Below are 72,089 nucleotides of genomic sequence, written 5' to 3' on the forward strand. Positions count from 1 at the left end.
TTATTACTATTATTTTCTTTTGAGGAAGATTAGCCCTGAGCTAACATCCTCTGCCAATCCTCCACTTTTTGCTGAGGAAGACTGGCCCTGAGCTAACGTCTGTGCCCATCTTCCTCTACTTTATATGTGGGACGCCTGCCACAGCGTGGTTTGCCAAGCGGTATATAGATCTGCACCCGGGATCTGAACTGGCAAACCCTGGGCCATCAAAGCAGAACATGCGAACTTAACTGCTGTACCCCCGGGGCCGGCCCCACTCAGCTTAAACAACTATTGACTTTATTTTGTTGGATTATAGGCAATATTCTATCCCCACCTAACAATTAACAAAATTGAAGCAAATATCATGAGAGGATAGATACACTTTGCCTTATTCCTGTTACGAGCCATCCTTCACAAAATTTCATTCTAGATTGTTCCTTTGAAGAGGCAAGACTTGTAAATGCTGTATGATGACTTCTTTTGATATCTCAAAGGCATGTCAAACTCAAAATGCGAAAGACTAATCGTATAACGCATGCTTCCACTCAAAACATCCCAGGAGAGTGCTCCCAGGTCAGTAAGTGAGCTGCCAGCCTTCCATCTCTAGAAAACCAGGGGGCATCCTTCCTAACTCCACTAGCTCAGCTCCTTCCTCCAGCCGTCCACCAATGCTACTGATTTTACCTCCTAGCAATCTCTTCCGTCTAGCCCTTTCTCCCCTCATCCACCATGATTACCCCCACAGCTTCTAGTTGGTGTCTCACATCCATTCTTATTTATATCCAATGCACTCTCCCTACTGCAGTAAAACAATATTTTCAAAATGGAAATTGGATCATCTTGCTCCTTGATGTAAATATTATATGGCTTTGTTTTGTTTTCAATAGTCAATAGGCGCTTTGAAGGAGTTCGTCCAAAAAGATGACCAGAAATTTAACATGACCCTGGTCTGGGTCCTCCACTCTAGCCTGTCCTCTGTGGTCTTAGCACTCTTGTTTTTTTCCAGTCCCTTAAATGGGATACTCCCTCCTACCACAGGGCCTTTGAACAAGCTGACTACTCAGCCTGGGAAGCTAACTCCACCTTCAATTCTCTTTACCTCATTAAAGCTTTTCTATCTTTCCACTCTTTGATTGATCATCCTCTATTTAGGGCAAGTCTTCCTGATTTCCACAGATGGGATCAAATATCCCTATCTTAGGCTTTGAACAACTGATATAATTCTCCTTCATAGTTCTTACTACAATCATAATAATGTAACATTTATTGTCTTAGTTGAGTGATGTTGGCCTCTTTTACTACCTCTCTGAAGGAAGGGCTCATCTAAGTTTTCAGTTGTCCTTATATCACTATAACCTAACACCATTTCTGCATAAAAGAGATTTTAATAAATATTGGTTAAATAAATGAATAAATCAGTAAATAAATGATTAAAGAAATGATTAAATGATTCAGAGTGTGAGTAGCAAAAAAGCACTGTGACAAAGGTCATTCAAAACAGTACTACTAATTGTTTGCATTAGAATATCTGTGCAGATGGAAAATCCACATTACAGAAGGAGCGTCTATAAAGTCAGAACATGTGGCTTGATGGTGGTGTTTCCTCTTGGTAACTTTATGCAAGGCCCTTAAAGTGTCTGAGTATCAGTTTCTTCAGTAAAAACAGGGGAAAATCCACTCAGAAGGGTAACGCGAGAATTATATGATATATGTTTGAAAAGGCTTTGAGGACAGTAAACCCTGGTAAATCTAGATTAAGAAGCCAAAGGGACAATGGAGACTTGTAGGAAACTGTAGAAAAGAAGGTGAATACAGCCTTGACTCTTCACAAAGGGCAGTGACTTGTTCTCCAGAGCTTTATGGGATTCAGCCACACTCATACGTTTATGTACTATCGATGGCTGCTTTCAATCTACAAGAGAGGTGCGTAGTTGTAACTGAGACCATGTGGCTAACAGAACCTAAAATATTTACTATCTGGCCCTTTACAGAAAAGATTTGCAAACTTCTGCTCTAGAATATTTTTATTATTCCTGTCTCAGTGACTGGTTTCACAGTCCATGAGAAAGTCAGCTTGATCCCCTCCTCCACCCTGTCCCCAGTGTCTGATCTCTCCTGCCTGGTACCTGAGGCCTTTGCTCGTGGCCCTCAGATTTTGTTTTCTAACAAAAACCCTAAACCCCATATAGTTCCTTACTTTTACAGGTCCTGCCATGTAACAACACAGGCTATTGTGTTTTATCCCAACTCCTTCAGGAGGTAGGAAGAACAGACATCTCCCTCTTACCACCATGATGTTGTCTATGTGAAACATAAATGTAAGGACGAGCCGAGAAACCATTTTATGGACTAGATTTACTTAGTTTCTGCATGCCTCACTTTGTAAAGGGGAGAAAGTAAAAATATATATATTATAGAGATGTTGTAAGAATAAAATGAAATAACATATGCGAAACAGCCCAGCGTCTGGCCCATAGTAAGCGTTTATTAATTACTATTATTATTATCCATGTAACTGAGAAAATTACGAAGTATATAATCTTATGGAAAATTCATGAAAATGGTCTTAAAATAAATAAATTATTTAGGTGCTGAGTTCTAAAATACCTCCACGAAGCAGTGTATATATATATATATATATTTTTAATACACAGCTTTACTTTTATAAAAAGAGAATCTGAATTTGTACAGAAATAATAGTACAACAATATATGCAGTGAGCAAAAGTAATTTCTGAAAAAAACTTCTAAAACAACAACTTTAAGCTACAGGATTAAAAATATCATATGTTCCCTTTGCTTTGACAACTATAGAGCTTAGACACAAATTTGTCTCCAACTTACAGGAGAAGTTCTGTGAACAGATTCGTCTTCTAGAATTGTTTTCATTTGCTTGCTCTAGTTCTCCATAGGTCTCTATAAATTGGACTTATTGTATACTACGTGTTCTTATAAGATATTGAGGTAGCAGATGAATAAATTAAATATATTCTACGGATGCATGTAAGCGATGGAGCCTGAGAGTGTCGCTTGCTTTCTTCATCTGTCAAAGGTCCACCCAGTGGACAGGGGTGATGATTGAACGACATTGTGAAAGTACTTCATGCCGCTGAGTTGTATGCTTCAAAGTGGGTAAACTGGTAAACTTCATGCTGTGCATATATTTTACTGCAATAAAAACAGTCTATCAAACTTCTGGCTTAATTAAATAGTACTTTGGCTATCAAAACCCGCATAGATGCCCCAAGTCAGAATTAATGAGTTCTTCCTGTACACGCGGGCACCTGTTTGTTCTTCTGTTGTAGAGCTTACTTCACCCCCTCGTAAGGGAGCTATGTCTGCTATGTTTTATCTTTCTCTTGAGGGCAGGCACCAGTCAATCATCTCTCTATCTCCCCCACACTGCTGAGTACACACCAACTGCTTTATGAATATTTGGTGAAGGCAGGCAGGGAGAAATGGAGGAGAGTGGAGGGGCCTTCGCTGCCTGCTCCGATGTCATTAGGGGCACAGTGGAAGGAAGGACGTTCCTTGGTTTCCATTAGACAACATAAGATACTCCAAACAATGGCTCCCAATTCAGTTTTGCTTCCGTCTGAAAAATGCTATCTGTCCTAATGTACAGGTGCCCTCCTTCTCAACAAATAAAGATCCTCGAGCTCTTAGGTAACAGTCCATACTCATCATTTTAGGAGTCTCCACTCAAATGCTTACAGGGACCTGCGGGGCAATATTACCAAGCAGAGCAGGTCAGAGAGCGACTTGCACGTTAGCCATCAGGGGCTGTTGAAAGGGCGGTCGCTGCTCCACTCCGGACACTTGCTGTCCTTCTGGATGTAGACCAAAGGTTGCCAGAGCTTATGATTTTCTTTAAGCTGGAAATTGGCTCAAAAGTTTTAAAACAATATTGCATGCCAAGCAAAACATATTTTCAGGAAGTTTTTTGACCTGTTTCTAACCCTTCACATACTGTGAAAAATACTTTCGAGAACATCTATTGTACAAATTCCTGGAAACTCACCCTTTTGCATGAGAAGAATAATGAGTACCTAATGCAAAGGGCTATTTTTAGGCTTAAATGAGATAATATGTAAAAGTGCCTAATAAAGTATATGCTCTTGTATAGATATTCAATAAATTTTAACTTCCTCTCTTCTTTTCCTCTTTCCTACCTTTTTTTGGTTTTATTTTGTTTTCTTCCCAGGAAGATTGGCCTTGATCTAACATCTGTTGCCAATCTTCCTGCTTTTGCTTGAGGAAGATTGTCATTGAGCCAATCTTCCTCTATTTTACATGGGACGCTGCCACAGCATGGCTTGACAAGCAGTGCTAGGTCCGCGCCCACGATCTGAACCTGCAAACCACAGGCTGCTGAAGCAGAGTGTGTGAACCCAACAACTAGATCACCAGGCCAGCCCTATCCTCTTTCCTACCCTTTTAATTGAGAGAAGGGGTTATTTGATTTACTGGGGGAATCTATGAAAAGAAAAAGATGTATTCTTATTGATAAAAATGCCATTTTGTTAATCAAACTCCATGTCACCCAAGTCAATATGTTCCACACATTGAGGCCTTTCTCCAGTATAGATCTCTGTAGACTTGCTTAAACCCAGATGAGGCTGACTTTTAATTTGTAGTTGGATTTTTGTATAAAAATGATATTCCAAACAGGTTTAAGAATGCTTGAATACAGATTTTTCTCTTTAATGATTTAAAACATTGTCTCACATTTTATTTGTACCCTAAACTTATTTACAAATAGTTTGTTGGACAAGATAAAGCTTTGACCTGGTTTTTATCTGAATTATTGTGAATTTTGCGTCCAATTCTATACCGTGGTGTGCTGTTTCCTACATTCTCTAAAGCAGCCACAAGCCCACATGTTCCCAAGACAAGTCTTTTCCCAAATCATCAACAACCCTGTTGTCACTCATCAATCATGGTCTGTGGGCCAGTATAACCAAGAGAGATACTGGATTTGGAGCTTAAGTCTCAAGTTCAAGTTTATTTCTCTTTAAGATCTGCTTAAATGTGTACAAGTTATTTAAATCCTAAATAACTCATTCTTCATCTGTGAAATGGGTAAATGAGTACTACTCTCACAAGGTTATTGTGATGGCCAAATGAGATACAATTTGCAAAATTATCATGTCAACTACAGGGTTAAACCAAGACGTGTACTGCTCTGAGTGGGAGGGACGGTGGGTAATTGGGATGGTGGCCCCAACAGAGCTTTGTTGGTGGCAGTGACTTGACTAAGAGTGAGATTCACTCTTTGTTTCATCCTCATTTCCATGGAGTAGCCCCACCAAGTGTCACAGGGTCCCCTCCCTCATTACTTCATCCCTTACATCTGCACAGCATATGTAATCAAAAACAGACAGGAAAAATGGTTTGTTAATGTTATTGACAGCAGTACAATAACAGTAACTAATGTTTATTGAGCATTTCCTATGTTGTAGGCATGAAGCTAAGCACTAGACACATATGGAATCAATCTGTTAATACTTAGAATATCCCTATGTGGTGGCTATTATAATCCCCAGTTTACAAATGAAGAAACTGGAGTTAGCAAAGGGCAGTCTCTTGCCCAAGGCCGTTCACTAACACATGGTGGAGGCAGGACTCCAACCCTGGCAACACCAAAGCAAGACCACATCACTGGGACAGCAGCATGGAATACAGTGTTTCCAGGAAGACAGTTTTCCAGATAACTGAGATAAACGCTTCAAGTGCCAAAGTTATTTCTAAGAGAAAAAGCCGCTTTTTTCCATCATTTCTGAGTAAGGTCTTTGCTATGAAGATAACATCAAAGTCTTTTTTTCCCTCTTTTTTTGATGGAGGGGTCTTGAAGATTATCCACTCGAACTGCCTAAATCTTCAAGTGACATGACTGACACAAACAAAGCTCCTTTGGACATGATATAAATCAGCAATATCCCAAGGGCCGTGGTGATGTGTAGGAACTTCTGTACACTAAATGGCTACATATCCTCAGGGTCCACTTCATTTTAAGTATCTTTATTTTTTGTTCGTTTCATGGTTTTCTTTCTTTCCACTTACTTTCAGGTTGTCAGGTGTCACTTGCACTGGTGAGCAAGAATGTGCCTTTCAGTAAACAGCCGTTTCACACCTTTGGCTATGCTGCTTGTAATTTGCTATGAGCTTGGAAACCAGGTAACTCTCTAAGATTGGGTGTCAAGTAAATCCTGAGCAAGGACCTAAGAAGAAGTCTTACGGGCGAAGTGCATAAGATTTTATGAAGAGATGCTACGTCCATCTCAGCTTCCCTAATGGCTATCAGCTGTATGTTGGATAATTGAAATTTTCAGAGAAATGAATGCCATATAAGCGAGGAGTTGAATACTTTTAGAGACACAGATCCCAAAGAAAGGCTTAAGTCAGACTTCCAAATAAATCTGTTCCCTCTCCTAGGTCCCCTGCAGCAGCCCTTAGAGCTAGTCAACTCCACCTGCTTTCCTTGCCTTAGTCTCTCCTGTCTTCTCTATAAGCATAGTCAAATCATCCGTCACCCTTTTACTTCACTTGTCATTTTCCAGCTGGAAAATAGCAAATTTGATCATTCATGCAGAAAGAGCGTCTGTTGCTAACCCCTCAAGCTGGTATACTGGTTTCATTTCTTGCAGCCAAACATTCAGTAACATGTGTTTATATGTATATCTTTTCCTTTATATTAGTAATAAGTGGGTCATTAAAGGCTGTATAATGAGAGAATGCGGTTTTCTGGCCTGATAAGTCCTTGAGCTTCATTACCAAATTCATCTTACATGTCAGCCATTAAATAGCATGGCATTTTCCTCTCTCATCCACGCAGTATCATTTAATTTAATCTAAATGAAGTTTTCTCTGTGGCCATAATCATCATCATCTTCACTGCTACTACTATCAAGAAGCATTTATTACCTGCTGCAATGCATATGGTGCCATATTCAGGATGGTTCTGCACAACGCCATCATCATGGCTCTCGTCCATGGGAAGCCTCAAAGTACAAAGGGATTATTGAAAATAGTGATATTTGAGTTCAAGTCCAGACCTTACCACTGAATAGATGGAGCACCACGTTTTCTTTCCCTGGGCCATGCCTCATCTGAAAATATGAGAGATAACTACATTCTCTCTAAGATCCTGTCACACTGGATTGTCAGGTCCTGTTCCAGATTCAGCTGCAGTCATTTTAAGTGGGAGGAGTGGAGAGGATTGGTCTGGAACTTTAAACAGGTAGCTACGTCAAGAGAAATGAGTGACCCCTGGGTCTCAGATGCCAGTTGTCTATCCTGAACATTGTTTCTTTCCCTGGCCTCAACCTGGTTTCTCTACGTTCTCAATATCTTCTGCCAGTCTTACTCCAATCTCTGCTTCTGACTTTGGCTGTCTTCCAATTTTCTCCAACTCCTGGCCTTTTTATCCAGGTGACAACACACACCAGGCTCTCAACCTCTATTCTTTTTCTTCTCCCAGCCCACACAGAAGCTGTGCCCCAATTAGAACATTAGCCTTGGATGGTCTTAAGAGGAAAATCCTGAGCACCTCATGCCCTATTCTGGGGACTATGTCTGAGCCCCTTGAAAGAGGGCTGAGATAGAGCCTAAAGATAGGTTACCAGTGAGCATCCTGAGAACTGAGGACTGAGGCTCATCATATAGGAAACTATCTTGTGCAAAGAATGAGAGGGAATGGGAAGAAGAACCCAAAATGATTTCAAAGAGAATAAACAATGAAATTCAGAGAAATGCAGATAAGTCTAGATGGTGATCATGGAAACAGAAGTGGAAGCAAAAACTCAAAAATCATGCCTGGATTGGGCTGGATACCCACAGGAACAAAGGAGAGGTGAGCAGTAGGATGGGGACAGGGTGAGACTCTAGTGGAGTTCTACAATTTATGCCCTGAAATGTGTCCATGGCAGATGCCCATCACATCCTCTCCCAGCCTGTGTATTAATTAGACTGAATCAAAAGGCATAAAATTAGACAGGTAGGCCAGATATATAAACAATAACTGGATAATCCCTCTAATAATTATAGTTATTAGTATTGGCCTTTCATGAAGTTGTGCTAAGTGCTTTTTCTCATGGGACCTTCCAAACTACCCTTTTTTGTTATTATGGTAAAATATGCATTACATAAGATTTACCACTTTAATCATTTTTAAGTGTACAATTCAGTGGCGTTAAGCACACTTACAATGTTTTGTAACTATCACCACTATCCATTTCCAGAACTTTTTCATCATCCCAAACAGAATCTCTGCAGCCGTTAAACACGAACTCCCATTCCTCCCTCCCTCCAAACCCTGGTAACCACTCTTCTGCTTTCTGTCTCTATGACCCAACTACCTTTTAAGGGTAGCCATAAAAACGGAGTTACATATTACCTGGGAGTGAAGTTCTAAGGTCTTCCCATTAGGCAAAAACCACAAACATTCTAAATTCTGCCTGAAAATACCTGAGGAAGAAAGGTGCTATCATAGTGACGGGTATACCATTTCTAAGTCAGTATGATCCAGCGGTTTTACCACTTTCACTGTTTAATTGAGTCCCAGATGAAGTAGCAGCTTATACACTTAGGATCCTATTGTACAAAAGTAGGTACTGTTTCTGTAAACAGTGGAAACACACTAGGTTTTTTGACATTATAAGAGGACCTCTGGAATTAAGATGAAAGAATTAAGACCAAATGAAGGAAGAACAGATTCATACTTCCATTTCACATTTTCCTGGTGAAATACTCACTGCGCGAAACATTAGAATCATTTTTGCAATTTGAATTATTTTTCTCTCCCTTTCCTCTTTTAACAAATGCATAGTGCAGAATTCTTGTACCCTGAGTATATATGATATAATTCCTTTCTATTATTATCCTCTTTATAAGAATGAGGCACAGAGAAGTTAAGGAACTTGCCTAAATTCACAAAGATTTATAAGTAATTGTGGTTGTACCTTTAAGTACTACCCAATGACTGTCAGTCAAATGGTTATTTCTTTCAAGAAAATTAGACATTTTTCAATAGTAATTTTTCCTTTTCTTTTTAAAATTAATCAAAGGGTCTATTGACCAGGAAAGCTCATAAGCGGCATTTTTGAGGGTTACTCTAAAATTTCACATCCATTTTCTCAAACTACACAATATGTAAATCTCTGGACTCTAGGGGCCAATTTTAAGTTGGTTTCAAATACCACGGAACACATAAATCTTCCTCCTCCCTTCCTTATCCCCCTCAACCCATAATCTACTCACTCCTTGACCTCCCCACAAGAAGCATGACTGCCTTAAATTTAGAGTTTTCCTTTCCATTAAACAATGCACAGTTTTGACCCTAATCATATTTCAGAGACGGAGTCAATCAGCAAGCTTGCTTACTGCCTCAGGTGAGAGGCAGCCGACAAGGACATAAACTACAAGGGAGACACCATTGACTGGAAGTTGGAAGTTGGAACTTTCAGGAATGATTTAGGGATGCAGACCAGTTTTACTTATTTGAACTAGCAGAGGGGAAGGTCAGGCCAAAACCATGAAAAACATCTAGATAAGGAAATATTTTTGAAGAAATGTTGTTTTACGACTCCCAAATACCCACAATAATTTAAGTTTGTCTCAGAGTTTTTCCATTCATCCTATTGCTGACTAAAGGCTCTTAAGGACTTGCTCTGGGGAACAGAGACTAGCTTCTACTAATTAGCATAACTATTATAAATAAACGTAAGTTATTCAAGTGCTCGAAAACAATATTTTTCTAGGTAATCATGTTTACACCACTAATTTGTATTTCTTGTAAGAAAAGAGCATGCTGAGTGAAGGTAAATTTTAGCCAAAAGTAATGTAGTTTCCCCTCCACATCATAATTAACTTTACCCAACACATTAGCCTTGATCCAAGTTTCAATTATGTTATAGCCACAGTAACACAAATAAACATATGATTAATGAAATAGCGAAATTCACTTTCATAAAATAATGATTTTTTTTCCTGGAGGAAAATAAAACAAAAAGAAAAGTGGTTTTTCTTTTCTTTTGTACATACCATAGTATGTATAAAATGCATAGAGTAAAATAAAACTCTCCTTTCCAAAGCAAGAATCTTATCTTAAACCAAAATGGGAACAATGTAAGAGAATTTAAGCATATTCATTATTTTCCCATTTGGAGAAGTCCTCTCTTTCATATTATTTATTCTATTTTCAAATGCCATGCTCCAAACAGAAATGTGATTTTCACTGACGCTCTTCAACCTCATCAGGCTACCCAACCCCCCTCCTCTTCCTTCCTAAATTTAATTAAAACCAGCATTCAGCCATACTGGAGAGAAACCCTATTTACATAACACAAAGAAAAACAATTTTTAAAAGCCCACATTAATCATGAGCTTTAAGGAAAGTCACCATAAATAGGATGTATCTAGCTGAGCGACAAGCTCCAGCCACTTAAGAAAAATATGTCTTTCCAGCCAACGGGATACCAGTGTTATTGAAGAACATAGCTCTTTTGTTCCACAAATTCCTCAGTTTTAGAAGAAGTTGCATGATTTGCCTCCCCTGATATAGAATAATACATATTCGAAGTTGCCTCATCTATTTATATAATCTGGTAAAAGCTGAGTTTTATTTTATAGTGTTGCCAGTAGAAGAAGGAAAATCAAGTACCCACTATGTGCCAGGCAAAATGTCAGCACCCTGAAGACATTACTTCTTTCAATAGTCCTGGCAGCACCATGAAGTTGCCCGTTTTCTCACCTTGAGCTTGAACTTTTAACCCAGAGAGGTCCTAATGTCCCAGAGCTTCCTACCTACATGCCCACAGAGATGCAGGCACATATTTAAGAAAATCAGACACCTACTGTCTCCTTCCACATTACACACCTACTTCTTTCATGGCTGTTCCATTTCAACCACTCCACTAAGCAACATTTTGATTAAAATGAACAGAAAACTATAGAAAGATTGCCAAAGGCGGAAACCTTAAATGGGTGACCAAAGCGTTAAGAAGAGTCCAGATTAATCAAGATTGTTACAGAAGGCTGTCTGATGAGCAGAGATCAGAATTATCCATGATCAAAGAATTCACCTAGTCACTCTCTGCCTCACTTTACCTCAAATATAAAAAGGTAATAACATGGCTTATATAATCTCCCCAAAAAAGCAGGAGGAAAAGTTATATAATTATCATAGATGACTATGTTTGCCAAAGATAAAAGAGGAAAAAATATAAATCATTGGATTTTTACAATAAGCCAGCCCTTTGTAGAAGATTTTATATATGTTTTCTTAATCTGCCCCAAATGGGTGAGATGGGTATACTCATCTGCGTTTTATAGATAAAGAATCTAAAGCAAAGAGAGTTTAAACCTTTGACCAAAGTCACACACCTAATAGATGTAGAGCCAAGATTTTAATCCAGAATTGTCTTATTCCATTTCTCCACCTACACCTGCTCCTCCTCTCCCCAGAGGTGGTCCCGCATAGAGTCGTTATGGTGACATGACGGAGCTGTACCATGTGAAGTGGATGGGCAGCCCTCGATTCTATTGCTGACTCTTATCTGTGATCTACGCTTCCTCTGTATCCTAAAATGCCATGAATATACTGTCAGGTTCCTTGACATCTCGCTGGATATAAACTCCAAAACAGCAGGGATTATTTATTTATTTAACCGTTCTTTTGTTTACTGACACACCCCAAGCACTGAGAACAGCATCAGGCGTGTGGTAGGTGCTCAATAAATTTTTGTTGAATGGATTTAGTGAATGAACTCCTGTTCTGCCTGAGTTCCACGATAGTTGTTCTCTCTGATCACCCAGCTGTGCACAGGCTGACCTTGCCCTTTTCTGGAAATGATGTGGGCTCCGCCATACAGTTATGTCTTTAGAGCCTTGGTAACCAGATGAGTTGGAAAATAACTTATTATTATTCCTTGGAGACACCAACAGCCTGAAAATTGGGAGAAGCCCCCACAAAATTGCACGGGATCACTCCTGTTGAAGACCAGGCTACTCGCCATGGTGTCTCCTTCTGCCCAGACCTCATGGACTCCTGGGATTTCTTCATGACCCTTCAGGGACACTGGGTGTGGGGACAGGGGTAGCGGTATGTCAGCCACTGCTGGGTTTGCTTTCCTACTTCATCCTGGCCAATTCCAATCCCAAGCCACTTACTCTTCCTCACCTTATTTTTGGATATATATGTGTGTCAGTCAGCCTCCACTCTGCCAGCAGTTCTGGATTTTGCATTTCCAAAGCCCATTCCAGTGGATCAGAACTCCATAGGTTTCCCAAAGCAGATCCTGAGTTGTCCTCCCACTTGTTTTTTTTATTTATTTATTTTTTTGAGGAAGATTAGCCCTGAGCTAACATCTGCCAATCCTCCTCTTTTTCCTGAGGAAGACTGGCCTTGAGCTAACATCCGTGCCCATCTTCCTCTATTTTATATGTGGGACGCCTACCACAGCATGGCTTGCCAAGTGGTGCCATGTCCGCAGCTGGGATCCGAGCCAGCAAACCCCAGGCTGCCAAAGCAGAACATGTGGACTTAACCGCTGCACCACCTGGCCTGCCCCCCGTCACTTGTTTTTAGTGGGTTCTTGTAATCTCTTTAATTACTGAAAATCAATGGAAAGTCAGTTTCTCAACAGACAACCTTGCAAAGTGGTAAGTTCCGGAGTCACAAATTCACAGCTTGCTGATGAGATTTCAGTCACCTGATAGACGGGGATGCCTAGGTCTGGCAATACTGGACTGAAAAAAGGAGGAGACAGAAAACAACGTCTTGCCAGGCTTGCTTTCTCTCTTTTCCTTCACTTGAACGATTCACTCTACAGATGTACCATTACTGAGAGCTCCCAAACCAAAGTCTTTGACTGGCCTTCACTTATTCTGAACAATACCATAGACCAGACTCAATTGCCCTTGCTGTTCCAATAACTATCTGTAAAATAATCTAAAAATCTCTTATTTGATACTGTTCTATGTATTGGTAACTCAGTCATTCTATCTGTGATGACTTGCATTCTTGATCTCTGAATCAGTAAGCTATTCCTCATTAGCCTCCCTCTTTCCCTCTTTCTAACCTTCCCTACAAATTCCATCCACCTTATTATGAACATTTAAGATGGTTGGGATTCTAAATTCAAGACTGTACTTGTTAATATTCATCAGCAGTCTTTGGGGACCATGTTTCCAATGCGATACAAGCTTCCCAAAGACGGAAGTATGTCAAAAATTTATGTATAGAAGTTAAGGAGCCCAGATGCTGCCTTGGGTAATGTCACACATGTTCTGCCTCGTATAAGCATTATATAACTCACTTGGGGTCCAAAGACACCCTAAACTTAAATGCCTTCTCATATGACCCCTAAGCCCTAGCAACAACAAATTACACCATCTTTGGAGAGCAGCTAAGTATCTGGAACCCCGAGCCTCCCCAAGCCTCCCTTTAAAACTTAGCCCATTATTTGTGATTCCAGTCAGCCTCTATTGCTCTCCTCTAATCTTCCTTCTCCCTGCTGTCAGCCAGCCAGCCAGCTACCAAGTGCCAAACTGCCGGGCATGAAGTCTGTCCTCTCAGTGCTGTCAGAGAGGCCTGTGTCAACTCTTTTCACTTTTTCAAATACACTTTGTATTTGATCGTCCCACATTTTTCAGTTTGCCAAGCACACGTGTGTTTGCAATGAACAGTGGAGGTAAAAAGACCAAAGCTACTCAAGAAGGGAGGCTGATCTGACACAGACAAACTCTATTGTGGGCTATGCGTTTGGTTTTTCCTGACAATGTGCCCTGTAGACTTACCACTTCCAGTCTGGAAAGCACAATTGATAAACAAAAGCATATGAATAGCTAGTGCTTAGCATGGAGCTTGGTACACAGTAATTGCTCAGTAAATACTCAGTTTATGAATTCATGAATGTCAAAATATTTGACCAATTTGGCAGCCCACTAGGACCAAAGTTACATGCTATGTTTGTCCAAAGAAGTGGTCTCCAAATTTTTGGGGGCTTTTCTTTGCTGAGGAAGATTCACCGTGAGCTAACTTCTGTGCCAATGTTCCCCTATTTTTTAATATGTGGCCCATCCAAACTTTTTGATTGGACCCCCAACCCATACAACGTTTGAGCAGGCAGCACTATATGTGCAACTGTACATAATATATCATGTTCTTTAGAAAGCTTATGAGGAATAACAGAAGTAGATGGGATTTAAAAAATATGTAAATATGTTCTGATATTGGAGCCAATATGTTAATTATCTTAAATAAATGGGAATGTCACACCAACAGAATAGCCTCAAAATTCAGTCGCTTCTGGAATTTCCAAATCAATGGAAGAGAAATACATTGGAAATCTAAAGTATCAAATTGATTAAACATGTCATATTTTGTTTTGGACTGTTTTAAAGCTAGTACTTATATTATGAGGATGCCTGGAATTCTAAAACTTTACCTCAAACTAAATAATAAAATAATATTGTGAAATCTTAATTTAGAAAGGGCTAGGAAACTGACCATTTTCTTTGTTTCTATTTATTTGGTTCATCTCTTTAAACCACTAATTTTTTTAAGAAACAGAGGAGCAGAAAAAATAAAGCCTTTTTCAATTCAGTCTTTTTCCTTTTATGCTTTCCCAGTATATGTCAAACTAGCGTTTTTTTGGTGGGGGGAGGAAGATTGGCTCTGAGCCACATCTGTGACAATCTTCCTCTATTTTGTATATAGGTTGCAACCACAGCACGACTTGATGAGCCGTGTGTAGGTCTATGCCTGGGGTCAGAAACCGCAAACCCCAGGCTGCCAAGGTGGAATGCGCCAAACCCAGCCACTACCCCACTGGGTTGGCCCAAAATCAGCTTTTAATTTTCTTTTAAGTATGGTGGAATTCACAGACAGCAGGAATTCACAGAGGAAGTGAGATGTCAAAAAGGGAGGAAATTGGCACACTGTCCCATGTCAGAGGGCTGCTGACTATTAACCAGTTCAAAAGCCAGACCACTCAGGGGTCCCTTGACCCAAACAGTTCAGAACTCCATAGGTTGGTAGAACCAGAAGCACTTTTAAAGTCACTTGGACCAACATTTCCTTTCTACAGATCGAGGGGCTGAATTCCCGAGCAGTCAGTAAACACACTTATGGTAGAACTAGGACTAGAACTCAGAGGACTGATTCTCGATCCAATTCACCGTGCCACGCTGCCTAAGCAGTGACTTTCTAAAAAAATGTATCCATAATTACAAATTTTGTTTTTAAGATTGGCACCTGAGCTACCATCTGTTGCCAATCTTCTTTCTTCCTCTCCTCCTCCGTCTCCTCCTCCTCCTCCCCCGCAAAGCCCCCCAATACATAGTTGTAGATTCTAGTTGTGAGTGCCTCTGGTGCTGCCATGTGGGATGCTGCCTCAGCATGGCCTGATGAGCGGTGCCATGTCCCCGCCCGGGGCCGCCAAAGCAGAGTGCCCGAACTTAACCACTCAGCCACGGGGCCCACCCCCTACAACCCTACAAATTTTTTGAGTACCAGACACTTTTCCCAGTGCTCTTAAGTCAGAGTTTAATTATCCCAACTACTCTATTACTTGTTATATTATTTTACTTTTTTCCTTTGCAGTGGCTACTTATTTATTTTTTCAGCCTTATTGAGGTATAATTGACACTTAAAATTGTAAAATATTTAAAGTGTACAGCATGATGATTTGATGTACATATACACTGGGAAAGGATTCCTGCCATTGAGTTAACACATCCATCGCGTTGGGTTGTATTGTTGTGTAGAGATGAAGAAACCCAGGCATGGAGAAGTCAAGTAACTTGTCTAACATCGCACACGTGAGAGAGCCTGGATAGCCACTGCTTATCTCATCACTTCACTCTCAGAAAAAGAAAGAAAAATTTCCAAATTATGACCAAGTCAAAATTATATAAAAATGGGCTGTCAGAATAGCATTGTCATTGGCTAACATATTACAGTTACTTTTATTCCTTTCTGACTAGGCTCAAACAGTATCTGAATAAATTCATTCTTCACTTATTCACCAAGCATTGCTGGGGGCATTTGCATGCCAGAGATTGTGCCGAGCTGGGGAAGAGCAAGCACAAACTGTGGTGGGGTGCTATGTGCTGCTCCATCCCTGACTTTGAACTAGGAGTACAGAGCAAGTTGAGCCATCAGATGACGGTAAGACCTGATAACCTTCCTCCTTTTCCTCTCCATCATTGCCAGCAGAAGCTATGCTGGTGCTGGAGCAGGCACAGGTAAAATGTTGGTATCACCAAAGGTATTCACACAGACGTCTATTTGCCACCACCTCGGCTCCCTCTGAAAAAAATGGGAGCAAGGTTTCCTCTTGTGAGAGTAGAATTACCTTTGATCTACTTCATCTTGCATCAAGAGTTTGGAATTGTCCTGTATTCAAAGAAATCTTCTACTCACAGATCATTGCCAAAAATTCTATCCTTAGTGTTTACCTATTAACCTTAAAGCTTGATATAAATATTTGAGGTGAGGTGAGGTTTGAGTGTTCCCTTATCAACTACTCATTTATTCCTTAATTTGAATTTAAGAAGTGTGAAACTATTTCACAGGAGCATTTTAGCTTTCTCTTGGTCCCTGGGAGCCCAGAGTGAGAAGAAAGTGGAGAGGAACAGGGAAACAAGGCACCAAAGACTCTCACGGCTCATGGAAAATTGAGCCCAGGACTGTTAACTCAAGGGAAGCCATCTTTATCCCGAGGAGGACGATGTATTTCAGAAAACTAGAAAGTTTGTGTGATGGAGCTGTCTGTAGCAGAAAAGCAGCACAACAGAGCACCTTTCAAAATCAGGCATCTCCACTAGTGGGCTATTTCTGAAGTTGTTGGGTGTGTAATGGCTCTTCTTGTTTTTCCCCAAAAACACTATAATTAATTGGAGTGTTGATTCAGACTTTAATTATCACTTCAAATCATTCATATCAGTTGAGAAAACAAGAACCTATGGCAATTGAGTGACTTGCCTGTCTCCAGACTCTGAAACCAACACTTGTCCATGGTGTAAGTCTGCCTTCCATAAAATTGGCCGTGTAACTAGCGTGTGTGGCTTTGGGTGAGATCAAGAGCGGTGTGAGAAAGGACCTTCCAGTCACTGGGTCTCTCAACACCTGAAAAAGAGAATTAGAAGTTTTCTTTCACTATTGAGGATATTGAGGCCCAGAGAGATTAACTATCTATCCAAGTTCACAATGCAGCCAATAAGTAGTAGAGCCGAGAGATATCTGAACTTGGAGAGTTCTCTCCAAATCAATAGTCCGTGCTCTGTCTACCCTACCACAATGCTTCTGCCTAGGTGTCCTTTTGGTTTTCCCATCAGACATTAATTTGGGGCATATTTTCCTTTCTTAATCACATCTTTAATTAGAGTTAAATGGAATTTAATTCTTTGTTTTATCATGATTATCTAATAGAGTTAGTGCCTAAGCAGGCTTGTCTAAAACACTTATTATGTTTTGTGTGTCCTGTTCAACATATCAAGAAGTTTTTAAAAATTTTTAAATATTTTAAAGTGCCGTTATCACTTTCCTGCCTGATGACCCTGCTGATGGTGGTCATTCACTATGTCTGGCTGCAGCGTTGACTGGAAATTCAAGCGGTAAGGAAGACAGTCATCTGAAGAGTCCAGGCATGTCCAGTATTGAGAAAATGACTCAAGGCTCCGAGACGCCATCCATCATTTGCACTTTTGAAACCAAAGTTGCAAAATCTGCCAGTGGCACTTTCACTGAAATTCCACCTCTTCCCCTCCCACTGTCACATCTGCTTGTGTGACTCTGTTAGCCAAAACTTGGATGTCACAACCCGGCTCTGAGCAATACCATAACATAAACATGACCTTTGCTATCTAGTAGATTCAGAAAGATTAAAGAACATCATCAAGATCCCTATACTGTACTCCTCTACTTTCTGCAAGTACTCAGCATATTAAAAGAAGGCTGACATCATTATTTCAAGTAAATTTCATAATCGACTTCATGAAGAGTACTGATAAACAAGATCCCAATCTGTGATGTGCGCTTGTCCAAACATCTTATTATGTCAGAATAGGATAAGCCTTTCCCTAGTGTTTAAGGCAGAAAATACTGAAAAAAAATCAATTCCCCTTCCTCAAGCAACTGTTTCTTTTAGTCTCCCAGCACTGATGGCGCATCTCAGGGACCACTAGGAAGAGGATGAAGGAGGGATCCTGGGCCTCTCAGCACCCCTGAAAAGGGGCAGCTTCACCTGTCTTTACACTTGATGTTCAACATAAAATTTCCTTTGAAAAATGAATATGAGGGAAGGAGAGATGAGCAGGCAGAGCCTGGAGGATTTTTAGGGCAGTGAAATTACTCTGTATGATACTGTAATGGTGGATACACGTCATTATCTGTTTGTGCAAACCCATGGAATGTATAACACCAAGAGTGAAGCCTCATGTAAACTATGGACTTTGGGTGAAAATAATGTGTCAATAGGTAACAATGTAGGTTCATCAAATTTAATACTCCAGTGGGGGATGTTGATAATGAGGGAGGCTATATGTGTGTGGGGGCAGTGGGTATATGAGAAATCTCTGCATTTTCCCCTCAACTCTGCTATGAATCCAAAACTGGTCTTAAAAATAAAATCTATAAATAAAAAAGCATGGATATGAAAACTCCTAACAGTGCCTTGGAGTCTTCACCCCCCCTAAGCAGTTAAATTGTACTTTTCTCATGCCTGAGTCTCATCTTTAATGCACTTAGCACTGTCCTATATTCATGCTCCATATGAAGAAACAGATGTTGGGCTGGCATATGGTGCCCACTCATAAATTTCTCTAACCCTTCCCTGGCGTATAAGTCACAAGCAATGATGGGTTCCGGTGACCAGGCATCTTAGCTTCCCTGGAGGAGCTCTGCAGCACTGGTCCCATTTGTTCACCTCAGGTGGGTGAGCCAGTGCTGTGGGTATCCATCCACTGACAGCAGGCTCAGATGGAGGCAGTGAGAGGCCAACAGGCTGGATCAGGCTCCGGGAGCTGCACCGAGCATCCCACCTGGGAAAGCCAAGGCTTCAGAAGCCTATGGTCCTCCATAGCCTGCAGGCGGTGATTGCAGTGACTAAGCCAAAGGTTCCAACTGCATGGGGTACTCAGAGCTGAGTTGTACTGAAGAAAGGAAGTGAACGGCAAAGAAGGGAGGGACTGATTTATAGATCATGATGTAAGCTGGCACAGATTAGATCATGGACACCCAGAGGCGTCTGTGAAGGTCAAAGGAAGGGCAACCTCCCCTGACTTAAAAATAAGAGCGTACTCTCACCCTCTCTTTCCCTTCTGTGGTCTGCCATGGCGCCAATGGGCTGAGTGCATATAAGCCTGTGTTTGCACATATTTTGATTTCATTGATTTGCTTTAGTCTTGTCTCCTGATCCATGTTACAAAGAATATGAGAACACAAAACACATTTGCTAAAACTTCCCCTCCTTTCTAAAGCACCCAGCACAAATCTGGGCACATACTATACATTTGCGAGTGTTTATGGACTAAATGGCAGATTGAGTGCGACCATCACTGACTTTTCTCATATCAGCAGCTGCAACTAATACTGATGCTCCACTCCCCGCTGTGTTTATATAGTCACAATAGATAATTTGCTTTCACGTGCATTGCCTAAGCTGATAGATTATTATGCCTATTTTACAGAAAATACCACTGAAAGCATTGTTTAAAAGATTTTCCAAAGCCATAGAGATTTTAAATATAAAAGAAGGATAGAATTCATGTTTCCTGACTCATATTTCAGTTGTTGCTAGAGTTAACCTGAACTTTAATTCTAGGATAAGAGAATTGTCTTTCCTTTAAAAATGAGTTTCAGGAAGGTAAAAAGTCACATTTGTGTATTCTAGTAGTAGGGTAGTACTGTAAGTACTCTTGAAATTACGCTTAATTGTGAGTGTGGATCCCTATCTGTCCCTCTGTCTGTCCACTCGTCCATCTTGTTATGTGCCTCTTCTGTGCTGGGAGCTGACCCTGTGCGGTCCCATGAGAAGCTTGTCTAATGGTGGAGGGCTGAGAGGTGTATGCATAAATATAACAAATGTGTTACGTGCCAGAACAGTCTGTACAATCAGTGAGATCATGAAGGAGGATGCCTCCAACTCTGAATGAGCAATGGGGAAAAGGCTTCACAGGCAAGTGACCATTAGGCTGAATCTTGCAGGATGGAGGGGGAGAATGAAATAGAGTTTCAGGCAATGGAACAACATAAGCAAGAGGTGGAACATAAAAAACATGGCATTTTTGATGAACTGTGGGATTACCTCATCCTTCACTTTGATCTTTTCCTTCTTTACTTCTCAATTTTTCCTAAAATTCAATCAATCAGCAAAGATTTATTGGGCCAGATATTGCCATTCCTTTATATCCTACCCCAATTTCTTGTTACCTCACACCTGTATAACGGCAATTGTTTTTCTGCAGTAGACCACATTCCCTGGTCATTCAACACTGATTCAGTGAGTAAAAGTGGATGTGAACTTATATGTGAGAGGCACTATGTTGGGTGCCATGCAAGGCATAAAACTGCATAAAGCAATAACCCTGTCTTCAAGGAGTTTGAATTCTTGTAGGGGAGACAAGAATGATATGAAAATAACTATAATTTATGGCATGTTATGAGTGCTACATAAGAGGAGTGAAATGAATTATAGGCATTTGCACAGTGTGGAACTCCATTATGACATGATTCATTAGTACATGCATTTGGAGATACCATAAATCAGCTCTCGATACATACAGAGAGAACGAGTGACTCAATTAGGAGGAAGCCTTTTCTTTCCAGGTAAAGCCTAGATGGCAGAACTAAGACCAGGTCTCAAGTTCAGCCTCATCTTTAAAGGCATCATAGCTCTCCTCAAGATCCAACACAACGGGATTGTGGAAGCTGACACTGGAAGAGGTCAAAAGATGCTAGGGTCAAAATCCAACGAGTCATTATCAAAGGCAGTGTCGAAGTCGTATGTGGAGTTTTCCTATAACGTCACACACAGAAAGTGGGAGGAAAGAGCAGAACCAGACTACCGGTTGGGATAGAGAAGATCGAGAGTGTTGAGCTGCAGAGGACCTAGGACTCTTCAGTGAAATTCACTCTAGCGCTCACTCTCACCTCCCCGTATGTGCTCATGGCTTCAGATAACTTCCTCTCTGAGCTCAGCTTTATATGTCTGCCTGCTCAGCCACTCTCTCTGAATATCTATTTCAATAACCTGAAGACTAGAGTCATCCTCCATCCCTCTAAATCCGCTTTCTTGTGTTCTCTAATTGAGAACACAGTTCCCTCTTCCTCCATGGCAAACTATCACCAGGTGATGTAAGTTTACCTCCGAATTATCCTTTGATTCCATCCACTTCTGTTCCATCTCTGTGGCCACCCCTCTGGTCTAGGAACACTGAACTACCATAGGTACCTCCTAACTGGTCGCCCCTAGCCACTTTGACTACTCCACAATCTATCTCCCACAGTGCTCTCAAAGTGATCTTTGTAAAATTGAAACATGACTGTGTCACAATGACATTTTCATGTTTGCCTTTGCTTTGAGAATAAAGCCAAAATCATTTGTATGACCTCAAAGGTCTTGCTTAATCTAACTTAACCTGCCTCACTAATCTCTTTATCCATCTTTCTCCCCAAGCTTCCTATAACCCAACCACAGTGGCTCCCCCCTGATGTCAAACACTCCCTCCTGGTGCAAGGCACTGGGTCACACTGTTCCCTCAGGCTGGCACGGTCACCTCCTCCCTCCTGTGACTGTTTTAGTAACTTCTGTTTTACCCAGACCCATCTTTGAGATCTCAGCTCAAGTCTCACTGCCCTAGAAATGCTACTCTGCCCTCCATCTTTGCTCCTCATCTTCCATCAAGGATAGAGTCTTTGAATTCAAATTCTCCCAGGACTGTATTTCTTCTTTAGCACACTAATCTCAGTTTATAACTAAACATTTATCAATATGATTATTTAGTTAACATCTGTCTTTCCATGCAGACTGTAATCTCTATGAGAATAAGAACTACATCTGTTTTTTCTTCCCATTTTATCTCTAGTGACAATCACAGCACTTTGGCACGTTATAGGTGCCCGATACACATATGTTAAGTAGATAATTGAAGCACAGGGCCATGCTAGCACAAGAAGGGGGAGAACAGAACAGCGTGAAGTGCAAATACAAACATATCCAGGAAAGGGTGTGCAAACTACAGCCTTCTTTTGAAAGAGGTCCTGGTTTTCTTCCCGTCATCATCTTTTGTCATAAACATAGTTCCTGAAAGGTTATGTTGAGAGTGAACTCCTGACAGCCATGTTCTATCAGACATTTCAATATATGAATTATGATTCCTGGATATGATTGTGACCAAGATGTTGCTAAACCCAGCCGATGGGGAGTCATGGGTTCTGGTACTTAACAGGGAGAATAGAAGCGATGGAGGCATAGGCTGCCAACGCTCCATTTAACTGTTTCTTCACCTGAACCCCAAGGACCTGAAAAGATACTTCTTTTGTAGCAGCTTATTCTTTTATATAAAATGATCCATGTTGACTGTAGGTAATTCAAACAATAGAAACGATAATAAACAGGAAAAAAAATCACAGTGCTCAGGGATACTACTGGTAATGTTTTGGTTAAACATCTTCCCTAGAGAGATTTGTATTTGTTTGTTTGTTTGTTTTTGAGGAAGATTAGCCCTGAGCTAACATCTGATGCCAGTCATCCTCTTTTTGCTGAGGAAGACTGGTCCTGAGCTAACATCCTTGCCCATCTTCCTCTACTTTATATGTGGGACGCCTGCCACAGCATGGCTCGCCAAGCAGTGTGTTGGTCCGCAGCCAGGATCCAAACCAGCAAACCCCGAGCCGCCGAAGTAGCACATGTGAACTTAACCACTGCACCACTGGGCTGGCCCCAAGGGAGATATGTATTTTTTATTATATAAATGAAATCACATTTTACATCAAATCATCACTCTCGCAAATAGTTGATTAGCTTTACTGAAGGATATAATGGAAATGGTTCTTGAAGTTGTTCTGACGTCATTCATGTACAAATAGTTGAGGTAACATTCTTACTCAAGACAAGGACACAGTAGATTTTTTTGATGATTCTGATTCAAACTCTCCAAAAAGTGCAATTTCTAAAGAGACCCAAACTCTTAAAAATGGTAACGTACTGAAGTAGTGTAAAAGATCACAGAAAAGTAGGAATATTCTGGATGTCACCCGTGACTGGCCCCTCTGTTAGTTCCCAGACTGGAAAACCAAGAACAGGGGCGGGTGGTGAGGAAGGCACAGACCGGAACAACGTGGTGCGTGCATGTTCAATCTGGACGTTCCCTGTGATGGCTGCATAATTTCAAGGCGAGAAGCTGGAAGGAAGATTAGCAATTCATTAGTGGCCAAGTTTGAAAAGTCACCATAGTCACTGTCTAATGAGGCTTTACAGTCTAAATCTCCAAGAAAGAAACAAAACGTCTCCATTAGCTGGTGACAAACATCTCTGTGCAGCTCTGGAACGGAGGTTTTGTTGATTGCTGACACTTGAGAGGGGGTAGTGATTCATATTATGAAAAGAACTAGATTTTTTTCCTTAAGAGATGCAACTTGGTAACTAATTTTTGTCTCTCCCTGCCAGTGTAACCGTTTGAATGTTAATTTAATTTTACAGAATATCATTTATGTAAATGTAATTAGAAGGGAAACATGATCTGGAGATGCACAGCACCAAAGAAAATTTATTACTCCGAGGGGTATTGCTCTAATCATTCAACTGCAATATTGAGTTTCCCCAGATTTAATCTAAAAGCAATAAATTACAAAAGGCTAATGCCGTACCCAACAACAAGCTGTCATGAACCCAAGTTTCAGGGAGGGGAACCAGAAAGACGAAGAGAGAAAAAAGCCTGAACTTTATTTCAGCAACAGGCTATCATAGCTTCATATTTCCTGATATAAAATTCCAGAGAGACAGCACAGCTAGGGAAAAATAAAAGGCTTCATTTCCTACATGAGTAAAATGGTGACTTCCAACCTCCCACTGCTTTTCCCTCCAGAAATCTGACCAGAGCTCTTTCCTTGTTGCTAAACATTATTATCGGTGTTGCAAGTTCAGGGCTCCATGTTCCCCGACAACAGAGAAAGAGAGAGGAATCCAGCCAGGATAAAGCAGCCCTTTCTCTTCACCTTCTGGCTGAGCTGTGCTTTTGCAGAGAAGAGGAAAAGACACAGCCTGATTAATGTCAAGGTCCATATTGCATTCCATTGCGTGCAGGACGGAAAGCCTGTTCGCCTGGGGCACCTTGCCAACACAGAGAAGCCAAGCCTGTTAAAAGGAAATGCTCTTCAGTCTCCTTCTCTCCTCTTCCTGCTGAGTGAGAGGTTGTAATGGGAAGAATTGGAGTTGTAGGTGGTCTCCCTCTAACATAAGCCCCATACCTGAACTTGAACATGACGGAGGCTACCTGGTCCTTAGAAGGTACTCAACATTGCCATGATGGAAAGAGAAAATATCAACAGGGTTGCACAAAAAACACCATGGATGAGGTATTAAAAATGCCATTGCCTGGGTTCCACCACAGAGAGATTAAATTAGGATTTCTGTGGTTAGGACTCAAGGATGAGGATATTTTAAAGGCTCCACCAGTGATTTAAATGTGCAGCTCACCATGAGAATGACAGCCATGGATAAAGGTTGACAACACGCAATGGAATGCTTGGTTTCGAGGACAGCCTGTGTTCAATAGGTCTCCGTCTTTTAGAATCATTCCAGTGGGTCAAGATTTCTCAGACGGGAGAAAGGTGAAGGAGAAATGTATCTACTCATAGCGAAGAGAGACAACTATGGCTGGCCTGGTAGGCAGCAGTGGTTATCAGGTAAAACCATATTATTTAATGTGATTTTAAAACCTAATTAGTAAAAACTTTGTCATTGTTACTATTTTCTTTATCTAGTGAGGAACATGTTAAATAGTATAACCAACCTTGTCTTTCTCAAGTAAGGAGTTTGAGCATAATAATTAGAATGCATTTCTGGGGGTGGAGGGGAAGCCAAATCCTAAAATAAATTATATATTTCTTTCATTATCCAGAAACATCTTGGCTCTATTTGTTTAGTTTAGGGTTTTTTGTTTGTTTGTTTGTTTGTCCCAGAATTCTGTACTTTGGACAGGATGTTTAATTCAGAGAAGGGGGCCCTATCCAAGGGAAAAGAGTATTTGCAGAGTTCATAATAGAATGGAAGCTATGACTCTGTCAGTATTGCCCAGTTTTACATGTATAATTAGTGGTGCCTGAAAGAGTTTTTTAAATTTTAGCACGTTTGTACTTATTCTAATGTTTAGTAGAAGAAATGCAAGCAGCATTTCAAACCTGTGCTTTTTTTTTGCTTTTTTTCAAGTAATTTTATTGAGGTCATAACAGTTTATAGCGTTGTGTAGTTTCGGGTGTAGATTATTATTTCTCAATTTCTGAATACACTTCATTGTGCTCACCCCAGCAGTCTAATTTTTACCCATCACCATACATATGTGCTCTTTTATCCCTCTTGCTAACGCCCAATTCTCTTCCCCTCTGGTAACCACTAATCTGTCCTCTTTATCTGTGTGTTTGTTATCTTCCACATGTGAGTGAAATCATGCAGTATTTGTCTTTCTCTGTCTGGCTTATTTATCTTAACATCACACCCTCAAGTTCTGTCCATGTTGTTGCAAATGAGACAATTTTGTCTTTTTTTATGGCTGAGTAGTATTCCATTGTGTATATATACTACATCTTCTTTATCCAATCATCCATAGAAGGGCACTTGGGTTGCTTCCACATCTTGGCTATTGTGAATAATACTGCAATGAACATAGGGGTGCATAAATCTCTTGGGATCATTGATTTCCTGAGGGAAATTATTTCTTAGAGCAGGACTAAGTAACATTTGACTTGATTTAAACCAATGTAGTAGAGCAAATAGAGGAGGGGCTTTCTAATATGGATGGCAAAAGTCATGAAAATGGCACATGAATAAAATTTGTCTATATAGGCCCTGATTAAATAACAGAGAAAAACAATTAATTGTGTCTCAAACAATTGAGTATGCTCGTTACGTTTCCTCTACTACCCCTGAACTCCCCACCTCACACGCAGAAGCACACAGTTGGAATAACTGTGAGTTGACTTGACTTTATCTTCCTCCACTCCAAGAATTTGTTTAGCGAGGACCTTTAACAGGATTCTTTAAAAGATAAAGCATTTGTCAATGACGTTCTGAAGTATTTAAACAATGGAAAAAGGCAATCCCCTTATGCCCGTTTGGTCCAACACTCACTTCACAGAAGAATCAACCCCAGACCTCAGGGATGACATAGACTGTCTGTGAATCAGTATCTTTTGGCCACAGGAAAAGACAGACTTGAGCGAGAGGAAAAAATACTCTTTTCTGACTCTGTTTCTCAGAACTGTCTCTTCTGGTTCTGTTACTCTTTAATTGCACTTGCTAAACAAAAAATGCTGATGAGTCAGAATTAGATGACCTAAACAAGTCAGGTAGAGCAGCATCATTTGTCACCTGATCTGTGCTGGCTGGGTTTCTAGTCTCTTCTCCGCTAGTGAGGACCCTTTTTCTGTCTTGAGGCCATTATATCTCATTTCTCTCTAAACTTTTTCTTCCAAAGCAAACATCTCAAGAGTGTTCAATTAACTGATTCTTTATCAGCCCTCCTGTGTTCTATTACAAATTTAATCAGCTAATTATTTTTTTCACATTGTAGATATTTAATTATTAGCTAGTTCCTCTCTTAGGAGTCAACCAGACTACACAGAGACTCAGTAGAATCCAATCCATCTTTCACTTCTGGTTTCAAAAGGCGCTAAAAATTTTCATTGAAAATCAGCAAAACAAAATAAGCAATAAAAACTGGTTTTAACAGTGATATCATGAGGCAATGGGAAAGGTTTTCGGCAGCCTGTTTGGGTTACAACTACTCATAAAGAAGAACTCATAGTTTTTCAAATTTATTTGGTTCATATATAAGGTCACAGCTAAAAATATAATGTCCTCAACATTACCAACCAATGACAACAAACAATGTCACTAACCAAAGACCAACAAATCCTTTTCCATTGAAAAACAATTTAGAAGTCACACATTGGATTCTCAAATAAAGTTGACCAAATATTCCCAATTCTTACACATCTCCAGGTAATTATATGGCTGAGATAAAATGAAATGCTGAGCAATTGTTTAGATAATAATGCAACACAGACCACTTAGTCTGGGAAATATGGGCCATATTTTCACATCCCTCTATTTTATTTTCAGTTACAGTTATTTGCCTAGATTGTCTAAACTTTGGTCTCAAATCCTCAATTCATTTATCCCTTTGAGATAGCCTTTGCTGGCTAATATACAAATTCTCACTATCAACTTAGAAAAAGGAGAAAAAATGGTTGTGGCCTCACAATAAAAGGTGAAGGAAAAATACCCCACAGGAGTTAGATTGTTCCTAGAATCGAGGTAGAACAATTGAGAACTAGAAGGGAAATATCAAGGCACTACCAGTGGAAAATACCTGAATAATATACATGGGCTTGGTGGCCTTAACTCCTTTTTTGGGACGATGAAGGGTAAACATGAATACAGCCACACAGACTTGTAAACATACAGTTAGGTTCAGTAAGTTGCCCATGTTTACACAGCTAGTAAATAATGGATCTGGGATTTGAAACCAAAGAAATGAATCCACCCCAAACCCAACAGTAGTTGAAAAGTTTAAATGGACGATCACAGAGGATGGCATTTGGTCAGAAATAGGCCAGCCGTATGACGATCTGGGGAGAGAATATTTTAAGCAGACGAAGTTTCAAATGCAAGGAGTTGAGGGAGGAAGAGGCTAGAAGTGAAGATAAAGCAAGAATGCCAGCTGGGCTGGAGCAAGAGCCATTGTTGTCCCCTTCCCTGTAGCACCAGAGACTGGTAATGACCGCATCCTCCAGAAAGCACAGGTGACCACTTTTCATTCCAAAAGGAAAGGCCTTTTGATTCTTTTGGCATTTCAATTGTTAGTGTGTAAGGTAATTACCAGGGGCTAACATTTGAGCAGGATTGATAGACTCCATTTAAGTCAATGTGTGGCTTATGCTTTCCCACTCTAGGAAATTCACCAAGGTCAGTAGGTTATAGGGCAAATAAATGCCACAATATGTCAGAATTTCTTTTTCTTCTTGCATTCCTCTGGCCTTCTGGTTTCAGGTACTGGAGCCAGTCTGGGAAGCTGGTGGGGTAACCCCTAGCCCAGTGCTGCGCATCTAAAGACTGATTAATGTTTAATGACTGGATCAAGGTAATAGTAATCATTTGAGGCATTTCTCCATTTTATTCACTACCAGAAATGAAAAATAAAAAGGTACAAAAAACTATATTTATTTGATAAACTCTATTGTGCTTTTTATGGTTGTTTTTCTTAATTGAAGTATGATTGACATACAAAAAAGCTGTACATATTTAATGTATTCATCTTGGTGAATTTGAAGAAAAGTATACACCCATGAAACTGTCATCCTTTACAATGCCATAAACTTAACCATCACCGCTAAAAGTTTCCTCCTTCCTGCATTTTCATTGTTGCTGTAAAGCATAAGTGAATGTATCATCTTTTTAAAAGGTGGAATTATTAAAACAAGTTATATTTGGGAGGATGGGGTTGGGTGGGGTTTCTGAGGAGCCAAATAGCCATTTTAATAGGTTTTTTCCTTCTATCAAGTAAACATATTTTGGTAGCATATAGATTCAGCCTTAAATCTCAAAATATGGGGAAAAAAGCAAACTAGAAAATATTTTACTTAGTGATTGATATAAGCAAGGTGTTCAATTCAGGACCATAAGCAAGTTTATTCAAAACTATCTACAATCTGAAAATTCTGCCTGGATTTCTAGAGCTCATTTTACCTGAGCTCAAGAAGCCCAGGTCTCACAAAAAGTTAAAATAATTCTGAAATTTCAGTATAATCGTGAGAGTCTAATCAATCCTTGTGAGGTTATGAAGGTAGCTAAGGGGAATGCATTTGACCCAGGTCTAACAGATATTTACTGAAACTTGTACAAACACTGCTGTTTTCATTATCCAAGCGCCCTCCTCCAGCATAGTTATTTATTACAATTTCTTAATTATTCATTCCAGCAAGGTTTATAATTATAAGCCCGCCACTAATGACAAGGCAATATGTAATTCCTTAGGAATCTCATTTTTTATCTGATGTTAATTAATGCCCACTTATAAATTGCGACTTAACCATAAAATCCACTTGGTGCTTGAATTTAATCTTTCATATTCATTGAAAAACTAGAAGAAACCTGTTCCAAGGCAGCCAGGTAAGTCCAATGTGCTAGTTTTATTAATGTTTGAATACACAACAGGTTTGTTTCTTGGTATGAACTCTATGAATTCTCTCCATGAGTAATACGTGGGGCATGGTGCCAGCTAAGGTTTGAAGGGGGAGGGGCATAAGAATCATTCTTTTCTTCACTCTTACGAAGCAGCTCTCTGTCAAGATTTCAACATTTTTAAATGTTGACAAGCATGTACACTCTAAGACGTGCTTTTTGCCTGGCTCATTATGTAAATTATATTCATGTGATGCATCACTTGGGTATTCAGGTGCAAGCCCATGGTGTCTAATACATGTCCTCCTTGTCAGGAGAGACAGCACTGTACATTTTCACTAAAGATAACCGATCAGGGGAAAGAAAAAATAACTGCTATTTTCAATCAGAACTATAGAAAGTGCCCTTAGTCCAGAAAAGATGTGATGCCAGGCTAAGGCTGTAAAATACATCTCTGACCTTATTATCCAGGCTCCTCTGTTAAATATAGTGGCTATAATAGAATTTGTATGCCTTAGTTTCTGACAGGTTGAATGTTGCTTAGTGATCCAGGAGTGGAAAATGGCTGCCTGCATTCAAAGGAGATCATAGATTATAGACATTTCCTGGTATTGCAACCAAAGGATGCTGTTACAATGGCTCACAAAAAGAGAGACAGCCTCTTAATGCCTGTAATTGAAAGGAGGCTGTATTTGTTATCTATTAGCATGTTATGAATTACTTTCAAACTATTTCTTTATCTCAAAACTATTTATTTACTGTGAGTCGGAAATCTGGGCAGGCTTAGCTCATTCCTTTGCTCGGGGTCTCTCAGAGGTTGCAATCAAGGGGTCAGCCAGAACTGTGGTCATCTCAAGGCTCAACAGAGGAAGGATCCCATCACTTGCACTAGAAGCAAGTTATTAAGCTCAGTCCATACACAAGGGGACGGGAATAGACAAGGGTGTGAATATCAGGAGGCAGGGATCATTGGGAGACATTTTAGAAGTCTTCCTACCAAAAGAACCAAGGTCTCTTAGGTATCCAAAATATTCCTCTCCTATAACGGCATACTTATCATGGCACCTAGTGAAACCTACAAGCCAACAAAATGAGATGGTAGCATCTTGGATCTACTCCTAGGCCATGAAGACTGGCAGGAAATTTAATGGTGTTATTCACAGGAAGTACATGGCATAGTGCAAAAAAGGAATTTCTTTTTCATTCCAAATATAAGCAGAAAATCATTCTTCCTGGAAAAAAACAGGATTTAATGTTCTTTTCCTTTATGAATCCAATACACACAAAGCCTCTTCCAAAAGTTTAGAGGAGAGCCTTGATCTTGCAATGCATAAGGCCAACACAGCGGGGTGGCTGAGAGAGCCACAGAGCTGCAGCAACCTGGAGCCAGCCCCAACCGGCATTGCATAGAGCACAATGGATGGAAGCAAAGCCTTCACTGAAAATCGCTTGATGAACACTCTTAGCTGCTGACCTGACTGTTGTCAAGGGCCTGAACATGTCTAACACTTAACAATAAAACCATTGAAACCAGAAGCAGACTTTGTGCAGGCAACAGGCACAAACAATGTGTGACAGAAGCCACATTTGGCAAATAAAGGAGAATATAGAACAGTTCAGGAACATTTCCTTGGCCATGCTGGCCAAAGATTTTCACTAATCCTAAATGGTGAAGAACTGGAAGACTTTTAAATGAAATAATTTTGGCAGTCAGTGTTCTATGACTTTTCTTTTGCATTAAAAGCAAGTTACCAGGTCCAGCCTACAAACAAGGAGAAAATATTACACATGGGCATGAATACCAGGGGGTGGGAGTTTGGAGGAGCTACTTTAAAAAGCATCCTACCAAAAGAACTGAGTCTTTCAGAGGTTGAAAATATCCCTCCGCTACAATGACATACTTAGCATGGCACCTAGTGAATCCTATAAGCCAAACTCTCTACTCAGAAGATAATTTCCTGTGTCTCAGAGCTTTAGCACTATCTTTTAATTTCCACTAAGAAACAAGGTACTAAGTACTTGAGGTGTTAGCTCTCTCAGAGTTGGTGATCTCTTCGCAAGGTTTTCCATCCAAAAGGCTTTTTATTAGACAGCACTTAAGCACAGTTTCTGATCTTCTAAGCCACATCATATCCTATGTCGGTTCCTATTGCAAACAACAGTTTGGTGCAGGTTCCAGCCAGTTTCCAGCAGGTACAGCCTTGCTTCAGGCCAGTGCTGTACACCTCTTGCCTCTGGCAGACATGAAGTTTCTTTACTGGAACCACTGCATTGGATACTTTAGGAACTCACTTGGTGCCCAAGAGTGTGCAACCTAGGAGTGGAAGGAATTAATACCAGGTTGGGAGAAATGTTCACCAATGGGGACTGGAAGTCAATGGGTAAATGGCTCTTCCTCTGCCCCCTTCCTACCCCAGGAACATTATGAGATGCATTTTATTCTGCTGCTCAGATGATCCCACAGGACTGAGCAACCAGTACACATAGTGATATCCTGGCATGGGCTCTTTCTCCTCCCCTATTTCACTCTGGTTCCCTGGGATCAGGCTCCCAAATAAACTACTCAGACATGTTCTGAGATTTTGATTAGCTATTTTCTTAGATTTTGCTTCTTGTGGAAGCCAGGCTAAGACAAGCTTCAAGGTTTAATGACTTGAAAAAGAACTAAATCAATAAATAACTGATGATGAAATTTCAGTTTATGTACAAGATAGTCAGGTTGGAATAAGCCTGGTTAAAGTGGTATTTTTTTAAAAGATTGGCACCTGAGCTAATGTCTGTTGCCAATCTTTATTTTTCTTCTTCTCCCCAAAGTCTCCCAGTACATAGTTGTATACGCCAGTTGTAGGTCCTTCTGGTTGTGCTATGTGGGACGCCACCTCAGCATGGCTTGATGAGTGGTGCTATGTCTGCGCCCAAGACCCGAATTGGCAAAACCCTGGGCCGCTAAAGCTGGAGCCTGTGAACTTAACCACTCAGCCACGGGGCCAGCCATTAAAGTGGCATTTTATGACATGCACGACTTACTGGATGTTGTCTTTTCTGGGCACTGGAACATTCATTCTCATAGTCTCTGCACTGGGCCCATATATTTCTCTCTTATAACACTTAGCCGATTCTTAAAATTTGGGCTAAATGAAATGAGGACAACAACAACACGAAAATGAATGACTCACTCTATAATGAAAAGGATATGACATTTTCTGTAAGTATTGATACACATCCATTGTTTAGGGCTAAGTTCTCCAGGCGGACACCAGCAATTTCACATGGTGCAGCTAGAACTCAGGGGCAGAAGGGTCGGCAGACACGAGGACTTCAGTTCTCTGCTCATCCTGCGGGCAGTGTGCTTGGGCAGGGAGGCCAGTGGATGCACTGAGAGGCTGGTCCTCTTTTGAAGGAACCACCATCTCTGCTGGTATCTTTTTTTATAAGACAATTGTGAGAGCAGATTTGAGGGGAGATAAGGATATTGGGCTTGCTTTGTGCTAAGAAGTCTGAGCTTACACCGCAAATTTTTAAGGCTGTTCTGAGGAAACACATATGCCCAGCACCTGGAAATCGTAGAGTTTCTGGTCACTTATGGAAGTGATTTGGGTGTAGTCCCTCATGCACCCAAGGAAAGTTGCAGCCTTACAACTTCCTACAAAGAAGGAAGCCATCAGTTCCAGTTGGGACATGGTCAGGCAAACCAGAGAGAGCTCCAAGGTCATTCATCAGAAAGTCCTACCCATCTGTTTACAAAATATAACAAACACACAGTGGACATTGGTGACAATCTTCCAGTTCGTCAAAATTTATTGTAGGCCAGGCCCGATGGGAACGTAAGCTCCAGGAAGGCACAATTTGGCCAAGAAGCATATCATCAGCCATAGGTCAGTGTTTGGCACATAACAGATGTTCAATCAGCATTTGTTGAATGAATACCATTGAAGGACTGAGGGAGTGAGTGATGACCAGTATTTAAATCAAGGAAAGATTGAGCCTAATGGATTTTTCACTGGTGGCCTGAGTAACCAGGATTTCTCCTAATAACCAGAATGAGAAGAGGTTAAAAATCCCTGAATTACGCTGGAAACATCATAGGACAAGTACTCAGAAAACTACTGGCTGTTTTGCCAAATTCCTTTGAGCCTTGTTTTCTTTCTCTGTCAAAGGAGATGCTAATAATCATGATCTTACAAAGTTGTTGTGAGAAACAATAAGCTTGTACATAAAAGTGCTTTGCAAATTCACAAAGCACTGAACAAATGTTTGTTACTATTTGCCCCGCCTCTTCCCGGTAGCTCCTGCGAGGTGCTATCCCTCTCCTTGAGTTAGAGCCATAGGGGAAATTCCAAAGTCCCGGGAGCCATTTCTGTCTTTTCCTCACCTTCTAAATGAATAGCTTGGCTTTGCTCCTAAACCAAGATGAAAGCAAAGTAGAAATGGAGATGAGAACAAATGGGAAGCAACCTGGGTGGAGGCAAATATAATGTTAATGATTAATTTCTCTTTGGTGTGGTTTCATGGAGCCTGAGAGGGAACATGAGAACCTTTTCACCCATGTTCTAGAATGTCTAATGTTGGCTTAAGACTTCACATTCCTCTGTGATTCCCATTGACCTACTCAGTTCCAGGTTTAGATTTTTTTTCTAGTTTTCACCAAAACCATGCCTGTAAGCAGGAGAGCAGGCCTGGAGAATTGAAGTGCTTGAAGAAAGCTATCAGCTCAGTCTTGGGAGGAACCCCTTGAATAACAGTAGGAAGAAGGCAGCTCATTTTGGAGTAAGCACGAATAGAATTGAGAATAGGAGATAAGGGAGGAATAGGAAAGGCCAGCAATCTCTTATAAGTCCATGTCCTTCAAAGATGCTCAACTCTGAATGGGAGGACTGTACCTGCTGTTCAATTATTGAATTATAGCTGAACCACTTGGTGAGAATATACTATCACCTAAGGGTCTGCCTCCTGCCCTCATCCCTCCCCAACAAGTATACCCTGCTGGACAGCCCCACAATCCAACTATTGGATGGTTAATGGCTGACTCAGCATAGCACCTCTTGGACCGTGTCCTAAAGGGAAGATTTGCTTTTGAACTTGTTCCAGTTGCTCAGGCTGCACTATAGCTGTGTTAAAGATGTCTAATATCACTCTTGTCTCAAGGCTATTCTATGCTTCCTCCTCATCCTAGTTTCCACTCCCTGAACATAGGTGCACACACTAGCGTATGCACACACATGCACACAAGTCCACATACACACATGTGCACAGATGTATAAATGCACACACACTTGTGGATACATGCACACATAGATATGCACATATGCACCCAGACATGCATGCATACTGATACACATGGACAGACACTCACATGCACACACATCTACACTCACTTTGCCCCAGATTCACCACCTCCCTCCTGCTCTTCATTCTGTTAGCATATGGCCCTCACACTGAGGCTCAGCTCCTGAGCCTTACCTTGGGCATAATGATGGCAGAGGCAGCAAAGGGTGACTCACCCCATGTGTGCATTTCCCTCATGTATGCCTTACATTAAATTACTCCAATACTCCTGGAAATACTTAACATTTACAAACTGTTTGTTTTCTGATGCATGCCAAAGTCTTTGTAACCCTCACTTTTCTCATATGCAAAATGATACTAATTATATCTAGCTCCCAGATTTGTTATGAGGAATACCTAAGGCAATGTATGTAAAGGATTAGTACAATGCCTGGACATAGTAATTACAATAAATGGCAGCTATTACCATCACGGTATTTATTATTAATATTTTTATCGCTAGGTTTTTGAGTTTTGAGTCCCCAAATCCTTCTGGTCAACCCATCACATTTTCGAAATGATGTCTTTAGTAAAGGACAAAGAATATGAGAAAATGTTTTCTCACTTCTTTTGTTTCTTCTTTTTACTTTATTTTAATTTGTAAACAGAAGGAGAGAGGCAAGTATGCTTAGAAGTGTCGGGTTAAATTTAAATTAACTTATCTACCAGCATTCGTAGAAAACCAAAATAAGCTAAGATTCTTTAAAATGTATCCCTTCGCAATGTCATATTTTATTTAAATCTCAACTAACAATTAAAATGGTTCCAAGAGTTTCAATTAAGGAGGGGAGGATTCAAAGGACAGCCTCCTTTCTGGAAGGTCAGTGCAGATTTTTCTTGCACATCCTTGTGCAACACAAGGGGCATGTAAGACACCTATTACCCTTCCAGGGAGGACATAATGAAAGTCTAAACTACATCCAAAGTGTATTTTACTCCTAATAATTAGAACTGGATGAACAGCTAGAAAAAAAATATGAACCTCCTCAAACTAAATTGGTTCAGATCTAACTGATCTAATGCAGTTTTCCAAAGAATAATTGATATTATATAATCATAACTGCCAGTTTATGTCACAAAAGTGACATTTGACACTTTCCTGCTAACCAGCTTAACATCATCAATTAAAACATCACTTGTGTAATGACATTTCACCAGTCAGCTTAACATCATAAATTATGACATCACCTCTTTTATGAAACTAAAAGATTGAAGAAAGGTGCTTGGGAAGACATTCCTACTGAAAACTAGCATTCCTCTTTGAATTGCGCTTTCAGAATCTTTTACACTCTAATCATGTTGCCAGGATAGTTATTAGTGAGTAAGTAAGAAAATAAGTCAGTAAATAAATAAATAAATCACATAAAATCATAGTGGAAGCCGTAAGAACAAATTGTACATTTTCTGGTTTCCCTCAGTTATGGTTCAACATCCCTGGATGGTGATAATAGGATTTTATTTCATAACTGAACTGTGAAATGGCTATTCTTGGAAATCCCTGGAAAATAAGAACTAGGAAAGAAAAACTTTGAGTTTGGGCTTGAATTTGGAATAGTGTATTTGTGTCTCACCAAACCCATTTAAAAACAACTTCTATGTCAGGAAGGTTACATATGACCTGCAGGACTTCCAAAGGCTAATGACTTGTTTTTCACTGGAGACTCATAAGTATGTGCTACAGAAAATGTGAAGGGAAATAGATCTTTTAGGACGGAAGGCTCTGATCCCAAAGAAGGAACATTCATTTTTTTCCATGTAACACACTGGATTTTAAGGCAGAAAAGAGTCCTTTCCCAAACTGTTCCTTGAGCACCTCCTAGGCCAATAGCTACGAGAGTATGGAAACGAGTCCAAGGGTGGGGTGGGGAGAAATAGGCTTCTCCTTCAGGGCTGTAGTCTTGCCATGATCCACTATGAAAAACGCTGGACATGGTCCTCATTTATAAGAACTACTAAACAAGTGTGTGCTGTCTTCCCCTTCTTTTTACTATTTGGTAGTTGGGGTATAAAGGTGACTGTTCAGTGTCAAGAAAGTCATCAAGTAGACTACTTCAAAGTTATTTACATAGTTGAGTATATGAACATCACAAGAATTTGTGGAAGGACGTTCTTTTCATTTTATACCATGCAGCTGAGCAGGGAAAACTATAAGGGATAAGGCAACATTCCTGACTTTCACTAGCATTTGGTTTAGGGCATGCTAGAGACACGTGTCTCCTTCCAGGCTAGCCTATACTTAAAATGAAAAGGAAGTGCTACCAAAAATAGTGCCACCAGGCAGACCATGTTATTTTAAATATTGTAAGTTTTACCTGGTTTTGAATTCTTAAGTTCAGTCTTTGAATTCACTAGATTAGTGAGATTTCCACATTAGCCAATGGTGAAACAAAGAAACAACAGAACAAAAATAAAGGCAAAATGAAAAAATTACTTGTATTTGAATATTTTAACTACTTGGCACAGAAATAACAAATTATGCTTCATCCTGAATTTGATTAACTGTGACAGGCAAGTTCAAGCTTTGACTGCCACTGGGCAAAGTTGTATGACACCAAACCACAAGGCCCGGTTGCTTTCAACGTTTGGTGATTGAACACCAAACAGTGTTGAAAGTTCTTTCTCATCTTGGGATGGTTCTTGATGGACACCTCACCCTGACAAGGAAAATTTTTTGGAGTTTTCCCAAAGCTTAAGAAGATAGAGTACAAAACTTTGTCGTAAGAGAAGGTTTCCCTCAGTTATGGTTCAACATCCCTGCTTCTGAAATTGTAGTCATATCATGAGATTTCCGTATGTTGATTCTTGAAGGAAAGGTAACCTTTTTGAGAGCACTGTTGAGTTAATAAGATAAAAATGAAGTCTGATGTTTGTGATAAAGAGAAAGTTCTGTTATTACTAATGAATGGTTGCCATTTATAATAAAGCATACCAAGAGTCCTCATATATACACACATATTTTGGTTGAGGGGAGCAGGGTTATTGAATGCAGAATTTGTAACTTATAGAATGACTTGGGATCAGTGTTTGAGACTTGTTTAGCCAGTTTTGATAATGACTGAATTCAACAGCAGACTTCAGAGTGTAGAACAAATTCCAAGTTTCCAAGTAATTTTGTGTATGTTGGCTCCATTGGAACGTGAAGAAATCTTTGCTCTTTTTTTTCAAGGAGCAGAGTTTTAGAGGAGGAAAGAAGTGTCACAAGGCATAAGAAGAGTTTGAAAGGCTCCAAGGGCACCTCCTTTCTGCTTCCGTGAGCAAAGCATGTAAGAGGTAGCCAAAGGTTGGCACAGGGATGTGTCAGTTGCAATGAAAGGAGTTCTTAAATAACAGAGTAAAATTTTAAGCAAATCCATGTAAATTGTCAGAGCATATCTTAGTCATCTCTATAGGGGTCTGTGATTTACTTAGTCTTATTTCTTGACTTTTTCCAAAAGTTTTTGCTATGAATATTTATGCCTCGACTTCATTTACTGACTGAAGTTCCACTCTGTTGGAATTATGCATCCCCGTAGTGCACCCAGGAAAGGTGAGCAGTTAGAGGTGAGGAAAGAGATTTCCTGACCTTTTAGAAATAGCGAGCTCCACCGGATTAAGTACAGCTGGAGCGAGGTTACTTGTGGGTTGGTGGAGCGTAATTACCTCAAAATTATCTCAGTGAAACAATTAGTGTGCCATAGATTCAATGCCAGATCTGCCATTGTTCTGAACTTTTGTTAAAGCATTTCCCTCCGTCCCCAGATTGGGCAATTTGTAATTCTTATGGTAGGTGCTAGTGAGGGACTACACATATTCTTGCTCTGACTGCAAACTTATTTACAGCTGGTGCTTGTCAAATGAGTTGTAAATTCTAAGGTGCTAAACTTGACGTGACGGAAGTGTTTCCTTAGTGATGGAGCGTTCACTAGATGAGTTTCCCAAGCCATCAGATGTGCAGACAACAGCGAAGCCCACTCTTATCATAGTCCTGGAGTGTTCAGGCTGAAGAGGCTGGACTTTTGGCTCTCACTCACCCACAGCTGGCTCTTTTAAAAACTGAGCTTTGGACAAAAGGGGCTCAAACTTGAACACACTGCAAAAGTGTACGTTTTTGGAAATCATTTCAATTTCCTCTTTGCATTTTTACAAAACTGCTTGAAGTGGAAGGGGCAGTTTTGTTTCATCGTATTTCTGTTTCTGACAAAATTGCGAAGGCATTTCTTAGGCTAAGCTACCGTCTAAACCTCAAGGATGGGTTCGTCTTGGCAGGGTGTTTGTTACGGCTACTGTTTAAAGGCAAGGTTTAAATTTTCCTTTAAAGAAGCTTCTAAGCAGCAATTTTTAAAATAGTTAAATAGGTTAAAAGTATGTGAGAAATCACGGTGAAATGGGATTATTTTTCAAAATTATTTTTTCTAAATTGATTCCATGCTATAAAGCCTGAAGGTGGTGTTTGTGGAGAGTTAGGGGAGGTTCCAAATGAAGTCAGATTTATACTTTATAATAGCAACTGTTTCCTTTACTCAGTAGAAGGAAAATGGTCTTTGTCTTAAGTAGTAAACAGATGCATGCTGATACATAAAGAGCTACTTATTCTGCAGCTTGAATGGAAATCAAGTAATACAAAAAGAGATCACCCCAAAAGGGGTTTGAAGGGTCGTAAATGTTTATAGTTCCTGAGTAAAATGGAACATAACATTATAAAATATATTTTTATTTGTTTTTACTATCTATTACAATGTAGTGAACAAAACAACATGGATGTGCTGCAAAGTCAACAAAAGTAGGAAAGAAAAATGACTAAAACACATAATTTCCTAGGAAAGGCGTTTATTGATACTTACTAAGTACCAAGTACTGTGTTAAGATCTCTTTTATCTTAGCTAAGTCATTTATTTTACATGGCCACCTTTTCAAGAGAGTAATATCATTCCAGGTCCCAGAGGAGATGGTTGAGCCTCAGAGAAGCAGAGAAGCTTGGAAAAGCCACACAGCCACACAGCAATGTGGCTGTGAGAGGAACATAGGTCTGATTCCAAAGTTACAATTTCTTTTCACCATTTCATTTAGTGAGCAGTTTTCTAAAGAAATACTGAAGAATACTGACAAAGAAAGAGACAGGATTCTGTTAATATTCATTATGAGAGTGCCGTGAGTTTGAGCCTGTTCCAAATAGAAAGGGAAAGATAGTAATATAACTTAGGTGTTTTTCTGAGAAGAAGGAGATGACCATATTTTTTGGTAGAAAAAATGGTCACATTTATGTGCTCAATTAATCTTAATGTTTAATTTGTTACCAGGACTAACTGACCTCGACTCAAGCATTAGTCCTAGGAAAACCTTTTCCATTTCTTCTTTGCTTTCATGCAAAACCAGCTTAAGTGAAGGGTGCAGATCTACTCCATCTTGTTTTTGTTTCTGACGAAAGTTAAATAGTATTTCTCAGGCTAAGCTACTGTTCAATGAAACTCCAAGATCAATGGCATCCTCATGTGCAATTGCAATCTTGCTACATTTTTACATTGTTGTGAGAATAAGACTTTGGCTTGTGTTTCAAAGTTATGACTTCTCCCACAAATTTCTCTGGCCTTTTTGTGTTTTTTTTTTTTTTTATTGTGTAGCAAGGCAGTGTGATAGAAAGTGTGTTGAATCTGAAGAGAAAGGCACACCATCTTAGTTGGGTTAGTCCTTTAGAGGCACGCCATGCTAGTCAGGTTAGTCCCTTGGTGGCCCAAGGCCTCTCTTCCCTCATCTGTCAGCAGGATGATCTAGAAAACCTGATTCAACCCTAAGTTCCATCACTGCTAGAAAATTTTACTTCCGGAGAATTTATTTGTGTGACCATATAATCCAAAATATTTTCATAAATTATAACTGAAAGCCTAACCACTGAAGGTTAGAGATTAGACTCTTTTTCATTATGCAGAGCCCATGCCTATTCTTTTTTGTTCTTTGATGAACTTTAATGGGATATGCTACGTAAATTTGGCACCAGTTATCTCAACGTGTTTTTCAGAATGATTTTTATTTAGACGAACTGAATTGAGAAGATCTACTCAGCACTTTTCTCTTCTGTAACAAGCACTTAAAAATTCAAGGTTTTCCTGAGGTTGGCAGGCTCATTATGTCGATATTATAAGTTCCACCTCCAGGAGGAACTAGAATACACCTTCTCAGTGTGAGACGGTGACAGTTCTTCTGCACTTCCCAACTTCTAAGTGACTTCAGATTTCATTTTGTTTACGCTCACTTTCTGATGAGCTCACCTAGTCTTATTTATAGCATTTATAATGCTGATGATTCCCACATTTTTGTTCCTAAACCAAACCTCTCTCCTGACTTTAGACTACCTCATTAACATCTAACTGTTTCCTAGACCTCTTTACTTGGATGCTGTTATGGGTTGAATTATCCCCCAAAAAGATATCTTGAAGTCTTAACCCCCAATACCTCAGGAGGTGACCTTATTTGGAGTCAGGGTCTTTACAGAGGCCATCGAGTTAAAATGAGGCCATTAGAGTGGACTCTAATCCAATACGACTGGTGTCCTCATGAAAAGGGGAAATTTGGACACAGAAACAGGCCACACAGGGAGAGGGTGATGTGAAGACACACAGGGAGAAGACGGCCATGTGACTGGAATGATGCATCTGCAAGGCAAGGAATGCCAAGGATTGCTGGCAAACGCCAAAGCTCGAGGAGGCCAGGAAGGGTTCCCTCCCAGAGCCATCACAGGGTGTGCCAGCGCCTTGACTTCAGACTCCAGCTTCCAGGTCTGTGAGACCATACCCTTCTGTTGTTTTAAGCCACCCAGTTTTGGGTACTTTATACAGCAGCCTTAAAAAACTCACAGATGCCTAGGAAGCATCTGAAGGGTAATACGCCCAAACAGGGGTCTGGCCCCGGCCCCCTCTCCTGCCACGTCTCTGTCACTGGGAACTCCATTTTACCAACTGCTCAGATGAAACGCTTCAGAGTCATACTTGATTCCTGTTTCCCTCTCATTCTCGTCATGCAATCTACCCTCAAAATAAAGTAGTTTATAGAATCTTAAGATACTATGAGTTGTGAGGTACGTAATTATAGTATTCGTCCCTAAAAAGAAAAAATCTCTGGCAATCTTAGGACTCAATGGTATTGCTTAGAATTTTTATTTTATACTTATTTAAAGATCTCCAAACTTATATAGACATAATTTTTTTTACCATATATTATTCTTGTTCATACAATAAAAGGAAAATGTATGCGAAGTAAGTTGGTTAAGGTTTCCAAAAATACCATCAACTTCACAACACATTTTGTAGATTGCTTTGACTCAGAGTCATACAAACACGTTTTTCCACAGAACATCATGCATGGTGCCATTAAGAGTAGTAGTGATGTGACACTCCATTTCCTGTGGATTTTAAACAGAAGCTGCAAACCTTTTATTGACCTGTGACTCAACTGGGGGAGGATAAAAACTCCAAACCAAGTGTGTCCATGTGCAGATAAATTACAGCTACGTCTCTATGCCTCCTGGCCTGCAGTCATGGTAAAAGGCAGTCTATCATAATAAGCTGCATCCCAATTTCAGAGGTGTTAAAATTTTTTGAAAAGAGGAATCTTCTTAAGACCCAAATATACATCTTCTCTACCACCATCCTGATGCAAGTCACCGTCATCTCTTGCCTGTCTGCTTCTTGCAGCCTCCTAATTAGTTCCCCTGTTTCTCTACTTGACTCTCTATATTCTATCTTCCATGTTGCAGGCCATGTGATTCTTTCACAAAGTGGATTCCATTTCCTTGAACACACCAAGTGTAATTCTAACTCAGGGCCTTTGCACTTGCTGGTCCATCTTCCCGAAATGCTCTCGCCCAGATATCCACGTGGCTCACCTCCTCATTTCTTCTGTGTCACTGCTCAAATGTTGCCTTCTCAGTGAGGTCTTTCCTCACTATCCCATTAAAAATTTCTCCCCCATGAATACTCTGTTTCCTTGTTTTAGTTTTCTCTAAATCACCTGTTACCATAGATATTATATAAATGTTTATCTACATGCATGTATAAATATTTATTTATATATGTTTACACAATATAGATAGCTAGATAGATAAACAGACATTTATTTCTGTGTTGTCTCCTCCCACCACAGAGTAGGCTCCAAGAGGACAGGGGTGTTTGTTTTTGTTCTCTGTGCCTATAACACTGACTTGTAGATCGAAAGTACAGAGAAAACATTTGTTAAATGAAAAAAATGTACTAGGCATGGGTTAAATATAGTGAGATAACTAACTAAATTGCCATAGAATCTGATGACTAAGATAAGAGACACTGGGTATCTTTCCCTGGTTGTAAACTCAGTTCAGACTGTGACCGTGCTACAGACCTGGTGTTGGAGGAATAAATGATGACCATAAAATTCATCACCACCTGCTCTTCCCTGCTGATGGTTGTTAAGACTCTAAGGAGAAGAACATAGCGGAAAACCAGAAAAGAGTGCTACTATTTCCGGATATACTGGATTTCTTGCATGATGTTCAGAATGAGTGATGGGATGTCAGCAATCAGAGTGCTCCTGGCAATCAGAAACCTATCAGCCAGCGAGGACACGCCAAGGATCAGCTTTTCTAGGAAGGCTTGCTTGGTCCTCCAAGCTCACATCCTTCTCTTTCTATGGAGTCCCATGAGCTACAGAATATTGCCCACTTGATTCTACTACTTTTCTACAGGCAAATCTTTCTCTCCATCAATACTGCACATTTCTGAAGAGCAAGAACCTCAACATCCATCTATGGAGTATCTTCCACGGTCCCTAGCACAGAGCTATATCCATTTGGAAAGGGATAAAGTTGCAGGGAAAGTGGAATGTATTAGCACTTAATGAGGGTGTGAATTAGACAGGTCCCATAGAGGGGATGGGTTTTCACAGGGGTGAGACTTAGATAGGGTGTTTGAAAAGGTTACTTCTAAGAATCTCATTACATTGGAGGCCATAAGCTCCACGGGGAAGTAGTGAATGTCAATCAAATTAATTCCTGAGAGTTAAGTCTGTCCACACTTGTCTCCCATTTTAGGGAGTTGAGCTCAGGTAAAGGGACCTGCCCTCAGTTCATCTACACTCAGATGTACTCTGTAGGAGGCTTTAGTTTATGGTTATGGAGTAAAGTCGGGCAAGTATTTGACAAAATTCTATTTTGCTTTTGTTTGTAGCTGATTGTTCATTACAGGTGGAGCCAGCTTGATCAACACTATCAACCTTGATTCTAGCTCTAGTGAACTTCTCTTTTGCCTTCAGGCTGTACACTTAGAGAAATTTCCTAAAATTCTTCCTGAAACAAGCATGTAGTGGCAGCTGCTTATCTCTTTTTTAAAGATTTTATTTTTTTCCCTTTTCTCCCCAAAGCCCCCCGGTACATAGCTGTATATTCTTAGTTGTGGGTCCTTCTATTGTGGCATGTGGGATGCCGCCTCAGCGTGGTTCGATGAGCAGTGCCATGTCCACATGCCCAGAATTCGAACCGATGAAACACTGGGCCGCCTGCAGCAGAGCGCACAAACTTAACCACTCGGCCACGGGGCCGGCCCCGGCAGCTGTTTGTCTTTAAGGCAGTTTGAGTCATTATCAAAACAAAACTTAAATGACATATGCTGTTTAATTTTTACTTTCCACTCTTAGTTCTATATTTTTATCTTGCTATTAGGCATTTTATCCACTTTTCAAAATAAAAATAATATTGACATTTTTAGAAATTATAAACAAAATGAAATTTAAAAAATAAAGGGATTATTTGAGAGTCCTATCTGGCTGAAACCTTCCTACACAATTTCTTCTTTTATTCTGCAACCATATATTTACCTGATGTTCAGTGGTTGTACTGAATAGAGATCATCAATTTAAATAATTTATGTCCTTATAAAGGGATTGGATGATTTGTGATATGAAAAAAACGTTATTTTAATGGTTCAGCTGTGCAGTGACTGAACTCAAGATTAATGTGATCTTTGGAAAAGGAGATTGGCCAGCGCAGCTATTGTTTTATTTAGTTAAAAAACTTTAGAACTTGGTGTACTATCATTGCAAAGTGGGCAGTATCATGGTTACACAAATTCAGGGAGCGTTATTCACATTTATTGTACATGAATGGAATTCCTAGGGCAGTTGCCTCCTGACATTTACATAGAACACTATTTTGAATGGTACCTCTTCAAGTACTGCAGCCCTGAGGAACGTTGGGGTGGGTTTGCAGAATCAACTAGAGAGAACTGGAGGGGGAAAGTTTTCCAGCCATCCTGGAATCTATAGATAGTTCTCACAGATGCTACCATCAAATCCATGATTCTTGCTTGCAATGTTAAAATAAGCTAAAGACAAACACAAATAAGAAAATCATTAGATTCAAGATTGAGCAAACATGATAAAAATTCTTTTCAATGGAAAGGTTTTTTACATTTTAAAGTAAATACCGAAAAACCAGGTAGTATTACACAAAAATAAAAGCAAAATATCTACTTAACCAATAAAATGATAAAGTGAATAAAGGTTAGTAAAAACAAGATCAACTAACAAGTAGCAAAGGCGTAAAACCAAAAAGTAATTACATAATTTATTATTTAATTAAAAAATAGAACATTGGTCAGCTCACGGTTCCAGGAATCTCCTAGACATTAGACTGGAGGCTAGAAGGAGAAGTGCCCCTACCCAGAGAGTTCTTGCAGGTCTGGTTTCCTTTTCCTGTCCCGTGCATCTTTTTTGCTCGGCACATCAGGAAATGCCAGGATGGGTGAGGAAGCACTGAGGACTTCTGCCAGATCTATTTTAATTTTATATGTACATGTATATTTTATATGTACATGGATTCTTCTCATGACTGTGAGACCCAGGCTTTTGAAACTCAAAAGCCCAGAATTGAAAGAGAAGAAGTATTTGACAAAGCTCAGTGATGTTTGCAAGAATACATGTGATATGATAAAACTCTCAATAAACCAGGAATAGATGGGAACTTCCTCAACCTGATGAAGCGAACTATAAAAAGCTGTAGCAAACAACATATTGAATGCTGAAACACTACAGGAATTTCCTTTTAAGATCAGGAACAAGACAAGAGTGTCCACTCTCACCACTTCTACTCAACATAATGTTAGGAGTTCTAGCCAGTTGAATAAGGCAAGAAAAAGAAAGAAAAGTCATCCAGATTGGAAAGTAAGAAATAAAACTCTCTTTATTAGCAGATGATATAATAGTCTATGTACAAAATCCTATGAGATCTCCTAAAGAGCCACTGAAATGAATACATGAGTTTAGCATAGTTGCAGGTTATAAAACAAGACTCAACTGCATTTTTATAGACTGACTACAAACAATCAGAAACTGAATTTTAAAAATTAATATTATTTATATTAGCATAAAAGTATGAAATATTTAGGAATATATCTGACAAAAGATATGCAAAACCTATACACTAAATATATAAGACATTGCTAAGAGAAATTAAAGAAGATCTAAGTAAATGGAGAGATATACCAGGTTCATAGATTGAAAGATTCAGTATTACAAAGGCGTCAATTCTCCCCAAACTAATCTATAGATTCAAAACAATCCAAAGCAAGTCCTAGCAAGATTTTGTATAAATTGGTCGACTGATTTTTAAATTCATGTAGAAATGCACAGCACCTAAAGTGGCCCAGACAGCTTTGAAAAAGATGAACAAAGTTGAAGAACTTACAGTGCCTAACTTCAAGATTTATTCAAAAGCTATGGTGAATGTGATGTTGACATCAACATATACAAATAGATCATTGGAAAAGAAGTAAGAAACCAGAAATAGATTTATACATACATGGTCAATTTTTTTTCAACAAAGGTGCAAAGACAATTCAACAGAGAAAGGATAACTTTTCAACAAATGGTGTCAGAATGACGATATCTATTTAGAAAAAAAATAAATCTTGGGCCAGCCACAGTGGCCTAGTGGTTAAGTCTGGCACACTCCACTTTGGCAGCCCAGGTTCCCGGTTCCCAAGCATGGACCTACATCACTCATCTGTCAGTGTCCATGCTGTGGTGACAGCTCACGTACGAAAAGAGGGAGATTGGCAACTGATGTTAGCTCAGGGCAAATCTTCCTCAGCAAAAATAAATAAATGAATCTTGATCAATACTATTCATTGTACAAAAATATTAACTCAAAATGGGTCATAGACTTAAATGTAAAACCTAAAACTTCTAGGAAAAAAGTAGGAGAAAATCTTAGTGAAATTGTTTTAGGCCAAGATTTCTTAGATATAGCACTAAAATATAATCTGCTAAAGAAAAACTTGAGAAGCTGGATTTCATCAAAATTAAGAAATTCTCTCTTTAGAAGACACTGTGAATGAAAAGATAAGACACAGACTAGGATAAAATATTGCAAATCATATATCTGATAAAGAGCTTGTATCCACAATATACAAAGAACTCTCAAATTCAATAGTAAAAAATCAAACAACTCAATAAAAAATGGGCAACAGATTTGAACAGACATTTCAGCAAAGAAGACCTACGGATGACAAAAACACATGAAAATGCTCAACAACATTAGTCATTAGAGAAATGCAAATTCAAGCCAAAATAAGATACTACTTTACCTTTTAGGATGGCTAATATTAAAAAGACAGATCTTACAAAGGGTTGGTAAGAATGTAAAGCAACTGGAATTCTCATACACTGCTGGTGAGAATGTGAAATGATACAACCATTTTAGAAAAAAGTTTGCCAGTTTCTTAAAAAGCTAAACATACTCCTACGGCACGACCAGCCACGCCCTTCCTAGGCAGTTACCCAGGAGCAATGAAAGCCCATGTCTAGACAAAGACTTACATGTGAATGCTCATAGCAACTTTATCTGTAATAGTTGAAAACTGGAAACTTACGAGCCTATCATCGGGTGAATGAATTGACAAGCGGTGGTATATTCATACAAGGGAACAGTACTGAGTGATAAAAAGTAGTGATACATGCAACAACTTGGATGAATCTGGAAATAATATGCTGAGTGAGAGGAGCTAGAGAAAAACGAATACACACGGTATGATTCCATCGATATAAAATTCTAGAAAATACAAACTAATCTATAGTGACAGGGAGCACATCAGTGCTTTTCTGGGCATTGGTGGGGGATATGCTAGGGGGTGGGACTGGAGAGGGGCAGGAGTGAGAAACTGCGAAGGAGCATGAGGAAACTTTTGGAAGTGATGGATATGTTCATTATCTTGATTATGGTAATGATTTCACAGGAGTCAAATATGTCAAAAATTATTATATTGTACACTTTGAATATGTGCGGTTAGTTTTGTCATTGATACCTCAACAAAGCTGTGAAAATTTTATTTAAAAGTATTTAATTAGAGGAGTAGTATGTTCAATTTATTCAGTAAATGCTGATTGGATTCTAACTAAGGATCAGGTTTTTTTAAAGTGAATTTTAGAAATATTATCAAGGCTGATTATGTGCAGATAAACTTGAAGTTGAAGAAACTAGTAAGGGAGTAAGTAGGAAAAAAACATAGACTCTGGAGTTAGAAGGGCCTGGCTCAAATCCAGGCTGTTCCACTTAACAGCTGTGTGACCTTTGGAACATTAGCTAACTTCTCTGAGCTTCAATCATTTCATCTGTAGGAGAAGAAAGCACCTATTCTGGAGTCATCACAATGTTTAGAAATCATGTACATAAAGCATCTTGGGTAAAGCAGTCACTCCTTATAGGAGAGATACTAAGAAATAGTCTTTCTTAATAAATGAGAAAGACATTGTTCAGACATGAGGTTATAGAGGCCAAACTAGGGAAAGGAGACCCAAAATGAAAGGTGAAAGTACTTTGGATTTTATATAAAAAGACTAGATTTGGTGACTAGTTAGGTTTTAGAAGCACAGAAAAGGCAAGTATCAATAACTAGAAGATCGATATCTGCATCACTAGAAGCTTCTAGTGATCAGGAGGGAGGAGCAAGGTCTGTAAGAAGATGATGAGTATAGTATTGGCTAGTATATATCCACGTAGATAGGTCCTGAAAGTGGTTTTTGATGCACGTCTGAAGTTGTCTTTTACACATTAATAGTGAAAGCCTCACTGGCTTCTGTGTTGCTGGAAAGGATATCAAAGTTCTGTGTTGGACCCACCATTGACCAGGGCTGGAGTCCCTGGGAAAGGTGCTCCCCTGCCGGGCCTGCTGGAGACTAGAATCACCATATGCCACCGCTGCTGCAGCAGCCTCCAGCAGCTGTGAGTGACCGCTGCACTGTAGGAGCCAGGAGAAGGAGCTTCTTTCTCACTCCTGCTTTCTGACCTCCCCAGGTGCGCCTACTGACCGAGTCTAACAGCAAACCAGCCGGCAAGTGGGTCCAGGGAAATGAGAGTTTGCCAACTGGCAGCCCTGGCAGCATAGGGCGGAAAGTAAGAGTGCAGGACTGAGAGGCGACAGGTAAATAACCAGCACAGTGTCTCCAGAAACAACCGCAGAGCGAGAACAGGGATGAAGCAGGAAATTGAAGCAATGGAGAAAGAGGAATGGTTAGAAAGAAGTGAATCAGGAAAATTAGGTGCCCCAGAAGTCCAACTGAGGATGATTTCGAAAAGGCGACGCTTTTGGTGGTGTCCAGTGCTAGAGAGAAGGCAAGGTCTAACAGGAGGCCGATAGATCTGACAATTAGCTGACCTAATGACCTTGAAAATCTAGTGTTAGTTTCTCCACTGTTGTAGGAGCAGATGCCAGATTTCAGAAAAGGCTGAATGTCAGGATGTAAGTTGGTGGGCTTAAACTACTCATTGTTGAAGTTTAGCAGAAAATGTGAGAAAGCAACAGACATACCTTTCTCAGAAATTGAACCTTAATAGAGTGGTCAACTCATTCCCCTTTGCCCAGAACTGTCCCAGTTTTAGCTTGGAAAGTCCCTGGTCCCAGGATCCCCTCAGTTCCAAGCAAGCCAAGATGGCTGGTCAGTCTGGCCCTGAAGGCCTTAGAGGATGTTCACAAATGAGCTATATTCAGACTCCAGATAAGGATGCAGAAGATTTTGTTACTTGAAAGTCCTAATGTATTTCCAGAATAACCACTGTTTTGCTCCCCAATTCACTAATACATAGTGCAATCATTCCACTTGACTTTCAATGTGATTCTTCTCCACCCAGGTCTCACCCTCTTTAGTCCGTCTGCCAGCCACAATGGCATCCCAAGAGAAGTATTCTCCTACTTGGCTTTTCAAGCTCAACCTTTTCATGACACCCCAGTTAATTAATATCTGCCCTGGGTCAGCCTGGAGGAAAACGCATTGAGCTTAGAGATTTCCATTTTAACATTGAACCCCAGGAAGGAGCGAGGCAAATTTATACCAGTGGGTCTAATTGCTAGAAAGGTAATTCTGCAAAGATGGAAATCAGCGGCAAGATTAACACTGCTATACCGGCTTGAGTGCCCTGGCTAACAGAGAGAAAATAATGTTTCAATTAAATGAAAGGATACTGAATTAGGTGGATTACTCAAGAGACTGGTAATGGAATACAGAGCCTTTCACCTCCAGGTCACCATTACTAATCTGGTCCAAGGCAGTTCTAGACCATAGTTTTGAGGGGCTGATGGCTCACCCCAGCCCTTGCTGTCTGCAGCACTTGATGAACTGGTCTCCCAAAGCACCTGCATCAGCCTCAAAGGTCACTGTGGTTCATGGAAGATGGCAGAGGAAGCAAAGCCTCCTCTTTGGAGAGGAGGGGCTGGCCATGAGGATAGCCCAGGGCTAAGGCAGACAAGGTACCTGCTACAGGGACATTGGGATGGGAGAAAGGATTCAAAATGGGGAGCCACACCGAGGAGGGAAATTATGCTTCAGCTCACAGAGGAGGGAGTTAACTCTTTCACCTGAATTTAGAGTTGGGATGGAAGTAAAAGTGGTGACTAAGGGTTTGTTCTTTGTGTGTATCGGGAGCGGGTGGCAAGGAAGGAGGAGATTTGCATTAGAAGTCAAAACTTGGAGGTCGGAACACAAGCAAAACTGAATCATGAAATCACTTGTTATCGCCCACGTTTGAATACGTCCCAGGGCTTATCTTATTCCACAAAATATTACCAGGGATGGATAAAGTCCAATGTAAGATTAGCTTAATTCCTGATGCCAGTGTAACAAAAATCCTCCCCTATACTGGAACCCATATGTCAGCTGGGGTCTCCCTGCCTTTTACGATCTAGATAAGATTGTCTCAAACTTTACATTCCATAACTTGTGGGAGTCTAAAGGAGTCCCCGAGACTTCTGCATATTCTCAGAGGTTGTATTCTCTTGGTTACCTCTGGGTCTAAATTCCCACTTTTCCTGAATTAGTTCAGTGTGTGGGTTATCTTGCCATTCCAGGCCTGCTGTGGCCAAGAGGATCTAAATGAGAAACTCAGCTGCTTCCTCCGTCTCCACAATCATTGTATTATTCCAAGATATTTATGTGCAATGAGACTTCATTCAAAATGGGATGTGAGGTATGGAGGGAGGAGGATGTTTCTATAGCAGCAACACAGACCACAAATGGGGACAGTCCCTGATCTTAAAAGTCTCAGAACACCCCAGTACCACGGACATTTTCCTGTCCCCTTCACTCTAGTCTGTAACCCAGCCTGTTACTACCCAGCTGCCTCTCTCTTTTCTTCTTGACCCTCAAGATTGCCCCCAGAAACCCCACATTCTTCTTATTTCCCTTGCAGTTCTCACTTTCGAAGTCTCTGGGACCAACTCATTGAGCCTCTCAGGAATACAAAAGAGCCTCCAGGTCAGGAATCCACTCTCCAGAGTGGGCAGGCTGGGTTTTAAGAAACATTTTTCTTTTTTTTCTCTCCCTACTATAGTAATATACCAAAGAACTATTTCAACAATCGCTCAAGAAAAGGAACTTCCCGGTTGAGTGCAATGTCTTAGAAGATAAAAGAGAAACACGGGCATGTAGTAGTATTCAAATATGCATTTGCTGATTGAGTTCCCCCAAGTAGAAGGCGAAACTAGAATTCTGGCACCTTAATGAGGATTTACAACATGGAACACCGATGGAGCAGGGAAGGGCGGTGGTTGTGTTAATAGACATGAGCAGTTCCACCGTAATTCTAAATTTGTGAACCAAACTTTCAATAAAGACAGTTTGGGGAAATTTGGCTCGAGAGGGACTGCTTAGGGTCTGAGTGCCTTGGAATGTGTTTCTGATGCTGGAGAAAAGAAAAGATTTGTTATCTTACCACAGACTGCGGGTACAGCATCACCAGTGTTGGAAAAATCTATGGGCTCCAAAGTTGTTTTCTAGAAGTGTGATAAGAATATAGTTTTTCAGTTTTCTATTAAATGTTATAGCAACGTACCCATTAAGCAAAAGATATTGCTTAAAATACTTTACTTCTCATCTAACTCAAACCTTCATTTTACAGGTAAGGAAACTGAGGACCTGGGAGGTTCATGGTCCTGGGGCAGGAAGGGGGGGGGGGTTCTCTCCTTGTCTGCCTGTGTTACTATCCCCTGGGTCTCATGCATTAATGCCTTGTAGATTTATAAGAGCAAAAATGATTTATGCATCCTGGGAAATGACAATAAGGAGAATTTTTTAAACATATGTTTAAGTGTTCTATACTCTTGATTTGATGGGACATGTAAGAGAGCAGGGGAAAGTTGACCTATAGATCATCAGGCTGATCCAGTTGGGCCAAATAAGACAGCTTTTCATTAGCTCGGTACTTTGGAGTGGCTGGGATATTTTTATTCTGGTAATGGAGAGATAGATATGGCCTCTGGGAACAGTTGTTGGAAATTGTACTTTCTCCAGATGCTCAATTTGGGTGCGGGACAGATTGGTTTCAAGGCCAAGAGCAACAAACATTACCACAAGCCCACTGGTCAGAAAGCCGAGGATCTTCAAAGGTCTGGAGGCTTGCCACGAGACCCTTGGGGTTTTGTCATTAGTCTCTACAGCAACCTTAAAATTCTTTGGACAGCAATAGCCTTCAAAGTCGATGGTCAGTAGAGCTTGCTCAGGCAGGAGCGAGCCATGGCTAGTGGGTGATTAACGCCCCACTCCCGACACTCGCTCCATCAGGCTGCAAGACAGGCATTTGGTGAAAGGTCAGTCATTTCCCTAATGGTTCCCTAGCACTCAGTGGGAGGTAATAGACTTCCTCCTGCCCTGATTGCTACTTACTGGCAGAAACGGGATGAATAGAAAATATCTGGTCCTGATAACTGGTAATGTGCACAAAGCTATCTAATACTGTTTTTTCTTGAATGAAATTTTTCAAAAGCACACTTGGAAATCTCAAGTTTGGAGGTGGGCAGAGTAAGTCAAGACAACAGAAATTTCTTGTATTGGCAAATATAAACATCAACGTCAGCAATAAACTTGCATTAAGGGTCCACAACTTGGAAATAGAGATGTAGTATGGAGAGTGTAGACAGTTCCTACCCACATATGGATAGCAGGTCTAGGGGAAATGGACTATATGCAAGTCCACAAGAAATAGACTCTACATGCAGCAAAATATGCACTCACAAAATGTGTCTTTCTAGTGTCAGAAAATGCCAGCAGAAAATTGCCCTCTTCCCTGTCTGACTTTTGTAAGCATCAATCCCTGGCTTATGGTATCTAGACAACTGCCTTAATTTGGGAAAAATCTGAATTCCAGAATTTGCTGGAAAAGAAATGCTCTTTTGCTAGTTTTAAGCAATACTTCTCTGTGTATGTCAGTAAACTCATTTGTAATTTGAATTTAAAAAGTAAGTTGTTTGTCTTTAAACATGGATTTACTTAGTTTTATTATACCAGGCATTTTGTAATTGAATTTAAATTCTTTTTTTTTGTTGAGGTAACACTGGATTATAACATTATATAAATTTCAGGTGTACATCATTATATTTCAATTACTGTATAGACTATGTCACGTTCACCACCCAAAGTGTAATTACCATCTGTCGCTGTACTCGTGTGCCCTTTTACTCCTTTCACCCTACCCCACCCCTTTTATTAATTTACTTTTCAGTGATATGAAAATAGGTCTCAGCCTATTTCTTAACCTAAAATACATCAATTACACTGAGTTTTCTACTCTCTCTCAGTACTTTCACTGAACTTCTAAATAGTTTTTATCTTCCAACTTGACATTTTTTCTTTCTTTTCTTAGTTGTTTTTTGTTTGTTTGTTTTGCTTTTTTGAAGGACATCTTAAAATTCAATTGAGATGAGTTAAATGTAGAATGTTAAAGCCAATTGTGAGTTGGCTGGAAGTGACAGACAGTTGATGACTTGACAGATGTAATCGGAGATCTCCCTCACAAAGAGCATGTGTTTTTTCCAGTTGTTCCCATTATGAAGATGGCAGATTTCTATATAATGTACTTATTTTATAGGCAGGACCATAAGCTGAACTGATGGACTAGTGCTTTCATCATTGTCAAGTCACCACAAATGTGCCCCTAAAAAGAGGGAAATAGCCCTGCTGGATTAGTTTGAAGGAGAGGCTGACATGTGATTAGTACTGGGTCTGGTCTGATGGCTAAGTGTAGTAAATGCTGGGACCTAGTCTGTTGCAGTAATGAATGTCCAACACATGAAATGGTTGCATTAACACTCTTAGGCTATTCCTTGAACTCCATCACTTATCAGAAGCCTAGGGGGAAAAGACCACTGCCTGCTAGGGATCGCAAACATTAGCACTCACACACGTACACGTGTGACCAAAACATTTTGGTCCATGAATTCCTCCAGAACAGAGCTCCTGTTTTGTGCGTGTGGAATATATTTCATTCATCTCAAAGGTCAGAGGTGTTGGAAAGAGTGTGGGGCTGAGACTCAGAAGATCTGCATCCCGTCTGGCCCCGCTAATAGCTGGGTGTGACCCTACGTTTGGTAGAGTATACATCTCCATGGGGTTGCATCTATGACACAACTACTGGGAGAGGGAAGGTGTTAGTGCCTGGGAGGTAGAAGCTTTTAATTCCCCTTTTTGGCTCTTGGTTTGTCACAAAAAGATGTTCATCAGCCCAAGCCCTCCCATGTGCCTCTCTCTTTCTCAATTTCGCCACCTTCAAATCCTTCCTTTGTTATCTATAAACACAGAATTCTAAAGTGATAGGCTTTCGGGATATATTGCACTAATACATCATCAGCATTGTCATTATGATGTATTAACACAATGCATCATCATAGACCTGTCAGAGCCATGATTTATGACTCAAAAACGCGTTGTGGTGTAGCGAGGCTTCAGGGATCCCATTGACTGAATGCCTGTTTATTTTTACACTTAAGGGCTTTGAAAGTAAGCTTCAGACTACTTTTCTGCAGAGGAGAACTAAGGGAAGACTTTGAAAGGAGGACTGCATTTCAAAACACTGAAGGGGCCAGTGGGTCACACTTAAGATATAAAGGTTTATGTTTTCCCAGACCACTTTAAGTTCAGAATCAAACTTCCACACTGCGAGTCATTTGGCTCCTGCTGGAAGAAGCCAGCCCTTTCCATGTCTTTCTACTCCTCTATTTAAAACTCCCTTAATAGTTAAGTGTGCAAGGTGTGGTAAGAAAGGTACACATTGGAGGCTTTCTTTTACTGCCAAAAGTAATAAGGATAGTGTTATATTTTATGAGAGTAATAAATGTGATCATGCAAGGAAAATTGGCTTGCAAGGTAGCTGGGTGCTGGCATTACACTTTTTCTCTTTTTGAGAATTAAGTTCTTTCATAATGTCCTCAACAAAGTATTAAGCACATGTTGCATGGATAGCGTTGATAGTGCCAAGAGAAAGGCAAAAGATGTGGAGCCATTGTAGAGAAAGAAAAAGAAGATACAAAGAGAATTAAAGCAAGCTAAAAAAACAATATTGTATCGTTCGAATTGTAACTTCCCCATGGAAATGATTGAGATGGAAGAAGATTCCTCAGGAAAGGCTTCTGGAAAAAGTGAGTCATGGGGCAAAGTTGGAAGGACAGACATTAGGGAAGAGATAAGAGGGACATCTGACTTCTTCCTAACTCTTGGATGACAATTCTTTCCAGAATGTACTTTCTTTCACTTGTTCGCCAGAGCCTGGTTTCTTAAGAACCGAGGCAATGTGAAAAAGTCTGCTAGCTTGGATTGACGCATTCTTCTAGCCTTCTCTGCATAGCCCACCTCCACCTTTCAATTTGTCTAGCCAGCATCATTATCATTTACATGAATGACAAAATCTGTAACGATGAGAAAGGGAGAAAGTGCATTTGGCCAAGTGTTCTCTTATTATCAGAGCAGAGGACCTGGGGCACAGCCCCAAACTTGGCAGGTCACAGCAAAAGTCACCTTAAGAATATCTGTACACTATGACACACTTTTTTTATTGCAAAAAATGCTTAATGTAATTACAGCCAGGCCTGCTTCCTCAGGCTTAATTCATCCTCATGTCTGGGGAACAGGAAATGTAACTAGTAAAGAATTCACTAACAGGAGAGGCAGAGAATTGCCAAGAGTTTGTTAATCTGAAGGTTTATTTTTTTATCCAAATATAAAGGGAGTTTGCAAACTGGTTCAGATTAACCAGGTCAAGTTGTATATTTTATTAACTTTAAAAAGTTTTTTAAAATCCTTTTCACATTAAAAAAAAAGGGCATAGAGTTAGACAGGGAGGTGGGGGTGAAGGAAGTTTGTGTGCTTAATAAAAGTTATAAGGAGAGATGTGTCAGCTGCTTAATTTCCACTTTCTGGTTTCGGCAAGAAACAGCTGCAAAATGTCTACTCTAACTCAAGTCTTTTTATGACTTTTACTAACTTATTCAAAAATGCTTTTTATTGATTTTCTGAGGAATGTCACCACAGAGATCTCCATGGAGAGAAGAAAGAACATATTTGAACACTTTATGCGTCATTCACCAGCATAGATGAGTCAAAAACTGAAAGATAATTTGGTTATTGGCTTCAGGCCTTTCTGCTGGTATATAGAAAAGCAAAATTACTTTGTTCCCTGTATCCACCACACTATAACCATTGAAATGGCTGCTGTGATTAAAATTCATCAATGAGAGCTACTATCCCAAGACACCACTTAATCTCCCTGGCATGCATTCAGATATCTTCATGAGCTAGCCTTTCTTCACCTCTCCACCAGTATCTCCCACAATTTCCATGCCTTAAATCCCAAATTCTTGCCATGATGAACTATTGACTGTCCCAAACCTGGTCAGCCTCTCTCTTGTCTTCAGGTCTCGGGCACACTGTTCCCTCCATCCTTCTTGCCCCAGCTTCTCACATTTTGTCGGGCTCTCTCCTCACCTTCTAGGTCTCAACTTGAGCATCCCCTTTCCCAGGATGCTCTCCTCATCGCCTCAGGTCAGGGGCTAGCTGCCTTATCTCCGTGCTGTCATGTCAAAACATGCCTGGATGACTGAATTTCTCACAGTCCTGATCACACTGGAGTGGAATCCTCATACTTGTGCTTGTGTCCCTAACCAGACAATTGGCCCTTCAGGTTCGGACTGTATCTGAACCTCAGTTATATCTCCCAGTATCTAGCATGGTGCCTGGGATATTCAGCCTAATATAAATATGTGTTGAATAAACAAGCACAAATAAATGAATATTGTAGTAATATATGGATGCCGTAACCTGCTGCAAACCTCACATTAAGTCCCATGGCTTTGTAAATATTAAATTATTTTAAGCCCTTTACACGTTAGCAAGATCCCTCATCTTCATCCCATGCAAAGCCTTGAAGCCTGGGACACAGCAAGTGCTCCTTAAGTACCTAAAGATTGATTAATTAGTACAAGCTCTTTGTGCACAATGGAGTAATTGATGTCTTTGTTATGCAGAACCTGAGACCACGCCTAGCCTAGTGCCCCAGGGTGCTGCTGTTTGTGTCAAGCTGGAACTCTTTATAACTGAAACATTAAAATTCTTTTTTAAATTTTTTTTCAGTTAAGCCAACTTGGACATAGGCTCCTTGGGCATTCACTGTCTTGATCAAAAATTGGTTCATCATAAAGAAGACTTTGGTCAAGTACAGGGTTTTCTTAAGAGACACAAAAAGGCCCAGTTGTCCCTTTTTTTACCTCCCTTAAATTGGCTGGCCGGAAATGTCTTATCAGCATTTACCATTTGAGCTGAAGGCTTTGATCTCCATAAAAATGTCGATAGCCCTGGCAGAGAGGTGCTGGGTCTGCTTACTCACCAAGACCCCAACATCAGCAGCATCACTCCAACCTCTCTTGAAAGTTCTTAGGTCTATTTGTATCTTGATTAAGACCCTTGGTCCCCTGGAAGGCTAGTCAACTTATCCAGTAGCAGGCAGTTGTGTTGGCAAAGCCGTGATCACACAGCACCGCCCAGCAGAGAGCAGAATTTGAGCTGGCTAAGATTTGACAGGGGGGAGGATTCTCAGAGAATGTTGGACCATTGTCCTGAGCATGATGCTGTGGAAGCCCATGAGCATCTAGGGAGCAGCCTGGGGATACTGATGCCTGGAGTAGTCATGGGAGCAGACCCTCATGAAGGCAGAAAATGAAGAAAGTGGAGGGAGAGGAGAACCAAACACAAGCTGCACAAATTTTACAATTTTTCCTTCCAACTATGCCTTGACCAGAGGTGGCATGTGGCAAATAAAGCAATGCTAACCCTGGTAACTGCCTTCAGCTAACCTAATGGTATTTTAGGAGCTCAGTGGAAAAAGTGGGGACGTTGAAATCAGAAAGATTCAGGCTTTCTTTAGTAATTAGGTGATCTTGGACAGGTCATCTCAAAGACTCAGTTTCTTCCTCTATAAAATGGGAATTACAATGCATACCTTATAAGCCATTCTGAGGATTGAAAGTAGTGTATGCCTGGTGTATCGTGGGGGCTTAGTTGGTTTCCTTCCCCTTTAAATAGGATTGCAATGCCTTTCAGTTTGGCATCTAATTCAGAGCTATCATTACCACTGACCAATAAAATGCTCTCAGAGCCTTTTTATATATCAGGAGAGGAGAAATAGGGCATGTCTATAATTGAGGCCTCCTAGATTTGGAGGTGTCTGTTGCCAACACTGTAAGTCAGCTCTATCTTCCTTATGTCAAAGCCATAGGAAGAAAAGTGTGAAAATTCGGTCAATTAGTGGTAAGTTCTATCTCCAAATATCCAGTTATTTAGCCCTGTGGGACAAACAGTATGAGACTTGATGACTTTTTCATTTGTCACCCACATGGCTTGGCCTTTTAGAAGTATAGTTATCAGTATAGATACCAGTGTCATTTCGAGTCTTCAGGTTTTCTGTCCTCATCAATCCAGATCATGGGTCAAACAACTGACTCACTCTGTTCCCCAAGGAGCTCCAGGTGTATCCCTTTGTTAATATTCTAATGAGTCTTTTTGCTCTATCTTGGAGTAGGATTCTTTAAAAAAGGTTTTAAACGAATTTAGATTTCTTTAAACAGCAATTAATCTATTTTTCTAACTTCAGCTGTACCACTTTAAAATTCCCTGAGTGATGCTATTTTTCATTAATACCACTGGATTTAAACTCATCTGCTACTTTCTCAGCACGTTTGAGATGTCTCCTGCCAAATTACATATAGAATTGCCAACAGTCAAACAGGTTTTTTCAGGGATGAGTCAGGGAGAAATGAATTGAAGACTTTCAGACCTGAAGGGACCTCAGATTAGCTAGCCCAATCCTTCATTTGACAAATGAAGTTGAGACCCAGAGAGAAGAAATGATTGGCTCAAGGTCATGCAAGTAGGTTATGGCAAAACTGGGCTAGAATCCAGCTCTTCCAAGTTCAGTTTCCTTCCTGAAAGATTTGAAAGAAGTAATAGCTAACAGAGTCATGCTGGGCTACAGAAGGAAATGGGGACATGGGGTGCATCAAGGACATTGGCAGCAGGTTCAAAGAACACAGGCAAGTCCTTCCTTAATAAGTAATAGTGGGCTGGAAAAAGGAGAACAATAGACAATTCTAGAATTCTTATGATCTCTTGCACTAGTGCAGTGGTTCACAATTAGGGGTGATTTTGTACCCCAAGAGATATTTGGCAATGTCTTGAGATATTTTTGGTTGTTAACAACTGGTGGGGGGATGGTGCTACTAGCTTCCGGGGAGGCCAAAGATGTTGCTAAAGATCCTGCAGTGCAGAGGACAGATGCCCACAACAAATAATGATCTGCCCAAAAATGTCCATGGTGCCAAGGTTTAACGTTCCTGGGCTAATGGTTCTCAGCTTTATCAGAACCCATTTCTACTCATTAAAACTCCCTTTACTATCCTAAAATGAAATCATAGGAATTATTTGCCTACATTTATAACTAAATACAAAGGAGAAATAAAAGTAAAATAGTTTAGAAGAAAATTATCTATAGCATGTAAAATTCAGAGACAAGTACACTAGAAGGTGCTTATGCTTAGTCATTAAATCACTAAGAACGCTATATGTGGAGGGCTGGTGGTGGCACAATTAGCACAAATGATTTTGCTGCCAGTGACAGGGCTTGCTAAAATGGTGAACAAACCTTCATAAAGCTTTGAACAAAAAGTCAAATCTCTAAGTAATTTTAGTGTCAGTACATATCAAAACTCTGCAAAAGACACATTACGCTTATTTGTAAAACAGAGTCTAGTGGAACATCCAGAAATCCTGCAGGTCGTGGGTAATCACTTGCTCTGCAGGACCCTCCAGCTCAATGTAGGACAGGAGCGTCTCTGGCCCCCATCCAGTGATTGCCGGTAGCACACCCCAAACATTTTAACAATCTAAACCCGTCTTCATAAATTTCTAAAATGTCTTCTAAGACAGTGCTTTCTCCTTTGAGCACCACCTAGTTAGATAACAATGTCAACGTACATATAACATAAGTAAATTTAATAATCAACTTGAATGTAAAGTAGCTTTTTAAAAAGTTACTTTTATGCAGTAAAAATGGAAATTGCTACTCATTCCCTTAGGTTACAATCAGAATTCCTTTGGTAGGCCGTTCTTTAGTTTTAACAGAAAGCCAGATTGACTCCTAAAACTTCCTGGGCCCATTCTCTTTTTTCTTTCTTTTTCAAAAATCTCACGTCACCTATTTCACAATAATAAAGAATGGTGGCTTCTCCAATGATGCTATTTCCAAATATATATATTTTTTCTCTAAAAAGGTCTTTATTTCTAAATGAAAGAACTTCAGATTTTATTTTTGATTAACTTCACAAGGCTTAGTTATGAATACAAAAAGCAAATCAAAACAAATATCAACAACAAAACCATCCACTTTCTGAAAAACTGTTTCTTCAGCGAGTGATGAACATAGAATAGATGGGTGTGTGTGTTCTAATAGTGCAGGGGAGAGCTATATTTCCATGCCATAATAAGATTTTACGACAGCGCAACCTCAGAAGCTGATTAACTTCTGTTTCTCAAGCCAAGACATCATTTAAAAACACCAAATTGTTACTGATTCTCAAATTCTTAACTGATGTACAAATTGGAAGATTTAAATGGTCATCTCATACTATCCAAAGAAATGAGCTGGTGAAGGAAAATATTTTCCGGGTCTTTTACTTACTCTTTACTAGATTAGATTTAAATCTTATTAAAAATAAATTATTGATAACATCTTAAACCGTGGCCCAAACATATATGTGTGGTCTAATGTAGAGAGTAGGGGTGGGAGAGTGGATGAGCTCGTGAGGTTTGTATGTTATATTTCTACTCATAATACTTCACCCAAAGCCACATCAATTTTGTCTGCTTTATTTGTATGCTTCCGCAAGATTTTGTTCCAACAAAGGATTTCCCCATCTAAAAAATTTGAAAACCATGGCCCTAAGGGAAATTAGGCAACAGACGTAAAGAAATATAATATAGGTCAAATTTCATCACAACAAATATTATTGTGACAAAAATCTCTATATAGCAAAAGGTTTCTGAGCCCTAGGCAGTAACCCATTTGTCTTAAGAAATATGCAATATAACAAAATAAAAGAATCCGGGCGATCTTTTCATTATAACGGCCTTTGACCTGTATTCCTTGCTTGGTGGAAGAAGGAATCTTTAAGCTGAAATTCAGTATTACTAGTTTCCTCTAGGTATGGCCACTTCCTTTTCAATCAGTTTGATGTCTATCAAATGCTTATAGGGAAATAAAAGACCTGAGTGTTCAAAGCCCGCACCTAGAAATGTGCTCCATAAATCCTAAATGATTGCTATTCAACCTTGATTCTGAGAACAAGAGGAACAATTTATTGTTCCGAGAACAATAATCACAAAAGGAATATTGAGTCCCAGTATGGTAGGGACAGCTGGTTGCCACTCAGTGTCCATTCTCTCCTTCTTCCTTATTATCCAAAACCTGATTTTTACCTGCACACGTTGGCATCTGCCATGGAGTCTACATTCCCCAGCCTCCCTTGATGTTAAATGTGGCTAATGGAATATAAAAATGTGTGGATCTTCAGAGAAGGTCACTTAAAGGAACAGTCTTAGCAGAGAGGAGCTGTCATCTTCCTTCCTTTTTCTAGAAGTCAATTATAAAGCCTAGAACTTCCACTGCCATCTGGGAAAACTGGCTATCCTTGAGGATGGAAGCCATGTGTTGTGAAGCAGAAAAAGAGAAGAAGCGCGAGTTCCTAATGCTTTTGGAGAGCCACCAAACAGCCTTGGATTGCCTACCTCTGAACTCCTATTGCCTGAAAGAATAAATACTTGTGTGATTTATCCATTGTGGTTAGGATTCTGTTACCAGCAGCCAAATATAATTGATATATCTTCCTAGCCTAACAGTATATCCTTCTTTCCTCTATGCTGAGGGATTGTATTGCATTTCTATTTGTCTATTCACTCAAGTATGTACCTTTACTATGTAGCAGGGCCTATCCCAGGACTTAAGGTTTTAACAATTGAGATAAATATGACATATACCTTTCCTTCATGGAAATCTCCTTAATTCCAATCATTCTAATAGGCAACATGATTTCCTTAATGGAACTTATAAGGCCACACTAAAAAATGCCTTAAAATTGTAATACAGTTTCTGATGTGCCAGTTTCATTTTTTAACAATTTAAAGGTTCTCAGCTTTATTGAGGTATGATTGATACAATAACCTACACATTTTAAGAGAGTAATTTGATAAGCCTTGAAATATGCATACACCCATGAAACCATCACTATAATCAAGATAAATATATCCATCATTCCTAAATATTTCCTTGTGTCCTGGCAAATCTCTCCCATCCACACTTCCTACTTCCCACCCATCTTCAGGCCACCATTAATCTGTTTTCTTTCCCTATATGTTAGCTTGCATTGCATTTTTAGAGTTTTGTATAAATGTACTAGTTTTTTACCAACAATTCTTTTTTCCCTTTTTTTTTTTTTTTTGGTGAAGAAGGTTGGCCCTGAGCTAACATCTGTTGCCAATCTTCCTCTTTTATTTCTTTTCTCCCCAAAGCCCCAGTACATAGTTGTATATCCTAGTTGTAGGTCATTCTAGTTCTTTTATGTAGGATGACACCACAGCATGACTTGATGAACAGTACGTAGGTCCATGACTAGAATCCAAACCAGAGAACCCTGGGTCCCTGAAGCAGAGCCCATGAACTTAACCACTGGACCACAGGGCCAGCCCCTATCAACAATTCTGATGGAAAAGCACATGACTATATACGTGCATGTTCTACTCAGTCTAGAGACCTAATCTGTTTCCCAGATTTCTAAGATGGCATGCTATTCTGTTATTGTTTGTTTTTGCATAATTTATAGGACTTTATCTGAGGTTAGCTACATATAGATAAGAAAGAAGGAATCCTTGATGTTGACTCTTTCAATTGCATGATCAGCAATAAATATTTTTATTTGTATGTATGGATGGATGGATGCCAAGATGAGGCTCAAACATATCACATGATTGCTGGAACAGAGAAGTTACTAAAAAGGACTCCGATTTAATTCAGGGCATTTACTAGCTTCTAGACTCTCTATATGCATCCTAGGGCACAAAGAGAGAACCCACACACATACACAAAGCATTAATTTTTTTTAAGAATTTCAAATATTGCAATTATATAGAGTGTTTATGGTATCATATATTTTCCCTTAATGATTCCTCCAGTGTCTTTGACATACAAATTAACTCTTGGTTCAACTGATAAGAAGTCACACATTTCATAGTAATTGTGAGATACAATTTCCCAAGATATCTTGGAAAGAAAGTTTTTTTTTTTTAAGGGAAGACCATGTCTAAGGAATCCCTTATACCACACAATAAGGCTCTCAAAATTGACAACATGTAATTTCTAGAAATTTCCAGCTCTGGAGAACTTGTGCAGTGCCAAGTTAGGAAACCCTATCTGAAGGGATTTGACTCAAATTCATAAAAGACCCCATCCCATGCAATGGGGGATGCACCTTAAGAAAGCTTTCTTGTTAGCTGCCACAGATCAGCGTGTGTGACCACTACCCTCATCCTTACTTCTTGCTTCTTCCAGGTCATTAGGCACTGATGACTGCTATTGATGACTAGACTATGCCAAAGACAGTAGACAGGGGGAAAAATAAACTTTAGGAGTCCTTGTTCTGGAATATATTTCCTTCCCACTCTTGGACTCCATTCTGAATTCTTCCAAGCAGCATTGTTTAGATGTTTCGATTAGATTCTCATTTTGCCAACAGTGCCACTGTTTTCTCCCTTCACTAAAGAAATCAAGTGTAGGTTAGAAACAGCTCACTGACTATGTAAGAAGATAGGTCCCTGCACACCAGGGCAGAGCCAAAACCGTTAAGCCATTAGGTTTTGTGTTCTCATGTTTTATAGCACTCTCATCCCCCAGCCGCTGTGGGAGGCTTTCTGACGTGCTTCTGACCTCTCAGGGATAAGTAACTGGCACCTCAGCCCAGGGTGGCGAGCACACAAGGCTCTTTGTTCATTCTATAGGCAGTGCTGCCTGACCTTGTGGTCTGCGCTCATGTAGGAAATGAGGTAGATGGTGTGATTTGAGGGGTACTGGGAAATTCTCTCCTTCATTTCCCTTTCCCCCACCACCCAACCACCACCTTACCCAAATATTTCACATATCTCTCAGATCGCTGATACCCGATCACCAAGTCATCTTGTACTGTCGACAGTACAAGTGAAATTCACACTGGGAATGTTGACAGTTAAATTAACGTGATGCTACCAGATAAAATAAAAATTCACAGGCTAGAGAATAACATTGTACCTCTTAAAGCTGTTGGTGGTCCCTAGAAGATCGTCCATTGCCACTTCTTTGATTCTTTCACAGTTCCTTGCATTTAGAAAGTGCTCAATAATTATTTCTTTACTTGTCAAAAAGAGATGTAAAAAGAATACATGAAACATTGACTGGTGAGCTCTCACTTAGTATGCTAGACTCTTAAGTACTTAAATATTTCCTGACCGAATGAGTACCAAGTGTGATATGTGACCAAATTTACCACTAATTCTCTTCTGGTGAATTTCTAACCCTCACTCTCTTAGTGTTCATTATATCTTTCATGTGCCTCTTAGAGTTCTAAACAAACATCTCTGAATGTCTCTGGACCTTCATGAGTAAAATGATCTGATTGTTATTTGAAAAACAGTGTAGGTTCCTGCTCACTCAAAAACAGACGATAGACAAGTAGCGGGAAGGGCAGTGGACTAGGAATCGAGATTTGGAGAGCAGCCTTGGCCTGGCTGTTATTGATGTCACTACTGCCGGCAGCCATACCATTTATTGTCCAAACAGGACACTTTGGAGTGTGAAATGAAGGTGGTAATAAAAATTAAGCTAGAGCAACAGGTGTATACCAAACCAACCAGGACACAACTCACTCTACAAATGTAGGCGAGCCATTCTCTCTCTGGGAACCTCAGTTTCATGATCTGTAAAACTGAGAGTAAGATAACATGACCTGTGTGGTCTCTTCAACTATAAAGCATTTAATTGAGAGCCAATCCTTATTTCTTATTCCTAACTTCTCATCTACGTTTAAAATAGTAATGCATACTTTCTCTGTTTATTCGTGTCTTTTACATCTCTCTTCAGTGGAAATTTCTGGTCACACAAGGTCCTCTTGCAGAACAATTGCAGGGGAACTAGTCTTTCTCATGGGCTGTCTCTAGCTGTGCAGCCGCTTGTAGTGCTCTGCCAGAAAAGTGGTTATCTAGAGCGATGTGTGGACCACTATTTCTTAACCTCTTTCCTAAATGTGTAATTGTAGCAGGAAAAGAGTGATAGGAACAATGATGGGAAGACTGATACAGGATATTTATTCTTCATAAATGAACCCAATTTTATTTCCTTGGACTCCAATTTTCTAGAGCTGCCTCATTTCCAGTCATCAGCTATCCTTCAGCCACAATGATGCATTATAAACTTTATCCTGAAATAGCCAGTAGTTTACACATGGCCCTTCTCTCTAGCCAACAGGAATAACAATTTATTACCTACATATGTATTATTTCACTTGATCCTCACATGTACTCTGTGTGAGAGTTATGCTCGATGATCCAAAGAGAATAAGTGACTTGTCTAGGGGGACACACCTAGCAAGCAACAGTCAGAACTGGAACTCAGTCCAATTTTATTTTACCATACTGTGTCTCAGGAAATCCTGTGATTAATGAGGTGAAAAGACTAATGACACTTAGTAACTTTGTTTTATTTAATCCTTAAAATGTTTTTTAAAGACGAGAAATATGATAGTATGGATGGCAAAAACAATATGGTCAGTTATGGATCCAAGGAAGAAATTCTTCTCCCTCAGCATTTTATGGTTCCTTCAACATGGCTGTCCTTAATCTCCAGTTAGGGAGTGCTATAGATAACTCTTTCCGAAAAAAATTTTGCAGGATATTGGAGCCAGCATTTGCAGTTTGCTCAATGGTTTCGTATCCTGTTCTTGAAAAAGTACATTTCCATTTACCCACATGTAAATGGACAGAATGGGACCGTGTTTAACTGCAGACTTAAAAGGAACATCCACAGGAAGTGTTTCCATCCTTGAAATTTTAAAGGGCATATTAAATACCTCATTTTAAAAACAGTGAACAACTCAAGGGCTTTCACATGCTCATTAGGAGAAAGAAGGCTAATAAGTCTAACGACTCACTGGGAAAAAACCACTGGTTATTAGCAAGTATCCTCGTGTTCCTTATTACAACCGCCAAGGAAACTGAGTTAACCACCTCCCCAGAAAGAGTTGGGATTGGATTTCAAAATTTAGATGCTTAAATTAGTCACTAAGTATGCCAAATCCATGTTAAATGCTGAAGTATTTATAAATATTTCTTTTAAATACACAAATTTTTAAGTTCATCCAGACAGGTGCAAGGATATATCATGTGCCAACAAACTGTCAAAACTTTTGACAAAGAGTCAACAAATTGTGGCAATGTTTTTAGAAGAGCACAGGTCTTTGTGTGACATAAAATCCAATGCCAAGGAAAATCACCAGCTCCATCTGCAGTAACTCATTAAAAAAAAAAAAAGGATTAAAAAAGAATTCCCATCTTTCTGCAGATGTCATTTGCCTTGCCAAGAAATTCAGTCACGTAAACCATCGCTATGCCTGACTTAGCCTTAAAAGCCTCTGGACCTAAGAAGTGATCAAGGTGTGGGAACCACAGTCTAACTTCTGGTTCTCAAAGGTGAGTTAAGAGACTAGAACAAATTCAAGTAATCTTTGCCAAAGAATGGTGAAGCCAGGAAAGAAGCTGGAGTCCGAAGAGGGGACACACACGCTTTCGTGAAGAGTCACAACTTAAAACAGAAAACTAGAAAACTTGTTTAAAGTGTTGCTGGAACATTAAATTTATTGCAATCTGGGAAATAAGACCCTCTTATAAGGTGTGTTTGGTTTATGGACTGATTTTGACATTGTTCTGTACTTTTTTCAGTTTAAGTAATAGATTACCAGGATCAGAAATAGATATGCCCAAAGATCGTGAGTAAGTTTCATGTTTATCAATCAGCCAATATTTACTATAGACTCAATAAAGGCAAGTTTCTCTGCTGGGAATCAGAAGATTTTTAATCATATAACACAACAGCAACAGCAACAATTGTGGTGTGAACTTTGCCTTCAGAGTCCATCCTCTAGGTGGGAAACTCAGATATCACACTTACCAAGATAACCCGTAAGTGCCAGGTAATAAAGGGTAAGCACCCAATGAAACAGATACATCATAACTGTTGGAAGAGTTCAGATAAGGGATAGGTCACTTCAGGAGGAAGTGATCAAGAAAGTCTTTACCTAAGAGGAAGAATTGAAAGTGTGCTCTGAAGACCGGCTACGTATTTAAATAGAGAGTTAAGGGGTAGAATTCTGATAAGGGAAACAGCTGGGATAAATGAGCAGATTCAAGTCACATGCGGGGTGAGGGGAGCGTGGTAGACAACTTTGAAAATAGAGGCAGAGAAGATGAGAGTTTTCAGAGTTTTGAAGTTTTCAACCTTCAAAAATGCAGGTTAAGTAGTTTGGACTTTATCTAGAGGCATTAAAAGTCAGGAAAGAGTTTTGAGCAGGAAAATATATATAAATATGTAAATTTAATTAGGATGTGAAGTTCCAATTTGATTTAAGAATACAAAAGTTAGAGTTGAGGGTACCAGGTAGGAGTTCATTCTGAGTCCTAGTTTGAGGTTATAATTCAAGGAATCTAGGGGCTGGCCCAGTAGCACAGAGGTTAAGTTTGCATTCTCCGCTTCGCTGGCCTGGGGTTCGCTGGTTCAGATCCCAGGCACGGACCTACACACCACTTGTCAAGCCATGCTATGGCAGGCGTCCCACATATAAAGTAGAGGAAGATGGGCATGGATGTTAGCTCAGGGTCAATCTTCCTCAGCAAAAAAAAAAATTAATTCAAGGAATCAAAATTACTGAACCCTTAGGATGTCTGAAGCACCATGGTAGATGTACCATGATGGATGCTACAGGGCATAAAGAATTGAATAACAAATCACTTGTCTTTGAGAATTAGTAAAAAAGTTACCCTGGAATATCAAAAGAAAAAAATATCTCTAGTTATTTCAGTAAATTGTTACACTCATTCAAGTGCAAGAAGACACGAGTTCTATGGCCCAGGAGAGGAAAAGCCATAAGAATAAATTAGACTAAAATGAAAGGGCTGCACAACGAAAAGAAACAGGAGATACATGCAATCAGGACACTATCAAAGAAAGTAAAAATGTTATAGCAGGATAAAATAAAAAAAACATTTTGGAGATTAAAAAGTTCAAGATTATAAAGAACAAAAAATGAAATCCATGAAATGGAGGAAAAATTTATGAACTTAAATTATCTTTAAGAAAAAATATGTAACATAGAGAATAAAACTATAATAACTTTTCCAATCTTGTTTGGAAATTTCAGATTATATTAACAGAAACTAAGATCCAAAAATTGGGGACAATTGGGGAAAAATAAAAGTTTGATGAATGTTCTCTCTTATGTAAAGAGAGATTAAAAACTATATTTTTTTACTTTAAAATTGAAACAAAATAGATTAAAGAATCCTTTTGAAAAATAACCAATAGTTGAACTAAAACAAAATATGCTGTCCTTAATACATTAGAAAAGAATATAGCAAAGAAAGCATGGCTTGTATTCTGAATTTCAGAAAACAATAATGTAATGACAGCATTTCTAACAGAATTTATAGAAAAAAAACAGAAGTAAGGCCGAATATATCAGTCATAACAGCAATTATGAAAGAGTTGAACATTCCCTTTTAAAAAACACTCATTTTGAGGCAAACAAAAAAGAAATCCAACTACTTCTTTTAACAAGAACATGTATAAAAGCAAACAATACAAATAAGTTACTGGTAAAAAGCTGAACAAAGATAAGTTATACAAATAAAAAGAAATGAAACGATTGCAACAGTAATGTCAGAGGAAAAAATTAAGGGAGGGGCCAGCCCCATGGCGCAGGGGTTAAGTTTGCACATTCTGCTTCATTGGCCGGCATTTGCTGGTTCAGATCCTGGGCACAGACCTATGCACCACTTATCAAGCCATGCTGTGTCAGGCATCTCATGTATAAAATAGAGGAGGATGGGCATGGATGTTAACTCAGGGCCCATCTTCCTCAGAAAAAAAAAAAAAAAGGAGGATTGGCAGTAGATATTAGCTTAGGGCTAATCTTCCTCACAAAGGAAAAAAAAATTAAGGGGAAATCACACAAAGGGAGAGAGTTAACTCATGCCAATACAGGGTACCATTCACTAATAATATATATCGCCATAACTCTCTAAACAGGTGATACTATTATATCAAATGTGATATAAAGCATAAAATGACAAAATATAAAACAAGTACATAAAATATTCAAGAATTTTTTAAAACCAATACAAGAGAATTAAGATGACTTTCTCTGATGAATCAAGTAGCCAAATATAAGAAAAAGATTATATAATAAGTATAGATACTTAGTTTAAATACCTATATCAAGCTTTGTATCCTCCAGCAAAAGAATGCAAAGACACCTTGCTTTTGTTTTCATTATTCTTGGCTTTGTTCTATTTCTTCAATACTTCTGTAATATTTACAAATTCAATCATTTAATTGGTCACACACAAGTGCGCGTACACCCTAATTTCAGTAATTATTGCAGATCTAGCTTCCAGAGAAGCATATTTTAAGAAGGAGACTAGCACTTAGGAAATTCAATATCTACGGATGAAAAAGAAGGAAGACAGGCCAGGACAGAGGGAGCAGGAGAGCTGTGAGTTGGGGCATATAGATCAGTTATTGGATTTGGGGCCCCCAGGGAACTGTGTAGCATTGGGTGGGGCAGCTCTTCCGTGCAGGCAGTCCCCAAGAATTCTAAACACTGAGGACGACTTACCTATGGCAATCCTAGCGAGAATAAATACATCTTTCATTTCTGAAAGAGAAGACGAGCTGTGCATCACAATGTCCATCATGGGAACTTTAAAAAATTAGAAATAATAAATGGGATATTTTCCAACAGAAAAGAAATAAAGCTACAGGCTCAAAGTGAAAAATATAAATTAATTCTCAAAGCTCTTGTCCTAAAATCTTGCTCCTAAATAAATTTTTATTCAAAAAGAAAACCAAAATTACATTTGCTTTGCATTAATTAACAGTGAAAAAGAGTAAGCTACATATCAAAATATAAAAGATATGACTAAATATGTACAAAATAAAATATATATTCCTAAGCGTTCTAGTTAAACAATTATTACATGAAAATGTTAAGAAAATGAATGAACAAGCTAAAGCCAGGGAAGAAATATTTGTAGCACATATATTTGACGAAGGATTTTTATCCACAATATGTGAATAGCTCTTGCAGCTCAATAGTAAAAAGATAACCCAATTTAGAAGTGAGCAAAATATTTGAATAGATATTTCACAAAAGAAGATAGGTGACTGGCAAAAGAGCACATGAAAAGATACTTAATATCATTAGTTATCAAGAAAATGCAAACTAAATCACAATGACGTACTCCGCACACTTAGCAGAGTGGTAAAATTAAAAAGATTGACAATAGCAAACGTTAGTGAGGATGAAGAGCAAGTGGAATTCACATACATTGCTAACAGGAATATAAAAGTTACAACTTCTGGAAAAGTGGCAGTTTCTCATAAAATTAAACTGATTGCCTACCCTCTGACCCCAAAATTCTATTGGTAGGTATTTACCCAAGAGGAGTAAAAACAAATAGCCACGGTAAAACTTGCACAAGAATGCTCAAAGCAACTTTACTTATAAGGGCCTGAACTGGAAAGAACTAAAAGTTCATCAACAGGGAGCTAGATAAACAACTTGCGGTGTATTCATACAATGGACTACAACTTAGCAGTACAAAGAAATAAATCGTGGATGTATGGAACAGCGTGAATCGCAAATGTATGATTTAATTTATATGAAGTACAAGATTAGGCAGGTAATGGAAATTAAAGCACACCCCTCTGGAATGTGAGGTGGAGCTATCTGGAAAATAGCATTATGAAACCCGGGGATGCTGGAAATATTCTATATCTGGATTTGGGTGTGAGTTACATAAGTGTATGCATTTGACAAAGCTCATTGAACTATGCACGAAAGATCAAAAGATCAGTGCATTCCACTCTCTATAGATGAAACCACAATGGACAGAACAATAACAAAGTGTTTTCGAAACTTCAAGAATTTAATTTCTATGTTATTTAAGTAATTTCAGAGCATCAAAACTATGGAAATCTCTCTAATTTATTTTTCAAAGTTCCCATATCCCTGATTGTAAACCTAGTATTGATAAAACATATTTAGGAATAAGTAGAATATAAATATTGTGGATGAAGAATGCACACACACACACACACGCACACACACACGCACGCACACACACACGCACACATGCGCACACACACACACGCACACACATGCACACACACACACGCACACACACACACACGCGTGCGCGCGCAAAGCTTACCAAATTGAATCCA

This window comes from Equus caballus, chromosome 15 (genome assembly GCF_041296265.1).
Source record: "Equus caballus isolate H_3958 breed thoroughbred chromosome 15, TB-T2T, whole genome shotgun sequence".
Lineage (NCBI taxonomy): Eukaryota > Metazoa > Chordata > Mammalia > Perissodactyla > Equidae > Equus > Equus caballus.